The following is a 71,527-nucleotide window of genomic DNA, read 5'->3' as shown; positions in this document are numbered from 1 at the left end:
GAGTCTGTCATTTCTGCATAACTACTGGCAGACAGAATGAGGGGATGTTCACGGGGGAGGGAACGTGCAGCACACACCCTCACGAAGACATGCAGGGCATTTCTGCTCACAGTGGAACACACTGTACAGCTGCTGCTATTAGTCGCCAGGCAACTGTGTTCTGAGAGTGAATAGGTAAACACATTGGGGGTCATTACGACCTGGGCGCAAAGGGATACCGGGCACCGGTAATGACACCGGTGCCGGTAATCCCTTTGCGCCCTATTCCGAGGTCCCTTTGTGGGTCCTCCCTTAACGCCTGGTTTTACCAGGCGTTATGGACAGGACCCTGAAAGGGATACCGGGGTCAATAACGGTATCGCAATTTGCAGTACCATTATTGCCGCCTTCCCCCTTCCCGTTGAGCCCTATGGGGTCTCAAATGGGAATGGGGAATGGCTCTGGTGAATGGGGAATTACCAGTCCCGCCGACCTCAGACTGGACCGGTAATTACTCCCTTCACCAGACCGGAGTCGGACCGATTTGGAGGCAGCCATGGCGCTACTAGAGCCATGGCTACCTCCAAACTCAGAATGAGGGCCATTGTGTCTACAGCCTTGGACTCATGCTGGGAGATCTACGACTAGACATTAGAGGGCTGACATTCAACATGAATTGTCTAAATATGCGAGAAGAGTGCGTCCGCAATGGACACAATAGCAGTGAAGCAGGAAGTGTGCAATCCCCAGCATTTCCCAGAGGCCTGCAGGAAACATGTAGAGAGAGTGTTCATGTGAGTGTGACCTGCTGTCTCCGTGCCTGAGATTCCACGTGTGATTTTGTTTTCTGTGATACATTTAAATAGATATTCATGGAAGAAACAGGGCTCAAGTCGAGGGTACACGCAGGGGGACGCAGTCCCTCCACCTAAAATGAGAAACATTGAATCACCTCTTTGAATTTATGAATTAAAGAGGAACTCGGGGATCAAACCGCAATCAGGTTTGTAGGCTGGAGACGTCACCACTGCACTATATAACCTGAGGAAAAATAACAACCAACCGGAGGTGAATTGTCGCATTTCATTACTGCAAGTCCCAAGGAAAATATTTGTATTGGTTCTTGTAGTTTAAAACATGCACACCTTTTAATGTTTTCAAAAACACTAATGGAGGAAAATATCCTCTCTTGGTTTTGTGTATGTGTTGATTATATGAAATGCAAATTCCATTCGTCCTGTGCAATTTGGGTGGTTATGCAAAGCCAATTTAATGAACTGTGTATATTTCACCTTGATATGCTAATTTCTGGCGACGTCGCATCCAAATGCATTTGTTGTGGAGTCTTCCCACTTTAATTTTTAGGACTTGACCCCTGGGAAGAAATAATGAAAGGAGACGTTTCCTAACTAACATCCCCTTTCCATTGTTGTGTCCTCAACCCAGAGTCTGCAACCCAGGGCTCTCAAGATGTTTTGGTCAATAACTTTCAGGATCCCTCACCATGGACTATGCGGTCCATGGCTCATGGGAGTTGTAGTACAGAACACCTGGGAAGCCAAAGGTTGCAGAACTCTGCCCTAGACAATCAATTAGGGTTATTCGTTCAGCTCTGCTCTCCAGGGGTCTTGGGTGGTCCCATATCATCCATAAGTACCTTCTCCCCTGCTGCTCTTCTCTTTGCATTGCGGGACTTGAAGTCCTCCATTTATAATGGGAGATGCAAAACAAATGAAATTAGTACTGGGTGGGGTCACACTCTTTTTCCCTCTCTTTTGCTTCATGTCTTCTAGATTTATAGATTTAAAGAGAAGCACATTTTGGGAGAAAAAGGAGGCGTTGAGCCTTCCAATTTATTGCACTGGATTATAATTACTTGATGGCCAGGAATATTTTTGCAGATGGCCACCATGTTTAAAATTAGCAGTTTGTGTACAAAGTTTTGGATAGTTATTTTTGCTTCAATTCTTCCTTCTCTCTTGTCCTTCCTTTTGTGTATTCCTGCAAGAAAATACACGCAATGCAACATTTGTCATTGTGGGTTGTAAGGGCATGGATAAGCGGCTTGTGGGGCATAGCGACGTCATAGCGTGTGACTTTGCAACGGTTTTCATTCCTTTGCTGGATGAATGACAAGGAAGCATATCTTGCACGTGACAAAGAAATATTCTTCCCCAATGGTTTGCTATTTTTTTTAAAGAATGCAATTAACATTGCGAAGGATCCCATTTTTTATTGGAAGTCCTCATGTGTGCACAGAGGGGGGCCCTCAATTGTACAGCAAGTCCTGCACACCATGTTGGGGTAGTGGGCACTTGGCACCTAAGGGCTCAGCCTTTGTCTTACGGATGGGGTACTTTTTCGACCTCCCTAAAACATGGCAGGCTCTACAAGAATAGTGGGTAACTGCACTACTGTTGTGTTTTCATTTTCCGCACTAACAAGGTTTGCACAACTTCACCATTTTCAAAACGTCACCAGAATATCATGAGGTTTGGCGCTTTCTCTGAAGTAGCACCTTTTGCCGGCAAAAGTCTCTCACATCAGCCCAACCCCCTGTTATTAATGCATAATTTATTGAGGGCTTAGGGCCAAGGAAGAAGGTAGGATTTTGGTATTCCCAACGTCATGTTAATGACTGTTTAAAAGTAATGTGAGGGGTCAGAAGTAAGGCTCGGACACGTGAGTGATATGTTTGTGGTCAGAAACTTTTATTACATGAAAAGGGTTGGAAAAATGCCTACCTAGCCCTAAAACTAAGAGGGGGTTCCCTGCCCCTAAGGAACTAATGAAACTGTCAGAATGCCCGAATTATAAATCCAGCCCTGTTGTGTCTCAAAGGCCTACTTCTGTCCCTAACCCTAATAACATAAACCAAATGTGCAGGGATAATTTCTTCCTAAAGTAAAAGTGTTTCTTCTGGTTCTCAAGCAACAGAAATGTTCCCAATCTCTGGGGCAATCAAAAGAGGTGTCAATAAAGAAATATTCCCAATTTTATTTTTAAATGTTTTTATTGGCATTTAAGGTCATACATAAAGCAGTTAGGCATAGGTTATGGCTCGTAATATTGATTGCGTGACACATTCGCCACTTGAACAACAAATGACAACAAAACAACAATAACAACAACTTAGACTGTCCTCTCTCCTGCTGTTATAGTGCGGTCCACTCGGCACGTGTTGACTCAGTATCGGGGCTGTCATTCTCCGTGCCAGTCTTCGGGGGGTGGCGCCAGGGCGTGCGCAGGTTTGGTGGTCTCATCAGGATAGCTAAATTGCAGTTCATGCCTTAACACTGCTCAGGGGGGTTTGCAATTCGTCGAGAAGATCATGTCTCTCATGAGGGCCTTCCAGGACTCTAGAGTGGCACTCACATCTTCTCCGCCTCTGCTGTTCCCCTCCTCCCAGGCTCTGGTTTCTGCGGCAGTCCATCTCTCCATTTCCTTGATCCAGGGTCCAAATCGCGGGCCTGCAGGCGACTTCCAGGCCATCGCTATTGTTCTCTTCGCGAGTATGCACGCCATGTCCATGAGTTTGACTAGATGCCTGATTTTACTGAGTCTCGGGTAGCTGCCCAAAAGGCAGTCCTTGGGGGTCCATTCGTACCTTTCCAGTCCAGCATTCCTGCAGGTCTGTTCGGCAGCTAGCCAGAGCTTCTGTGATCTGGGACAGGTCCAGAACATGTGAATCATGTCGGCGTGTTCAGAGGAGCACCATGGGCACGTCGAGGGAATGCTGCCGTTGAAGGTGGATATTCTGTGCGGTGTCATATAGGTCCTGTGGAGGACGTTCAGCTGAATCATCCTGAACCTGGCGTTCCGTGAAACCTCCTTCGGTTGCAGCAGGGCCCGTGCCCATTTGCCCTCCGTGATTTTGGTCCCAATGTCAGCTTCCCACTTCTCTTTCAGGTGCGCACTTCTGGGGTTAGATCGGGCGTTTATTTGGGCATATAGTCTCGATGTCGGCTTCCAGCCGTCGCTCAGGTTGTACATTTCCTGTACAAGAGGGTGTGTCTCCGGCTCCTCGGGCCATGTGTTCCATTTTGCCTTGGCTACATGTCTCACCCTCTGGTACCATAGGAACTGGCCTGGTGAGAGCCCGTCTTTTAATTGAAGCGAGTCAAAGTCTCTGAATGATCCCTCGTTGAAGAGGTCTCCCCATGTATAGAGACCGCAGGTCTCCCAGCTCCTCATCATTGGTAGTTCAAGGGGGGTCTTGCACACATCAGCCAGAATGGGGATTTCTGGCATGTAGGGGTGCTGAAGGCCAAGCAGTGATTTAACCTTGTTCCAGACCTGTCTCCCCAGCGTCACTATCATGGGTGGGTCGGGGGGTCCCACCAGTGAACTCCATATTACCTCCTTGGGATGCATTGGCGTGATCAGCCGGTGCAGGAGGCCAGTCTCAGCCGAGTGTTCATCCGAAAGCCACTTGGTGACATGTGTTAGTTGTGCCGACAGATAGTATCTCTGGAATTCGGGCAGTTGGATGCCGCCCTCAGCATGGGGAAGCGTGAGGATGTGCAGGGCGAGTTTGTCTCTCTTCTGGCCCCATAGGAAGTCTCGAAGCAGGGATTCCAGTTTCCTGAAGAAGGGAGGGGGGATATAGTACGCAATGTTGGTGAAGTAATGGAGGAACCTTGGCAATATTATCATTTTGGATATTGCGGCTCTGCCCATCACCGAAAGGGGAAGTTTCGACCTGAATCTGATGGACCTGCATACCCCGCACAATGCAGTTTCAGTATTGCGCTCGTGAGTGGAAAGTGGGGAGTGCGCGATGGTGAGGCCCAGGTATCGAAAGGCCGCCACCTGCCATTGAATCCCAATCTCGGGCAAATCTTCGATGTCTTTCCCTCTGAGTCTTGCAAGGGGAAAGTAACTTGATTTCTGTCTACTAAACTTTATCCCAGAGTATTTGGCGAAGTTGTCGAGGATGTCCAGCGCAGTGGGTGCGTTCTCTCTGGGGTTCCGTAGATATAGAAGGACATCGTCGGCGTACAAGGAGATGATGTTATCTATTCCGCCGATGTTGATGCCAGAGTCGAATAGCTGCCACCTGAAATAAATTGCCACTGGTTCCAGGCCCATGATGTATAGCATCAGCGATAGTGGGCACCCTTGCCTGGTTCCTGTTTGGATGGGCCAAGCCTCCGACACCATACTTCCAGTCTTCACCCTCGCCACCGGGTCGTTATAGAGGACCTCTACCCACCGGATGAATTGTTCTCCGAGTCCAAACTCCCTCAGGGTAGCAACGAGCCATTCCCAAAATATTGAATCAAAAGCCTTTATGGCATCTAGTGAGAGCACAGCTAGATCTTCCTGGCGCTCCGCTGTTTGTGCCATAACGTGTTGTAGCCTTCTTAGGTTGGCAGTGGTGTTGCGTCCTGGGACGAAGCCGTTCTGGTCCTCATGTATCAGGGATCCTATTACCTTCAAGAGCCTGTTGGCTAGTATAGTTGTGAGGATCTTGCCGTCATAGTTCAGCATCACCAGGAGGCGATACGAGTCGCATTCATCGGCAGGTTTACCTGGTTTAAGCATTGGTATTATGAGGGTCTCTCTCATGCTGCTCGGCAGGGTCCCGGTCTCGTATGCCTCCGCGTACACTCCATGCAGTATCGGGGTTAGGATCCCCTCATAGGCCTTGTAGAATTCCGGGATAAGGCCGTCAGTCCCAGGGGTCTTGTTTGTGGAGAGGGACCGGATCGCCTCCGATATGTCCTCCAGTGTGATGGCTTCTCCCAGCGCATCTCGTTGTTCTTGGCTTAATCTGGGTAGCTGAATCTCATCCAGGGTATCTCTGATATCGGCTTCGGGGATTCGCTCGTTGTGAGCATAGAGTTTGGCGTAGACGTTTGAGAAGACATCGTTAATTGCTTGTTGTGATCTTTGCGTTATACCATCCTCATCTTTGATCTCTCTGAGGGGCTGTCGCGGGTTCTCCTTCCTGCATAACCAGGCAAATATCCTGCCTGTCTTATCTGCTTCCTTGTGTGCCTTGAGAATCCGTGCAGAGAAGTCGAACTTGGATAGTCTTTCCCCTGCTGTCCTGGAGTCCTCTCTAATCTCCTTCAGCCTGGCCTCACTCCCAATGGTCGGGGGTAGAGTTCCCTCTAGGTGCCTAATCTCTTCTTCCTTGTGCTTCAACTCCCTTCTCAGTTGCCTCCTGATCCCGCCAGCTTCAGCTATCATCAGCCCCTCGTTACCACCTTCATAGCTTCCCACAGCGTGCTCCATTTCTCGACCGATCCCGTGTTGATTTCTATGTACTCTTCCAGTTTTTCTCCTAGGGTCTCCTTAAATACGGAGTCCATCAGGGTTTCCGGTGGCATACGCCACATCGGGATGGGGGGGCCTAGGGCCCTTCAGGCAGAGCTGCATTAACAGGGGGGAATGATCTGCAATCGACCTGCCCTCATAGGACGCCGACTCAACTTGGGGGATTAGTTCGCTGGCTATGAAGAAGTGGTCAATCCTGGTGTGCAGGCCGTGAGGTGCGGAGGAGAAAGAGTAAGCCCTGTCAGTGGGGTGTAGGTCTCGCCAAATATCGACCAAATGCAGATCTCCCACCGCGTTGCGTAGGGCACAGGAGGCAGGGTTATTGAGGGTGCGTGGGGTTGCAGTCCTGTCTAGCTCCTCATTCATCACGCAATTAAAGTCTCCCCCCCCCCACAGGAAAGCGGCCTCCCTGTGGTGTGTGATTCTGGCATACAGCTGCTTGAGATGAGCAGGCATGCCATGTTGGGGGAAATATGAATTCACGATACATAATCGGAAGTTCTCCAGCATGCCCCAGACTATGACATACCTGCCCTCTTTGTCGGCCTCCATCCCCATCTAGCGAAATGGTATGTCCGGGCTAACCCATGTGTATACGCCTCTAGCGTACTTCGAGTAGGAGGCACCATTGCCTTGGCCGCCCCAGTAGCCCACTAGTTTGTCGGTGACATCAGTTGTGAGGTGTGTTTCCTGCAGGAGTGCAATGGATACACGCTTCCTTCTGAATGAATGTTTACAATTCCTATGCAGATAGGATCCCATCCTTCTAACATTCCACGTGATTATCTTGAGTCGTGTCGCCATCGTTCAGCTTTGATTATTGGTGTGGAAGGCTTCTCGCCCGTCTTGCAACTTGATTGTGCGTTACAGGGTGTTTTGTCCCGATGCAACTGTATGGAGTGGTAGGCTCCAGCCTCTGGCCAGTGGTCCGCTATAGTCTGATTAGTGGTCTTCATGAGGAGGGCAGTCTTGACATTAACAACAACTACTACTAAACTGGAACTGGTGCGCCCAGCTACTGCATCATTCTTGCGGTGCTCGGGTGCTCTCGGGCCGTCGGAACCCGTCCGGGTGTCAGGCTCAAGCATGGTCGGTCAGGCAACTGGCCTGACCTGACCTGATCTATACGTGGGGGTCGGGTCCTGTGCCTGGTGTGAGGGCCAAGCGAGGGCCGCATCAAAGTTGGCTATCAGTAGTGTATGTTACTTTCTTGTTTGCTTGAGGTTGCAGGGAAGCTATGTTCGTGTTACTTATGTGCTGCAGGTTGGTTTCATTTTCAGCTGTCCTTGGGGTGGGACTCAGTTCCTTCAGAGAGGTTGTTGTCCTCCATCCACATGTTAGCGGCCGCAGGGGACTCCAGGAAGATTGCATGGCCCTTGTAGATGACTTTAAGCCTCGATGGATAGAGCAGCATGTATTTTAAGTTTAGTTGCCTGAGCCTAGCCACGGGCACAAACGAGTTCCTTTCCCTCTGTACCTTTGGGGTGTAATCCGGGTGAATGGTTATTTTGGCATTGCCGCGTTCAATGGCGCCCATCTCCCTGGAGTACCGTAGGATGGTTTCCCGATCTTGGAAATTGAGCACTTTTGCAATTATCGGGCGAGGATGCGAGCCCGGAGGGGGCCTTTTCTGGAGGGACCTATGTGCTCTCTCTCCACGGCAAATCCTTGTGTGAGTTTTTCCGCTCCTATCTCCTGTTGCAGCAGGAATTCAATGTACGCTGTTAGGTTAGGACCCTCGTCGCCCTCCGGGATGCCCAATATTCTGATGTTGCCCCGTCTGGCCCGTCCCTCCGCCTCCTCGGCCCTCGCTTCAAGAATGGCGACTTTTCTCTCAAGGTCCACAACTTTAGCTTTCAGTTCGACATTGCCTTCTGCCGTTTCCTTTATAGTTGTTTCTTTGTTGGTCACTCTCTCCGTTAGTTTCCTGGCATCGTGGCGCACCCGCTGGATGTCAGATAGGAACTCGTCTATTTTTGAGTCTATATGTGTGCGGAGTGACGCTATGGCTTCTAGCACTTGAGATTGGCTCGCTGTGGAGTCCGGTTCTTTTGCTTGTGGGGGATCTGGGACGGCGGAGGACGGAACAGTGGAGTCCTTAGCCTTAGTCATGACATAAGTGTCCATTGTTGCAGGCCTAGTCTTGTTTCTGGTGCCCATGTTGAAGTCTCCACCCCAGCCCTGACCGTTGGTCTTGGTAGAGGGTTCCCACAATGGTTCTGGTGTTGCCCCAGTGCTGCGGCCCAGTTCTGGGGATGACCAAGCTAGGGAAGCTGGGGTTTATAGTGCTCAGCGTGAGCCGGGGAGGAAGCACTCCCGGCACTCGTCTGTGGCGGGTCAGGGCTCAGTGCAGGGTTGTGGCTGCCAGGGACTGCACACCCCCCAGCCCCTCCGGCTGTAAGGTCCGCGGTGCGTCTCCCCACGGGGTTCCGGGGTGTGGTATTTGGGCAAGGTGGGTCGAGGGGGGGGAAAGAGTCTCAGTGTCCGGGGTAGCCCGCTTGGGTGTGCTGGTGTTGCGCAATGCGCGTGTTGCGCTGGCCACCCCCTCAATGCCACATCCCGGCCCAGATATCGTTCATGCTTTTGGGCGCCTTGTTGGGTGCTGGTGGGGCGGGGGACCAGGGTGCACTTCCTCTGGTTACGCTCCCCCCGGGTCTCCTCACCTCAGGCTTGCTGGGTCGCCACTCGGGGCCTGCCGCTGCGATGCGCTCTCGTCTCGTGGGTCCTCCCTGAGGCCCCACGGCCCCTCCGCCGATGCAGACTCCTTCGGAGTCGGGCTGGGACAGCCGGATTCGTGGCTGCTATCTGGCGTGTTGTCAGCGGCTCATCCGGCTCATGTGTCGGTAGGGTGTCGTCGCGCAGGCACCTGCCGTTGGGGCCCGAGCAGCCCGGTGGTCACCGACCCCTCCGGAGGGGGGATCACAGGCTCCTCCGTTCTTCCCTCGCCAGCCGCTATGGAGGTATGGGAGCAGAGGCGGCCTCCTCTCGGGTCGCTGCGGCTTCACGTGGCGGCCGCCATATTGGGCCCAGGCAGTTGCGGGAGGCAGGGGAAGTGCGGGCGAGCGTATGAGTGGTTCACCACTCCGATTCCGCTGGCGATTCGACACACCTTGTGGCAGGTCGGTTCCCACACCTACACAGCGGCTTATAGTGTCAGAAGGTGTCTGCTTCGCACCAATACAGGATCGTGATGCGGCGTCTCGGCCGGAGCTCAGCACATCAGCGTCCGTCCGCTATCAGCTCCAGGCCACGCCCCATAAAGAAATATTCCCAAATGTGGGACTCCACGGTCAGCATCCGGTAACCTTTCCCCTAGACTCCTCTCTTTTTCTTTGCGGATATCACCAACATAAAGCGTTCCCAGTCTCTTGGGTTATCGAAAGTGGCAAAGACAACAAAGGAAGACATGTTCAACATGGTAGGATTCCAAGGATTAGGGCTGTGGCCCTTTCCCTTAGTATCCTTCTTATCTCTTAGTGTATACAACAAATGGTGTTTCAAGGTACCACAAGACAACAAAAGTGGGGGGTGGGAGACAAGGGAGAAAGATAACAATAACGGTCCTACTAGGCCTTGTGACATTTGGATCGTGAAAGTGCAGTAACAAGAAGTGTGAGGGAGGGGGAAGCGCCTGTCTGGGAGAAATACGAAAGTGCATAGGCTGGGGTATGGTAAAGCGGAGAGAGAGCAAATGGTAGGTGGGTTGGAGGAGGGCAACAGGGGGCAGGAGAGTGCTAAGGGGAGGCTGCAGGGCAAGTGCCAGGGATTGCATGGGGTGCAGGGGTAAGGGTCCACGTGCTAAGTGTGAGGAGGGGGGGGGGCTGGTGCCCTTTATCACTAAGAGGGAACCAGGCAGACAGTCACTGAGGCAGACAGCGGTGTTGGCAGGGGAGGGGAAGAGGGAAGGAAGAAGAGAAAAGGAAGAAGAGAAAAGAAGGGTCTTGAGGAGTTTCCGGAACTTAAAGAGATCTGGCTCAAGCCTGAGGGAGGCAGGGAGACCATTCCTGATGGAGGCTCCTGCAAAGGAGAGAGAGAGAGATGTATACCACTCTCTGCTTAGAGAAACATCTGATCTGCAAAGAGTTGGAACTAGAAGACCAAAGGGCTCTAGCATGGGGGTATTTAGGGAGAGAGAGTTGGATGTGGTGATGTACCAGGCCCCAGCAAGCCTTGTGGATGATGCAGAAGGTCTTGAACTTGATCCTATCAGCAACCGGGAGCCAGTGGAGAGATTTTAGGGCTGGAGAGATGCAGCACCTGGGCCTTAGGCAAGGATAAATCTCACTGTCCTATTCTGGACTAGTTGAAGGGGGCAAAGGGAGGATAAAGGAAGATTGAGGAAGAGGCTGTTGCCGCAGTCCAGCCTAGAGGGGACCAGAGCTCTGGAGACATTGAGTTTCTGCGGGAAGGTGAGGAAAGGGGGAATGCCTCTTAGGATTTGCAAGGTCTGCGAGGTGAGGAGAGAAGGCGAGAGCAGAGTCAAAGATGACTCCAAGATTTTTTGCCTCACAAGAGGGGGAGGGGACCCATAAAGGGCGGCCAGAAGGTAGGAGAGAAGAAGGAAGCTGGGGTACCAATGAGAAGGATCTCAGTCTTACTGGCATTAAGGAAGAGATTGTTTGCAGCACACCAGGCCTGAATAGCAGTCAGACAGTCGGGGATGAGAGAGGGGGAAGATGAGGCAGTAGAGGGAAGCTTGAAGGAGAGCTGCGTGTCATCTGCATAACACTGGAAGTGAGGAAAGAAGGAGATCATCAGGGGGCCAGAGGGGCAAAGTAGATGTGGAAGAGCCACGGTGAGAGGATAGAGCTGTGAGGGATGCTGCAAATTGAGAGTGTGATAGGGTAGAGAAAAGGGAGAGGAAAGCGGTCAACCAGTCAAGTGCCAGACCTGTGATGTCAAGGGTGTCACAGAGTCGATTTGTCAGTGAGGCATGATTGTCTGTGTTGAAGGCAGAAGGCTCCAGAAGGATCAGAACGGATGGAGAGTTGACTAGTAATTGAGATTAGAGAGCAAGTCTTCACAGGTGTTCAGTAGAGCAATTTCTATGCCTCTGTGTTGGATCAGTTCGGAGATGACCAGCTTTCCTGGGAGCTTGTCAAGGTAGGGGGTAGTAGAATAGGCTGGTAATAAGCCAAGCAGGAAGGGTTGGCAGAGGGCTTTCTGGGGAGAGAATGCACAAGGGAAGGAGCCAGTGGAAAAGGAGTGATTACAGAAATCAGCCACGGCTGGCACAAGGGAGGCAATATTGTCCTCGATTGTTCTGGAAGAGCAGGGGACACCTGTTTGGAGGAGACTTTCATAGAGAGGACTTGCCTAGAGACGTCATCCGGTGCTTTGGGCGAGAAAGAGGAGAGTAGGAGGGAAGGGAGAGGGGCCAACAGAGGCCTGAGAACAGGGGAGGGATGTGGGAGTGGAGTGGAAGAGAATGAGGACAGGATGTCCTGAGTTTTGGTTAAGAAGTGGGATGGCTGTGAAGTACAGAGTATCAGAGATGGAAGTGGGGAAGTGAAGACTGCAGTGGGATTGGTGAGTTCTTTTCAGATTTGAAACAGTTCCCCCATGTGGTTAGTGGCCACAGAGATGCAGGCTTCAATATGGTCCCTCTTCTTTGCGCGGATGGAGAGTCTGTATTGCCTTTGGAGAAGGTGACATGGCAGTCTGTCGGAGGATGTGCCTGATGCCCGCCACTTCTGCTCAGAAACTCTGCATGTGCGTTTTAGAGAGGCTAGGTTGGATTTATACCAGGCGTTGCACTTGGAGGAAGGCTTCATGTGGATCCTCATGACAGGGGTAAGGATGTTCAGGGTGTTTGAGATGGAGAGGTGAAGGTTAGCAAGGACTGTATCAGTGTGAGGGTCAGTGGCTGGGATTGGAGGAGGAATAAAAGTGGTGGCAAAAACAGCAACTGACTCTCACTTCATCAGTCGAATGATGGACAAGAAGACAGACAGTGTGGGCAGAGGCGCAGCCAGGGGACCCAAGAGATCCACATGAGAGGACAGGAGAGCATGTACAGACCAGGAGAGCAGTGTAGTGAGAGTGTTGGAGATGGGGAGGTCTGCTGAAATGGGCGCACCCTAGGTATCTCCAGCTGAGTGGGTTGGGCTGGACGGAAGAATGGTGAGGGAAAAGGACCCACAGAGGCAGCAGAGGAATCCAGTGGCTGCATCAGAAGAGTGAAGGTGAATATTGAAATATCCATGGAGGGGAAGCTTAGAGGTAGAGTCCAGTAGAGAAAAGGTGAGGTCAGACCATTCCAAAAGGAAAAGGGAGACCGGGCCAGGGGTCCTGTAGATAGTGGCAAGAGTCTGTGAGAGGGTAAGAGAGACACCAAGCCTGCAAACGAGACATTCGAAAGAAGAGTAGGACAGTAGCAGGTACCCATTCAGTGAGGATCAGGGCCACTCAGCCTCCAGATCTTTTAGACCTGGGCTTAGAGAGGATAGTGTAGCCCTCTGGCAGGAGTGTGTCAAAGCAGTGACAGAGCTGGCAGTGAACCACATTTCAGTGAGAGCAAAGACGTCAAGGTCAACGTCTTCAAGGAGATGACAGATGTCAAAGCATTGTTTAACCGCAGAGTGACAGTTGAGGGTAGCGAAGCTAATTGTCACCTTTGACGGTCTTCGGAGGAGGGGTACAGGGATGTGGTACACCCGTCGGTGGTGGCGTAGGGGCTAGGGGAGTGGCAGAAGGAGGAGTGGCGGGCAAAGGGAGGAAGTTGATGAGAGACATTAGACACCTGAGAGCCCTGGGCCATCACAATGCCATTCTGGTAGACATTAATGATGCACCTAGCGGATGGGAAGTGTTCCAAGAGTACTTCCCACCTGGTTCCACCATTAATGGGTGAAAAAGTGAAAGGAGAGAGGACTGGGACTTTATGGGGAGTCTATAGGTCGTGAGAGGGAGTGTCAAAGAGATTTCAGTGACAGTCTGGCTGGAACAATGTTACTTCTGATTGCAATAAACAGAAACGTTCTCAGTCATCTTAGGCAAAAAGTGACAAACATAAAGAAATGGTCAAAAACTATAAGATTCCAATGATTAGGACTGAGGCCCTGAGTGGAGAATGTCCAATGTTACGAACTAGCATTTTAGATTGTGTGGTTTCAGTGAAGTCAGCTAAAAATAAAGTCAGAATTAGTCTTTAGCTTGGAGGACAGTTTGTTCGAATGAGAACTGAGGAAGTAGCCAAGGCGAGCTTCGTTTTACAAACAATAACATGTGGGAGGTTTGTAAAACTGAATGCACGTTGTAATGTGTTTCAAGACAGCAGTTTTAAAATCATACATTGAGGTGGGCCATGACATCATTATGTGTGCTGTCATAGGCTAGCATTTGTCATGTGCCTAGCAACAGCCTGGCAGCTGGAGGAGCACAAACCATCCCAGCTACAGAGTTTTGCAGCTTGGTAGGCGGGTATGGGAGGTGGTTGGCTTAAAGGCAATGCAGGCAGTCTCAAAGAGTACTCTAACTTGGATGGGAAGTCAATGCTACTTCATTATTATGGGAGACGTGGTTGAATTTCTTGTTTCCTGTTATGAATTGTGCCGTGGTGTGTTGCACGACCCTTACTGGGGCCAGGTGCATTGTCAGTGAGAGGATGTTTCCCCATCGATCGATGTGAGAGATAACAAATTCCTGGACTGTGGTTCTGTAGTTCCCTTATGGAATGAATGGCTTAATCTGTTGGAGGTGGGCTAGCTGATCGAATGTGGTATGGCATTTCTGTTGATATGTTGTCATATGGAGACATTGCTGTCTATGGTGAACCTGAGTAAACTGGCAGTCGGGCCAAGTAAGGTGCAAAGTCATAAAGGTGCATGTTGCTAAGCCTCCCTTGAATGGTATCCTGCTTGGATGAACGAGTAGGACAAATTCTGTCTTTGTGAGATTGAGCTTCAGATATGTGCTTGTCATCCAGATTTGGATGGAGCCAAGCCTAGTCCTCAGGCCTAAGATGCCCTGGGTACCACTGACTTTTTTCTGTAATTAGGCATCATTCCTGTATAGTGAAGTGGGATGTTGGGCTAATCATAGGTGTTCCCAGTGGCTCCATATGAAGATGAAAGATCACCAGAGAGTATTTATCCTTGTGGGACTCTGCATGTGACAAGGATGCCCTTATGGATGTCTTGATTACTCTCTGAGTGAGCAGATGCAAACCAGGAAGCCCATTCTGTTTGTGAATAGGATGGCCATTGTAAGTCCGTCCTATATATCAAAGTGGCAGAGAGGTTGAAAAGGACCAGGATGTATTGGGTTCCTTTGTACTTAGTTGGAAAAGTGTCACCTATAATCTGGATGCTGGCTGTTTCATTGCTACATTTTGGTCTGAACCCAGAATGGTAATTGTGGAGCAGGCCTTATTGGTTAATACAATCATAGAGTTGGTTCCCTACTGCCATCTCAGTGCTTTTTCTAGTGAATGGAATGCTAGCAATCGGCCAGTAGTTTGCAAGACTGCAAGCTTGGTAAGTGGGTTTTTAAGGAGAAGGTGGATTAGACCTGTTTTAATGGGCTTGGGAAGATGCCTTGTGTGAGTGAGGCATTTATTATTTCAACGAGAGGGTTCGAGTGGATCCCCCCCCCCAAAATGTGCCTTAGGATGACTTTGTGGATGGTGGCAGCTTTGTATATGGTTGGTTAAAGTAATGCAACGGTGTCAGCGAGATACTTGGTGGTGTGGGGAGTGAAGGTAGTGCAGGTTTGTGTTTTGTGCCATGTGATTGAGGGATCCAAGGACACGATTTAGTGGTATCGATCTTTTGTCATATGTTATCTGTCTTGTTGATGAAAAGGTTGCTAATAGTACTGCATTTTTCTGTAAAATCTAGGATTACCCTGTCAGGCAGTGGTTTTGAGCAGTATTTAATTGCTGTGAAGAGAGCTGTACTCCTGCTGGTGGCCGCTGTGGGGAATTGCCATCTGGCAAGGGTGTAAAGACCAGGCATATTGTGATTTTTATTAACACATAAAATGATGCAGTTGATTTCCTCTTTGCGCCTTGAAATACCTTGGTGTATAGGCACATTAAAAATATCCAATACATAAACAGGTTATCTGCTAACCCGATCCCCCTTTCTCGCCGAGTCCATGCCAAAGGTATAGTGTACTTGTGCCCTGCTACACCAGTAGCTCGATCCTCAGTACCAGCTCTGCTCGTGTTGCAGAGCAGGTTTAAAAGTAACAAGATGCCTACTCAACCGCTGCAGCGACAGCCAAGTCACTGCGGCACAGGGACAGCATTTAAGAAATGCCCTCTGTACTAAAACTGATGATCATCAGTACCCTGTGCGGTGGCACGGTAGTCTCTAATAACAAGCTATGCTTGAGTTTAGGCATAGGGCAAGGCACTACTTATGATCATGGCCGCCAAGTCCGCTCCTGTGAGTCAGCTCTGCTGTGGAAGGGAATTTGTATTCGGGTCAGATGGGCTGATACTGCCAAAAGGCAGGACGCAAACCCAGAGGATGCAGCCTCTCTTTGATCCCCTTTGTGAGGGTGTGTAATACCCTCCCCCAGAGACAGCCATACAACAGGCCACTGTCCAAGGTACAGGTATCCAAGGAGCACACCCATTCTGAAGGTGCCTCACACAGGGTGCTGCATGTCCAAAGGCCTTTGTTGTCGGTTAAGAGGGGAGGGGCCGTGAGTAGGATAGGCAAGAGGACTCTGGTCACTGGAAGAAGCCTTCCACCATCTTTTTCTGACGGTTTCTTTCCCTTTCCTTACCCCTCCACTTCCACTGGAGCGATGCATTTTGGGTGTGACATCAATAGGATAATGTCCACTCTGGCCAGGAGCAGGGATTGGTCTGCTAAAGTAGATTAGCTTTAGACCAATCACCTGGGAACTTGGGCCTTTAAAAGAAGCGGCCCCTCACCCCTTGAACAGATTCCCTCAGTTCTTCAAGGATCCTTAAGGCTGAAGACGCATTCTGAAGATTCTCATTTGGACTTCCTTTGGGAAAGTTGTACTGTCCAAAGCCCACAGCCTCAGCTGAAGAAGGATCTGTCCTCTAACCACTGCCAGTGCACATCAGGAGTGACCAGCGCTGTGTACCAGGACCAACCACTCTGCAACGGATCCCCTAAGCTAGGGGAGCAGACCCTGAATGAAAGCATACTTTCCTTGAGTCCTCTGTGGAGGCCTCACAGCAACCAAAGGGCAAGACCAGCCCTGTTGCACTTAAGCAGTTGATCCGTGTTCCCCTCATCTTGAACAATAGGGAAGGCGCTGGTGTCTGCATTCCTCCAACCAGATGAACCACAGCTGGCATCTAAACCAGCTTGGCACAGCATCATGTCCTAGAAAAGCTCACTGACAACGCTCAGATGCATTCCACGCCAGTCGGCCAGCGCGCTCCCTGTGCTTGAGACGGACCAATTGAGCCTCCTGACCAGTGATCCTGCCCTATCCAGGAATCGTTTAAAGCAAATAGTCAGCTGAATAGAAAAAATAACACTGCATTCTCAACCCACCCACCTCCCAGTCAATCATTATCACCCGACCAGCGGAATCATCGTGCAGATCACACCCACCACTGTCCGGGTCCGCAATTTTTCAGCAGGACCAAGCCTGAGGAAACCCCATACTCAGCCACTGGCCTCTTAGTGAATGAAAACTGAGAACTTGGGATATACAGCACTGGCAGGGTCGCCCCCACAGAGCCCTGATGAAGGTGGACGCAATTTCATGCAAATCCGCCGAATGTGATACGAATTGGGAACACCTGTTTTTAACGGTTCCCTGTTGTATCAGACTCCGTACATTCAGTTTCTGCCACGTTGGCTTAAAATAAATCTTGTTTTCCCTATGACCCTGGAACATTTATTGTTATAATTAGAAGGAATACGAAACATAAATAGGCAATTATCCATGAATTAGGACCCTTTTTGAAATTTGGGCGACTTTACAGCCCCCCTTGCTTCTATTTCTACATTGGATTTATTACAAAATACCCATGCATTCATACTAGCATGTACATTGTCATAGAATAAGGAATCAACTATTGAGATCTATCTGTATACTAATCATAAAGTATTCTATGTTCACTTTATTGTATATATTATACCTCTCTTTTGTTATTTGATGTCATTGTGAATTGTTATTGTTTTTGCATATGTATGTTGCATTTTCCAGCATTTTCTTAAATTTTATGCACTATATGTTTGTTTGTATTAGCAAATAAATCATTGCTTTCTAATCTTTGTATTCTTTAACACAGTGAGCGGTTTGTACATTTTGACCCCTTGCTTGGATCTGCCACTTAGCAGACCAACCCTCTTATTAAACTTGTGGACCGGCCTAAACTCCTGTATTGGTCCAACTAAACAATTGCCTTGAGCATTGTTCAATAGTAAGGGTACATTCATTTGTTTTCATCTAGAGAAGCTCATCACCTGATAAGCCCAAAGTGACTGCTCAATGCTGCAACCCACATTGAATCACTGTAGGGTCATTCGCTGACTATAACCAGGGGTTAAAACTACTGCTTGGTCCAGCTAGCCCATCAACTACCACCTCATTGAATGCACCTCGACACACCACTCGATCACCATTTTGATGACCAACGTCCGCCGACTCGTACCACTGGAGTGTCGCTTGCTGGCCCCTCCCAGCAGCTAAAGCCAGAGTCGGCCTGGCAAACTGCGAAGTGTTCCTGGGATGGCCCCGACATGCATCTTTGAAGCCATTGTTCTACCACACAGAGCACCCGCATTCGCCCCTACTCAACGCCAGCTTACTGCCCGGGGCCTCCATGATTCTAACTGAACATACTGAGCCTGATCAGCTTGCTTCATCGTTTGACACCGGGCCTGAGGTAGCAGTCCACTGAACTGCCCCCATGGTCCATTCGTACCCTAGAGACTGGTTAGGTCATGATTGCATCTGTTTTATACAAGATATCCTTTTTATGGTAGTACCTTACCAACTAGTCCTGGAACTATGATTCAAGTGCTACTTTCTCCAGTTAGTAGCATATTCTGTTCTTTCCTTTGGGAGGGGTTTTTGTGTAGTAATCTCTTTTTGTTCTATATGCAGATGGTGTCTTTTATTAAAGTCTTTATATTTTTATAGAACCCTGATCGGACTTTCCCTTTATTTTCACTGGTGATATTGTGTTGTTTGGGTCACTACTGGTTCACGTTTATTTATTTGTTTATTTATTTTTTACATTTATAAAGCGCACTAGGCGGTCCAGGGGCATTGTGGCGCTATTATAATAGGGCTTACTTAGTTACAGGAGAGAAATCAACATGTACAGTGAAAAAAGATATAAGACAGTACAAAGTTAAATGACATTTACATGATGTGCAGCCTTAATCCTAAAGGTTCCAGGGGAACCAGTTGAAGCTCGCGGTGAGCTTAGTTTAGTGAGACCTAGTTGAAGAGCTTGGTTTTGAGTGATTTGTGGAATGCTGCGTGGGAGGTCTCATTCCTTAGTGTTGTGGGCAGGGCATTCCAGTTTTTTGGCGTTAGAAATAGGAAGCATGAACTTCCAGCTTTGGCTCCTTTGAACGTAGAGACTTTGAGCTGATTGGAGTGGTGGGATTGCTTAGGTCTATAAGAGGTGGTTGTGACTATTTTATCTGATAGGTAGGGAGGTGCAGTGATTGATGGGCACTTGTGTGTAATTGCTAGGGTCTTAAGACGTATACACTCTTTGACTGGGAGCCAGTGGGCATCCCGTCTTGCCTGGGAGATGTGCTCCCTTTTGGGAATGCTTAACACAGCTCTGAGGGCATTATTTTCAGTGACTTGTAGTCTGTTGAGGTTTTTGGCCGACGTACCCACAAACAGAACATTACAGTTATCCAATTTTGCCCCAAACAATTGCCAAGAGGCAATTTTTGGAAGATAGGTACGGTTTGACAGCATTGACGATTTAGGTAGTGAGTGCCGCCGAAGATGCAATAGCACTAACTTGGCGCGTCATGGAGAGAGAGGAGTCAATGTAAACCCTCAAGGTTTTGACTGCTGGTGAGACAGTGGTTGGGGTGTTCTCTGTGCTGAAAGAGCTGTATTGTGTGTCTAGCTTGTTGAGTATTTCCTTGGGGCCTACCAGGAGGATTTCTGTTTTGTCCCTGTTGGGACACAATCCATTAGCCGCCATCCAGGCTTGGATAAAGGCATACGTAGTGTAGCGTCCTGTTCATAGGAGCCAGTGAGAGGGAGGAGGATTTGTGTGCCATCGGCATAGTTTGTGTATGCGATGCCGTGATTGTCCAGGTCATTGAAGAGTGGTAGAATGAAAATATTGTACAAAGTGGGCGAGATGTAGAAGCCCTGTGGGACTCTGCAACGGATGGTGGTTGGTGCAGCGCAGGCCTGGTCCGAGAACACTCTCATGAGTCTCCCTTCAAGGAAGGAGGTGATCCAGGATGTGGCTTCAGGGGAGAATTGGGCTGCATTCCTCAGTTGTCTGCAAGGAGTCTTGTGTTCGACAAGATCAAATGCTGCAGACAAATCGAGGAGCAAGAGCAATGCGGGCTTGCCTTTGTCCATTATTTCCCCTAATTGGTTCTTCAGATCCAATAAGGCTGACTCGGTTCCATTGCCTGGGCGGAAGCCAGATTGCTTCTTACCAAGGATGCTGTTCAATTCTAGGAAATGTTGGATTTGTAAATAAGATGCTCTGTCTAAAATATTTAACAGGAATGGAACAGTGGGTCTGTAGTTGTTGGGTGATTCTGGGTCCAAGGGCGTTTTTTTTTTAGCAGTGGGTGAACCCATGACTCTTTTAGGCAGGAAGGGACAATGCCAGAGGCGAACGAGGCATTAATGAATGCTTTCAGAAATGGAGCTAGTGTGTCTGCGCAATCTTTTATAAGATTGCGCCGGGCAGACATCACCCTTGCAGTTGGAAGGCTTGATTTGATTAATGATGGCTAATACTTCCATCTCTGTGACTTCTCTGAAGGAGAAGAGCGTTTTATCTTTGGTGTCAGGGTTTGTTACTGGTGAGGTCGGCAAGTTGGCTTTGGGTAAGGCATTATATTGGGAGTGAATTTTGTTCTGCAGGAGATCTATTTTTTTGAGGATGGCTGTTTGGATGCTCGTGCACCAAGCTTCATCTTTCACGTGTTCTCGAGTGCTAGTGCCTGGGGTGGCCATTTCCTTGAATATGGCAAACAGTTCTTTTGAAGGTGCAACTCAAGGACATGGCATGCTTACCCTGTCCCTTGTTCGATGGGAGGGTATATGTCTGGAGGATGGAGATGGAAGCAGGATCTATCCGGTTAAGTGGGACAGGGCTATGACATAACAGTGGAGATGCTGATGTCGATTTAGCGTGTTTCATCGGATGTGGGCGGAGTTTAGTACATGTTATATGTTCCAGGAATGATTGAGGTGTAGGAGAAGCTAGAGGAGGGAGATCTGGTCCAATGTGTGGTGCAACAATCTGTGATGTGGTTTAGCTTTATCACTCGGGTCTATATTATGCTATTGAATGATCTGTGATAGAGGTAGTTGTTAAAAAGAGTTCTCTTATGGTGCTCTATGCAAAGAAAGGTTCTCCGGTAGACCTCTTCGCTCTACCACTTGGAGCCTGGTAGTGCTGTGTCTGATTAAGGGCTCATGGATATGAGCGTGAAGTATGAACCGGTCCCTAATTGTGAAATATCAGGCAGAGGGCTTTGAGAAGGTGTGAGGGTATCCACAAAAGGACTGTATTTAATGGACTTCCTCTGTGAATTTGAGCGCACTTAAGACTTGGATTCTGATGATTGTGCTTTCTTTGGTGGGGGAATATTTTATTTGGCTCATGGAGGGCTTTGATATTGGGTCCTTCTCTATGAACACATAGTTTGCAGTGTTCCTAATGGCAGTCCCTATGATAAGCACTCGCGCTATACAGTGGACCATTGTTTTGCTGTGTATAGTGGAGGGCTCTGTATCTAAAGCCATGCTTCTATTCATTCCACTGTCTTTGGTTTGCATCTGTGGAGAGTTCCATGAAAGGGGCTTGGAGAAAGAAATCGAGTCTGCTTGTGCTGTGTCTGATGCAGGACTCTCTGACCAGGGCTTACACTACAATATGGACCCTTCTTGTGCTACATTTGATAGAGATCTAAGTGATAGGGGCTGGCTATCTGCATTTGACCCTTGTTAAGGTTAGAGGGCTCTGTGGATGTCTCTAGGAATTGGACCACAGTTGTGCTTTATAGCATGCCAGGCCCGTTGTAGAACCTTTCATGATCTGGACCCCAGTTATTCTGTATCCAGCAGAGAGCTCTCGGGTGTGACTCCTTAAATATGTCCCTGTTTAGGCTCCAGCCTGTGGAAGATTCTGGTTGTACTGCACCAGGTGGAGGGCTCTAGCAGGTGGGAAACTCTCAATGAACTGGATATTTTGCCATGTATTGGCCTTTTGTTTTGTTGTGAAGGATCTAGAGCTCCGTTATAGTGATTGGCTCCGTGAACGCGAGCCTAGTTGTGCTAACCATTGTGGAGGAATTTGTGTTAGGGGCTGGTTGGATCCTGCTTAGTCTTAGAAGATGGTGGTGGACTTTGTGTCGGTAGCCTGCTGCAGCCTGCTTGTCTTGTGTCCGGAACTAGCAGAGGGCTCTCTGCTTGGGTGTTGTTAGGCCTTGTCCCATGCAGGTGGATAGGGACAGCCTGTGATGCAGACTTTTGAGGTGTGGGATATTATTCGTAACACTTTACAGTTTTTAGGGATTTACAGGAATCGTCCCCATTCTGTGTATCCTGACTCACAATGCAACCCAATCTATCTATCACTGCAGAATTTGGTGACCATTTACTCTGCTCTGACTGAGTCAAGCCCCAGTAGCTCTTATAGGCCAAATATTTCGGACCCAAAGGAGATCTGAGCTATGGAGCACGAGTTTTCCAAATGCTTGCTCTGGATGCTGGGATAGGGCAGAGGAAAGGGTCACTGGAGTGTTTTCCAAAGTCATCCTAACAACTTTGGAATGCCTCACCTCCATTAAGTTTTTTTCAACACAAACACTCTTCCCATCCCCAATCACATTTTGGGGAATTGGCCCCTTGCCCCCAGAAAGGGGGAAGGAAAAAGGTTAAATGTCATACACCAGAGCACTGTTAAGAAGTATAACCTTTATTATTCAATAAATAGGCAGCTAGAAGAGATCTTTGTACATTGTGCTGTGGTTCGGCATCATCATGTGAGGCTTGTCCTTTACCAGGAACGTTTTTTCCTTTTTTTTGCAGTTTTTTTTGTAAAAAAAAAAAAAGAAAATTGAGAAAACGTTGCATTGCGCCGGCCCTGCAGGTTTCCGCAGTGACACTTTGGATACGAAGGGGGAACAATAGGAGATCAGTGCATTGTGGGTTTGATTGCCTCCTGGGCCCAGTGCAAGGGGTACAGGTGGCTATGTTGACAAGCCAGGTGGGGGAGGGACTGCAGGGGGGGAGATAGGGCTGAGGTTAGACAGACTCGCAGCTCAATATATTTTACAAAAGCACAAGAAATAAATACAAAAATGAGAACCTCTTAAGATAAAAAGGAGGCTGTTCCTGCCAAGATCCTAAAGACACCACAGGATTGAAAGGCGCAAGGCCCCTTCTCACATCCCTAATACATCTTCAAGGCGTTGAAGGCCGGTTGACCCGTCCAGTGTCTTTTGGGAAAACTTCAGGTCAAAATAACTCAAATCCTTCACTCTGATTGAGCTTCACCAAAAATACCTGGGGCCACAGCGGCAGGGTTCTTTCTGGCATCCTTGGAGTCCATCCCAAGGAGGGAGGAGGTGACAATATTCAGGAATCTTTTGTTACTGCACCACGGGAAGGCCTGAGATGGAGAAGAGACCATCACGGGAGGCGTGCTTGTTTTACGTCACAATTGGCTGGGATGACTGCTTTGGGTCTGAAGAGGGGGGCTATCGGGAGACTAGGGATGAATGACAGGCTGAGAGAAGATTCTAGTCTGTACTTGGGACGGTAATATGTCTTCCTGGATTTTGCAGGTATTTATTTTCTGATATTTTCGTCTTTACCTGAAGAGAGAGAGAGAAAGAGACAAAGTCAGAAAGGTAAACAAGAGTGAGAGAAAGCCATGTTACAATGGATGGGGATGGTCCTAAGGTGACATGGAGCAGGATATTTCTGGGGGTAACAAAAGATGTGCACCCTGAATTGGAGATCTTGAAAGGTTTCAGCAAAATGCCCTCTAGGATGAGAGAAAATGGGGACAGCTTCTTCTAGACAGATGTTCCCCCGGATTACACAGATGTTACATAGCTGACCCTTGCCCTTTCCTGGAACTTCAGCATTATCAAATGTCTAAAACAAATTGGAAGCCGCCAAAAGGCAAGACCAGGCAAACACAGGCTTAGGCATGCAGCGGCAGAGGTGCATCACTCTTAAAAGTTCAAGCCTCAGACAGCAAGACTGTCTTTCATTTTACACTCAGATTCTGAAGGTGTATGCTTAAGAGAACAAAACTGTTCCCCATTCTACAAAGGTCTTTTAGGTGAAGGCCTCTGGCAGCAAAGATATCCTTCAGGGTACATACAGCCTACAGAACCGGGTAGTGTAAAGCCGAGCTATTCCTCCGGTTACACAGGTTGTATAAACTCAAGTCTTGCCCAACATTGCTAGCCATGGCTATTATGCATTCTGAAGTTTGCTTGGCTTGAAGTTTACATCTGAGGTTGTGCTGGTCCTTTGAAAATGTTCCAAGGTTGTCCTTACCGAACACTATAAGTTACATATATATGAAAAAAACTCTACCCTGCAAACCCAGCCAGTGAGACTCCCACACTGATGTTCAGTAAGCTGATTGTAAAACACGCTATGACAGCAGCCATTTTGTAGTCCCCATGCAACATGATGGCAGGAAATTTGATATCAGCAACAAACTGCCCTGAGAACCAAGGGCAAACACAGTGAGCACCTCAGCTTCAATCCAAGTAGTAGCGTTTGGACAATTTACCATTCCAGACCCTCATGCAGCCCCCAGTCAATTAAAGCAAGGCGAAGTGGCAGCCGAAGTTGTCATTGACAAGTCATAAAATTCACAGAAGCCCCCCAGGACTGCATAAGGGCATCTCTGCAGCAAGATCAACAACAGAATCAACAACCAAAACTCCAATATGGAGTCTAGCATTACATGTGGTAACACATTACCTGGCCTTTTATAGATAGGAAAAAGCACAGACAGACAAGCAGACTTTGTGGGGGAGGAACCAATATCATCTAAACTTGGAAATATCTCCCAGGGAAGGCTTGTGTGAATCCTGGTTGTTTCCGCACAGGAAACCGTATCTCTTGTGAAACCTGAGGGAATGGATGAATGCACAACTTTGTTCTAATCCTAACACATGTTGACTTTGGAATAGGACAAAATGACCGAGGGCAAAAAGTCTGAGGCTCAAAAGTCTGACCCCTATTCCTTCACATATATATGTATGTGGAGGGGGTATAAAGTTAATATAAATGTATAGGGGTAAGGTGGGTGGGGGTCTCCCCCCACATATTTATTTGCAAACAAATGGGAAAAAAAGAAAAAAAAAACAAGTCAGACTTTTGGTAGTCGGACTTTTGCATTTGGTCATTTCACGCAGATCCCTTGACTTTGTATAGCACTTCACATGATGGGGCAACACAAAACAGTATTTCAACATAGGGCGCCTTCTTTTGACACCGGATTCCCTCCCTTGGGCTATAAGGGACACTTGTATGTCGCCTTTGCAGTGTGAGAGATAGCAGTGATTCAGTGTAAAGAGTAGTGCAGGTACAATAGATTAGGAAACAGGACAAATACATGAAGTGGACATGTGTGTGTATATGTGTGTATATATATATATATATATATATATAGTATTGGTTCCACGTGGACTGGGACGCTAAAAATGCTGGCAAATGTGGGTGTCATAAATAAAAAAAAAAGTAAGGGACTGGGGAAACAAACATTGGCAAAGGGAACAGTTTTCACTTTTGTGTAGGCATGAGCGATGCATTTCCAGGCACTGCCGTCATGGCGATAGTCGGAAATAGGAAACAGCTGGAACAATGTATTAGTGCATCTGCATACTATGACAGATGCCTATCTAATGCCTTTCCAAAACTGTTAGCTTCTCCAATGGTTTTTAACAGGAATTCAGTGCAAGGAACATCTTCAAAACCATAGTGTTTATAAATCAAGTGGTTGAAGGCGCACTTGGTTAAGACGTTGTTATTACACCAGTAGCTGCTTTATGGACTTAATTAAACCATTACCTTTTGGAAAACTGCTCAGAAAGCACAGAGATAGCTCAAAGAGATCCCAGGGGTGTGTGTTATTGGCAGGGAGGTGCAGGTGGTGGGTGAGAATGGCCATAGGGACTAGCATGTTTCTGGGGAGTCAAAGGGTGGGTGAATACCCAAACACCCACAGGCTGTGTCGCCATTCTCACATCCAATCTCTCTCCTATCTTTACTCCCCATGACAATAGTTTTGGATCACAGGCAGCACTTTACAGCAAACCCTAATAGCCAAAACTAAAAAAGGAACAGGAAGTGATCAAAAGGATGGAGACACTGGACAATCAATGCTGGTCTGAGAAGATGCTGCAAATGCTGATTTCAGCTATGCAAGTCTGACTGGTGGACAAGCCTGGAGATGGGCGGGGTCCAGGAAGTGACAGGTCATTCGAGGAAAGGGACTTGGGTGCCTAGAGGCAAACACAGTATTGCAGTGTATGGTACAAATAAAGCAATACAGCAATTTCAGAGAAGCGGCGACGGTATGGCACAGGAAGAGGAAATGCATTTCGCAACAGACTGAACCCGGCAGCGCATTGCACAGGGAGCGCGTGGAAGTGCATGCCAGCGGAACAGGAAATGCTCACTGCAGCAATAGCAGAATGTGGAAGTGCGCCTTTTGAAAACAAACATGAAACATCGTAAAAGCGTAACATAGAGGTACAAGAAGTGTAGCTGGGTCATGCGTGGCGGGCTTTGAGTAGTAGGTTATGGGATACCTGTGTAAGACGGGAGCAAGGAGGTATGGAGGGAAAACATTTATGCTACAGCGGAGAGAAGGAAAATGTATTGTTATTTGATTAAAAAAAGATAATAGTTAGACATGACTATGAGATGAAATATGTATGAAATATCAGTTCCATAAATTATAACAATATTGCATGTTGCCGACAGGCAGAGCAATCCCTGAAACCCAAGATTAATCTGCGGCTCATTTCTGAGGCTATCATATTGCGTTCCTGCCCTAACGCGACTGCCGGTACTTGCCCATTAGTCTATGATGTTTGAGTTCTCCAGAGACATCAATTATTTGTGTGATGGAAACCAACAGATAACTCGAATAGTCCCTAAAACTGATGTATACGATTTGGCCGTGGCACAATTGTTCATGGCTGAATAGACCGTGGTCAATTCGGCCGTGAAGCTAATTTAGCAACAGCCAAACTGAAACCCCCACCCCACTCCCATACACTCCCTACTTACCTTTTCGGCGTCTGCTCATTTTCTGACCCTGCAGCCCCGGATCCGTCCCTCCTACGTGGGTCAGATCCGACGCTGCAAGGTCCGCTTTTCATTTTTTTTTTTTTCTCCCGTCCCCCGCCTCCAAACCTCCGGAAGTGGGCAACAACACTGCTATCCCCAAAGGCCATCACTACCAAACATGGGGAGTGGGGGACACCCTCGCAAACCCTGCTCCCCAAGATTTACCGTACGGTCATTCGGAAACTATCATTTTGGGTACTACCTCTAAAACACCTGATGCATCTGTGTAACAGAATATATCCAAAAAAGGTCACTGGGTGACTTCAAGGGGCACACACCAAATGTGCTAACCACTCAAGTGCGTTACCTGGCAATAGGTGAAGAATACGGGCATCCAGAAGACCACCCAACATGTTTGCCTTGCTTACAAAGATAACTATCTCTGAGTACATAGTCTAGCTTAATGAACGGTTATTTAGTGCCATTTGAGCAGGAGGGGCTGTACAAATACTCAAGTGGGAAAATAGGCAGTACATTGAGTACACACTGCTTTGGGTCTCCTAATACATCTAGATGTGCTCAAAAGGGCCAAGGACGAGGTATCTCGTCTTTGGGATTACCTCCCCAGTGCCAAGGACGCGATAGCTCGTCCTTGGCACTTAAGGGGTTAATGAAGGAGAAAATGTTAGAAGGCTTTGAATGGTGAAATACCGAAATCACCAAAAAAGGCCTTGGCACTGGGGGGGGGGGGGGGGGGCCCATGGCAGTTAAAAGGTTAAATGCAGGCTTCTTCTGTCTATTTGTCGGTCAATTTTGAAGTTTGTTTACAGTGGACTGCTGACAGGCAAATCTATATTTTTCGATGAATGGCTCTGACAATAGCTGCTCTGAACCCAAAATGCGCTAGTTATATAACACAAGATTATCTCCTAATTCTGGGTTAAAGTAAAACATGGTATTAAGGGATTATTCGGTTAATTTGTGGTGGTGGTGGTGTGTGTCTGGTTATGGTTTGGTTAAGGTACAGGTTAGGCATGGCGATGAAGTGACAATAACAGGGAATCATCCCTTGATGCTTTCGGAAAGCACAAATGATGATTCTGCATAGGCAATCTATTCAAACACCTAAATGCATCTATTGCTCCTAGAAGGATCCCTGCCAAGTGGCATCATTAAGAGGTGGATTCAAGTGAGAAGGATGGCACACAACTCACCTTCAAGGTAGTTACGAGCAACAAACTTCAAGAGTTCATCAATGAGAATGACTGGGATAGAAATCTTGACGACGACCATCCACTGAGAAACGTCCAGAGGGGTGAGCTTGAAAATCATCTGATGGTTAAAGGAAAGAAGAGATAAAGTGAATATTGGTACAAAGAGACACTGTGAATGCAGAGCGGAGAGACATGTGAAGGCCAACTAAGATATCAAAGGATTCTGAAAGGATGACAAGAAAGTACATGTGTTGCCGGTATCCAGTTACTTTTGGAAAACACATTTTCGAAATGCCATTTTGTCGAAACAAAATTGACGGGAAAAACATTCTGAATGTTTTTTCTTTTAATTTTATATGTTTTATTTTTGTTTCGTTAGTTAAAAAAAAAGTGTCAATAAAAAAAACAGGGCTTTGAGGGGGGAACCCCCCCTATTTAAAAAATAAAATTAAAAAAAACCATTAGAGATTTTTTTTGCCATTTTGTTGTCGAAAAATGGCATTTCGAAAATGTGATGTTCGAAAATGTCACTATAAACCATGTTGCCTTCTGCTAGTGATTAATGCTTGGTCAGCCTATCATGCCTGTAAAAATATAGGGTTTCTCACCCTGCTAGATGGCTGTCTAAACACATAGGGCCTCATTACGAGTTTGGTGGTAAATCGGTAGTAAATCCACGGGTTTAATGTCAAACGTGTTTACTGTTATTGCCACTCGGTCAAATCGACTTACCACGGATTTACAACTGGCTACACAGTGGTGTTAGTTCCCATTTCTGGAGCCCTTTACCGTAAGCACTAATTCATCATGGTGAATCCGATGATATTTGGTGGGAAGGTGGACGAACTACCTCCAGAGATTTTTGCTGGAGGTAAATACTCCCAAACTCATAATGCTCTGGTGCATTAATGCAATGGTAAATTGGTGGTAACAGAATTACTGACACTTGACTATGGCTTTTTACAGGACCACTGGACTTGTGATGAGGCCCGCAGTGTTACAAATGGTCTCCTTGTCAAAGAGATTCAGTAATGTCCCTGGGAATGAAGGATTCATCTCCAGGAACTAAGACCATAGGCAACATGCTGGTTGTTTTTGTTATCTGGTCAGCAGAAGATTGCTCTCCACAAATTGTAGCATTCACCACTCTGACAAGCCTAGAGGCAGGTTACCCTACTTTTAAAGTGAATGATGTTCTAATGCCCCACTCCTAAAATGTGTATCCCTACGAAAATAACTTAGCTTCATTGACAGAGCTCCACCCCAATTTGCGATAGCTTTTTCTTTAGAAACACCACTGGAAAGAGAACCACACTAGGCGACTCCTAATGTATCCATGTTATCGGAGTAGAACAACAACTCAGGATAGTTTCAGAACTTAAATTCTCTTATAAGATTTCACCACGATCTAAGCCTTCGGTAGTCCATACAACACCTGGAGATTCTGTGCCGTACCAAGTCATATTGTGAACAGTGATCATATTGTGAAGGACACTATCATGCCACCTGTGGCACCCACACCCAAAGTTTGACTCCTCACCTAGGTTGTCAAGTGAATACTTACAGGCAGAGGGTCGACATAGAGGATCAGGAAATGGAGGGACATGGAGAGGCAGATGGAGCCCAGCAGCCAGATGTTGACCCATGGTGGCATCCTAATCAGAGACTGGTTCTCAGACAAGCTGTTCAGATGGGAAAAAAAGGAAGGAAGTGAAATAGAGAGCAAATCCCATTTGGAGTGGAAAAAACCTGTCCTCCAAAGCACTAACCTTATCTTGGGAGATTTAAGCTACCCTTAAACTGCAACCCTGCAATACTCACAGGGTCTTTACAGATAAGAGGAGGTGCACAGCCCCGTTCAAAGAAATACAAGCGCGAGACACTGAAATTCCACACAGTTTTAGACAGGTGGGATAGGGAGAAACCCCTTGGGTATCCATCAAAAGAAGGGAAGTATTTGCAATCAATAAGAGTAAGGAAGCGAGGTCTATTGCTAACACATTTGCGCCAATAACCCAATTCTTAAGATTCAAAACGAAATAAAAAAAGGAGCAGTCTTGTAGATAGGAAAAGGAAGTGCAACAAAAGAGGAGACGCCTTTACCTGTTCAGAGCGTTGCACATCTCGATGGTGACCAGCACAGACAGAGCCATAGTCATTGGAATGGGGGATTCAAAGATCTCGCATTCGAGACCTTCAAATTCAGCGTTATCCTCGGTACACTGCATGAAATGGGACTGGAGGGAGAAGACAAAATGGAGTCACAACATCATATATGGCCATACAGCTTCCTGGAATATTTGGCTGCAAATGGGCATACCTCAAACCGCATCAGACATCCAACAACAGCCACCGCAGCCTACCGCCAAATTGATAGATGCTACAAGATTACCTGCTTTTATGTGAACTGTTCTGGCTACTAGGTGATCTTTGAAAAGGCGTATTGCTTTGCAGAATAATATTGAATGACTACGCAGCAAGTTAACATTTGTTAGACTACTTTCAGAGATTTTAGAGATAACTTTCTGCAAAACAGTTGGACTTTACATTACGTGTGGTCCTCATATTATAACAGACAGAGGGCTCAGGCAGCCATGATTTGAATAACACATGTCACTACTGTAAAAGTCTCTGCAGCTGGGGAGTTTACTTATTGAACTACCTCACTGGCCTGTGCTAGGGATCAGTTGTTTCACCCTGTGTCCGCCCCAGCATGCTTGCCTCCTTGTCTGCTTTCTGAAGCAAACCTTACTATGAGATCATGCGAAACACGCTAGGGGGGGCTGCACACGTCACATCAGGCAGAAGGATTTACCAGCTGGTAGAAGGTGACTTCCGGTCCGTCTTCAGAGTACATGAACCACCAGGCAGCAGCACCAACTGTAGCAGCACCGACATATCCTGGGGGAGGGGGATAAAGGCAGAGAAATGTTGCTCTGGACATTCAGTTATTGGAGTGAACATTTTCTGTGTGGTCCAGTGGGGCCCAACCCCCAGATGATAAAAATAAATGAGGCACTAGGTTTGTGCTAATTTGACTTTGGAATTAAGCACTGGGGGCACGTGCACAGCCAAGAAGAAGAAACCACCACAGGTCACCCTTCCCTTAAGGGATAGTGACATGTGAGCATGTTCCTGTGACATTAAAGCTACAACAGGTGTGATCATGGGTGGGACGCATAACATAAAAGGGCTATTTATGAAAAAGGGCTTTTGGATGCTGTCTTGTATGTGTGTTGTCCTTTGTGTTATGTTATGTTAACCGAATTTGTAACGCGCACTTTTGCCCGAGGGCATCTTGGCGTGGGGAAAAGTCAGGCTCCAACCCATTAGCATGGCTCTAGAACAAGAAAGTCTTCAAGGCCCGTCTAAACTGTAAGTGGCTCACTGGGCCTCTCAGGGCCTCTGGGAGCCCATTCCACAGTTTGCTGGCAGCCTATGAGAAGGCTCGACCGCCCACTCGGGCCTTTGTGGACAGAAGGTGTTTGGTCAGAAGAATTCTCATGCGGGTATAGACTAAAAGTTCACATGCATGTAAGGGCAGACTCACCCCTTGTCACCCCTTAAAGACACACGGGACATGTATTGTGTTCATATAGTTTTATAAAGTCTAAGGCCCTTGTGGTTGTCAGAGTGCTGTAAATTGGATGGGAAAGAATCATACGGAAAATAAAGTGACACAAAAGTATCAATTCAATACAAACGTGATGACCTCTTGATTAGCACAACAACGCTGATGCAAGGGGATGACTGAGAAGAGCATGTAGCAAAGGTTGCAGACTTATTGGGGAAGCGCGAGAAGTGTTGGTGGCTATGTTTGGAGGGGAGAGTGGAGCTGACTGGCGCCAAGATCACCGACATCCAAGGTCACCGTTTTTGCAAGGATGGGATGAGGAGCATAAGGTAGAATGCAGGGGAAAAGACAGACCAGGCGGGTATGCAAGTGAATGGGCGAACAGCCTTCACCAGTGGTTCTATTACACATACAGAAATGTCGTTATGCACATGTACGTTCCTTCAATTGGGGTCTAAGACCAGGAAAAACAGATAGAGGAGGCGGAAAGATCCATTGAGATCTAAGGTTGCAAAAGAAGGGAAGGAAGTAGGGAGGCAGGTGGATAATAAAGGTGAGGTAGGGAATGGGAGCAGCACGCTAACATAATTTAGGGAAGATAGGCATGAGTGGTAGTGCATTAATGCAGTGATCAGCCTTGATCAGGCGGTGAGGTTCTGCAAATGTATGCATAGGAAAGCACTTAAATAATATCGTCTACATATCAAGCAAAGGACATGAAGAGATGAAACCCGCTAGGCCGGTCTAAAACCTAGGAATTAGTTATAAAGGAAGGGGGAGAGCTACAGGAGCATGTCTGGGTTCATAGGGAATGGGGCACATGTTGAATACGAAACAAAGGCCAATCTGCTGGAGGAGTACGTTCTGTGAAGTCACTTGATGGAGGCAATTCTGCCTCGTCTTACCTCCGATGGCCAAGTAACGGAAGAACAACCATCCGCTAATGAGGGGCTCCTTGGGACTGCGGGGTGGCCTGTCCATGATGTCCAAATCTGGGGGGTTGAAACCCAGAGCAGTGGCTGGCAGACCATCAGTCACCAGGTTGACCCAAAGCAGCTGGACGGGGATGAGGGCTTCTGGCAGACCCAGGGCAGCAGTCAAGAAGATACTAGGAAGAAAGACAGAGTGTAGACAGGTAAGGAAACGAAGCTGGACATGAGAAGCAGGTCAAGTGCAGAAGCAGAGAGCGCAGGTCAGAAGGATGAGAGTGGGGCGTATTGTGGCATACACTCGCTCTCGGCTCGTTCACTCCTGACTGTCATCTGAGTGTTCATCGAGTGTCTGGCAGGTCATAATAACACCGCACGAATGATAAAGCTCACACTCTCCAAAACCTCCACACAACCACATACTCATTTTAGTATTTCCCTGTAAGCACTAAACGATGCGCACATGCATATGCAGGCGTGCTCAGGTGCATTCATCATTTGCCCATTTCTGATCACTGGCACGATGTGATCGATGTACACTACAGACATGTAACCTATCACACATTCCATCCCTACCCGTCGTTTCCTTTCTTTCCTGTACACACATTTATTGTGTGGTAAACCTTTTGCCCTCTCTGTCCTTTTCCGGCACTTCTGCCCTTTTCTGCTTTATTGAAGAACACAGTCCGGATGCCCTTGGAGGGGGCACAATACGCCACTCTCTCGACAAGGCCTGGCACTGTTAGGAGCACTATAATAATACGTATGTACCCATCTGCGAGGCATTCCCTATTCAGCTTAAAGTGTCTCAGGCCAGCCACTCCAAGACCCACACAGTTTGATTTCACAGAGACTACCCTACTACTAGAGTGCTAAGCCTTGCCTGGCTTCCTTTAATTTGGACCTCCTCCCTTCGCCTGCCTTCGCCCATGTCTATATTCCCATCCACTAATGCAGGGTTCCTTGTACTGTGGGCGGTTGGGGGGGCTGTCCATGATGTCCAAATCTGGAGGGGTTGGAGCCAAGAGTGTTGGCGGGCAGACCATCAGTTGACCAGGTTGGCCCAAAGCAGCTCTCCATTCCGGACAAGGCAGCTCTTGCCACTCCGACTTGGCAGTCCCTATACTACTGTGCTGGTATTTGGTTTGTCAGAACCATTAAATACCTTCCCAAACAACATTAGCCTCCATGGTTCAAGGGGTAGTTTGAGCACATTTTGAATCCATCACGCAGACATACAATATAATGTAAACCAGCTAAAATTAAACTGCATTTAAGCAAAGTCTCAGAAACCACAGGGTCCGTGGAATGAACTCCTCAATTTGCACACTGTGTTCCCTTTCCCTGCAAATTATAGTTTCACACATTCAATATTCCATGATCACTGCCCCTCTTTTCTTTACCACCTTAGTTTGTATGACCGTATTCCTCCTTTATTTGCTACCATGTTCCCCTCTACCCCTTCCCCTGGTCCCCTTCTTTGTAGACTAGGATCTGGAAATGCCTGCCCTGCTGGGGGCACAGCTCGTCCCCTTTCAGACATGCCCAGGTGATCTAAGAGCACTACTGCGGTGATCCGGAGCGGTATAAACACTTTGTAACATAATATTTAACTAGAGAAAACTGCTAGTTGGTAATGTAACTTAATGTATAGCCAATTTTGATTATATCAAAAAGTAAAGTAGTTATTTTTAATATCTCACAATACATATATATATTTTGGAAAACGGCAAGTAGAAAAACACATGTGTTTTAATTGAATTTAATTGATTTAATGAAAGCACACACTATCAGTCTAACCCAGGAAAGAGGAGTGGGCAATGGAGCGCTTGCGCAGAGAAGTAAAGCGCTCTGTAGAAGAGGCACAGAGGGCAGGAGAAACAGTGATCAGGGAGAGCGCCACTCACCAGACGACCTCACCGACGTTGGAGGAGATCAGGTAACGGATGAACTGCTTCATGTTGTTGTAGATAGCGCGACCCTCCTCTACAGCAGACACAATGGAGGAGAAGTTATCGTCAGCCAGCACCATCTCGGAGGCGGATTTGGCGACAGCAGTTCCGGAGCCCATGGCAATACCAATCTCGGCCTTCTTCAAGGCTGGAGCATCATTCACACCATCACCAGTCTGAAGCAGAGGGAAAAGGCGGAGATATAAGACATGTCACTTTTCACCCAATCAGAGCCTTCCGTTGAACATTGACAAAAAGGATCTGATGTGGGTTTATCATTCTGCCTGTCTTCAGTGTGGCCCTGGTTGATTACTAGCACAAGAACTGATAGCGACATGATATTGGACAAGACAAAATATATGATGGGAGCACCTGATCCCTCCCCAAATATCATCTCTTAAAAACAATACATGATTGCATGCCCCGCGTTATCTCCAGATATCTTCAACATCGGACTCACCATAGCTGTAATTTCATCGTAGGATTGCAAGAACTCCACAATCTTAGACTTGTGGGCGGGTTCCACACGGGCAAAGCAGGAGGCACGTTTGCAGGCTTCGCGCTGCTCAGCTGGTGGCAGGTCATCAAACTCCCGACCGGTGTAAGCACGGTTGGACACTTCCTCGTCTTCTGAAAAGATGCCAATACGCCTGCAGATGGCAATGGCAGTGCCCTTGTTGTCTCCAGTGATCATGATGACACGGATGCCGGCATCTCTGCAGAGCTGGATGGAGCCTGTGACTTCCTTACGGGGAGGGTCCAACATGCCCACAACACCAACGAAGGTCAAATCAGTCTGGTGGGAGCAAAGAGACAGAGAATAGGTTTTGTGTTAGTGCAGAAACAACAGCTAGGCCATTATTAGCAGCATCCCCTCTGGATACATACGACGGGTCTGTGGCTACGTAGATTGATGCAGCCACTACAGGGATAGATATTTGACCTCATGCCCACCCACAGGATCCAATCCCAGCAAGTCCAGTCAGATCTTCACACTTCTGAGGTTGACAAAATGAGTATCATTGAATTGGGCAATTATAAGCTCCTTGTGTCTGTTTTACAGCACCAAGATATCGCTGTATGGGTGGATGAGCGCTCTACAAATTACCTCTTATGTTATGGTATGCTACAAGGTCACAAAGCTCTACAAATAATCTGGCCAATAATATCCGGCAGAAGGACTCCCAGGACCCCCCTTGTTTTTTGCATAATTTAAGTAAATTTGAGTCTCACCCTAAGTTACTAGGGGAATCCAGATGTGAACCCCTTGCTCACTATTCTTAGAGAGGCACAGCTCCACCCTACTAATGAGGTCCAACCAGACCGGAACACGGGTGCTGGACTGCCCAAGGGCAGGACAAAGACTGATATGTTTTGGATATTTCTCCTCTGTGAACGATAGTGAGCTAAAGAATCAGGGTAAGGCTCTCGTAACCGGGGCTAATGTCCAACAGAGGGTCTCCCAGGACCCCCCTTGTCTTTTGCAATAATATCGTAGTTCAGGATTCCTTGGTGTTTGAACTGACTCCAACATTCTTGTCTTGCACTGTCCCTTGTTTTAAGGGGCCAAGCCCCTTAGATGTTCCTGAATGTGTACCTTTCTTTCTCATGGTTGTTACTCAGTTAACAATCAGCTTCTGTTCTAGACCGGTGTGCAGCCCAGGCAACTGCAACCATATTGTGACTGTGCAATGGGATTGCTCCTCGTCAGCTTTTTGTGAAAAAAATAACTTGGAAAAAAAAGTTGGTTGTGGTCAGGGACTAAAATCTTTTGGGCAGTAATAAAACCTACATTGGTCTGAAAGGAGCAATTATGCAGGTGACAACGAAAAAAAGCGCCATCATATTTGTATGCAATGTCGCCAAATTACCTCATAGTTGATAAACTTGGTGGAGTCTTCCAGGACCATTTCCTCTCTCTTGGGAGGGGTGTCGCGGGTGGCCAAGGCCAGGCATCTCAAGGTGTCTCTGCCTGTGCCCCACTCCTTGATGACGGTCATGATTTTGTCCTTGACGGCAGAGGTCAAGGGAACACGGGTGGTTCCAACGCGGACGTAGTTACAACGGTCAATGACACCCTCGGGTGCACCCTGGAAGAAATAGAAAGAATTTGAGAGATGGGCATATGTGTAGCGCTGTGCTCAGTTGCAGAAAGACACGCGGGTCTTACCCCTACTAACACAGTAAGACATGTGCCGGGACAGAGCTTCGCATCAACACCCATGAAGGTGGATTCATGTGCACACACACACTCAATAACATAGAGAGGCATGTGAGTGCACGTGCCTCATCACTTATGCATGGAAAGATTAGTCCCAAAATGCAACCATAGTAACACAGCATCCAGCGGCATCCCCTTAAAAGACCACGGTCGCTTTCTGATATCGAGGCCACCACCCCACCCTGGGAAATACCCGCACCCACCTTGATAAACATCTTGTTTCCGACAGCAGCTCTGGAGGCCTTGGCAGGTGTGCAGTAGACAGACATGGATTTCCTGTCACGGGAGAATTCCAGGGTGAACTCTTTCTTCATGAGCTGTTTGATCACCTGTGGGAGGAGATAGAGGATGAAGGGTTATATACTAGAGGGACCACATTCCTTACCCTCAAAGGGAGCCAGACAACACCACAGGTCATCCATCATGCATTCATAGCATCACTGCAAGGGCACTACTCAAGCCAAGCCACAGTAGTAGATGTGGCACCTCCGGGATCAACATCAACACTGACTCCAAGGATAGTTACCAGGAGACCCCCATCATCAATACATTACTGCCAGAATACTACCAGAGGCCATGACTCCAAGGATAGTTACCAGGAGCCCCCCATCATCAATACATTACTGCCAGAATACTACCAGAGGCCATGACTCCAAGGATAGTTACCAGGAGCCCCCCCATCATCAATACATTACTGCCAGAATACTACCAGAGGCCATGACTCCAAGGATAGTTACCAGGAGCCCCCCCCCATCATCAATACATTACTGCCAGAGTACTACCAGAGGCCATGACTCCATGGATAGTTACCAGGAGCCCCCCCCATCATCAATACATTACTGCCAGAGTACTACCAGAAGCCATGACTCCAAGGATAGTTACCAGGAGCCCCCCATCATCAATACATTACTGCCAGAATACTACCAGAGGCCATGACTCCAAGGATAGTTACCAGGAGCCCCCCATCATCAATACATTACTGCCAGAATACTACCAAAGGCCATGACTCCAAGGATAGTTACCAGGAGCCCCCCCCATCATCAATACATTACTGCCAGAGTACTACCAGAGGCCATGACTCCAAGGATAGTTACCAGGAGCCCCCCCCCCCATCATCAATACATTACTGCCAGAGTACTACCAGAGGCCATGACTCCAAGGATAGTTACCAGGAGCCCCCCATCATCAATACATTACTGCCAGAATACTACCAGAGGCCATGACTCCAAGGATAGTTACCAGGAGCCCCCCATCATCAATACATTACTGCCAGAATACTACCAGAGGCCATGACTCCAAGGATAGTTACCAGGAGCCCCCCCCCCCCCCATTATCAATACATTATTGCCAGAATACTACCAGAGGCCATGACTCCAAGGATAGTTACCAGGAGCCCCTCCCCCCATCATCAATACATTACTGCCAGAGTACTACCAGAGGCTATGACTCCAAGGATAGTTACCAGGAGCCCCCCCCCCCATCATCAATACATTACTGCCAGAGTACTACCAGAGGCCATGACTCCAAGGATAGTTACCAGGAGCCCCCCCCATCATCAATACATTACTGCCAGAGTACTACCAGAGGCCATGCCTCCAAGGATGGTTACCAGGAGCCCCCCCCATCATCAATACATTACTGCCAGAGTACTACCAGAGGCCATGACTCCAAGGATAGTTACCAGGAGCCCCCCCACCCCATCATCAATACATTACTGCCAGAATACTACCAGAGGCCATGACTCCAAGGATAGTTACCAGGAGCCCCTCCCCCCCATCATCAATACATTACTGCCAGAGTACTACCAGAGGCCAGCCCACTATGCAGCCTACACTGCATGTGGATAGAGCAGGGAAGCGTCCATTGTTGTGGACATCCTTTTGCCTGTGAGGAACGCATCCCGAGTTTGAGATGTGTGTGGATGTCCTCTGACCAGGGAATGGCACCTGTAAGGTTACTGATGCATGGGGGACATCCTCTGGCCTGGTAAAGCGACTCGGCGCGATGCGAGTGTGTGGGGACATCCTCTTTTCTAGGAAAGGCTCTCATTGATGTTCGTGTCTGAGCGGGTGCCCTCCGTCAGGGGAGTTGCCCTTACCAAGTTTATGGACATCTCATGGTTTAGTGGCAATATCTCTTTGGTGCAGAGTGGCGCTCACACCGGTGTAGTTGTAAGGGGGCATGATGTGGCTTGGGAGGAACAGTTACCCGGCTGCAGATAGGTGAGAAGGACCTCTGATCTGGCTCAGGTACTTACCGAGTTACAGGCGTTGGCACGCTCTACTTTGGATAGGCTGCGGACGTCAGTGTTGAACACGTTCATCTTCTCCACCAGGGTGGTTAGGGCAGTCTCTGTGGCTTCTCCAACCTTCTCGTAAACGCCCTTACCCTATGAAGAAAAGGGGCCATCAAGAGATGAGCAGCGACAGGAGACTTCATGCATTGGCCACTCGTTGACCCGGCGCTATATCACCTCCCGAGCTCAATCTTACATTCAAATCCTCATTTCATTGACAATCATTCATTCAAACCCTCTTATCGCAATTTTAGTGAACCATTTGTTCTAACCTTGCTCTTAACCCCGACATTTATATCACGTCCGAGGCCGATATCACGCATGTAGTTTCTGTCCGAACTCGCACCATGCATTATATAGATTATATGGTCTGGTATCACATATGGAGCACTTCTCTAGTATTACACTGTGAGCTCAATCCTCTCCATGCTGCAAGGTTGTGCTGCAAAAGAGCCACCCCTTGCTTGCCCACCACTCATCTGTGCTGTCCCTTTGAAGGGGGTCTCACCTCTTCACCCTCCGCCTTTGTGCACCGCTTGCCTCCTGCTTTCTCTTCCCTCGCCTTGCCCTCTGGGTTGCTCTCCCTGCAGCCTGTCCCTTCCTGCGAGCATAACTTTCGGTTTTGTCCCCCGGGACATTTCTTGCAACCTGCTCCCACCAACCACCTTATTTACCTTCCGGCCGCACACAGGGAAGAGTGCTGCCACCTCTGCCATCGCTCTGCGATGCAGGTTCCCTTCACGCACTTAGATGGGATCCATCGCTGCAGGGTCCTTTCCTTTTTTTTTTTTTACTTTGCTTGTCCCCCGCTTTCGTTTTAAGGGAAGCAGGGGACACCCCCTAAGTGATATATTGTCAATCAAGGGGGATGGGGGACACCCCCAAAACCCCCGCTACACTTGATCGACATTGTTGGAATAGTTTTTCTTTTTTTTTACAATGCCGTATTTTTCCCCCGAAGTTTTATATGGATACCTGTCGAACAACACACTATTCTTTATATCAACTTACTGTCCATTATCACTTAAAAGGTGCATAGCTCATATCACGCTGCGATTTAATAACATAACTTTCTCTGCCTTTGATGTATGCATAACTTCGGGAAAGGATCCATATCAATTTCTCTGACTGATATCATACCCTTTGTGCCGGTATGATATTATAATGTTATATCACTTTTCTCCTTCTATCACACACATTGATAACCTACCATGGTTGATAACTCTCCATGGTCTGATACCACACACACATATAGTGATGGTCTGTCATTGAAACCTGTGTGGCAGAATGCCACACAGCTGATATTCTTATACCATGCCCCCCATCACAGCCCATGCATGTCTTTGGGGGTAGATTAAAGGAAGAGGGGTGGAAGGGGGTGCACAGCTTGTCTGTTTACCTCATTGAAATCCAGGGAGGAATCGTTGCACAAAGCACAAATGGTGGCCAATTCAACTAAGCCATCATACTGACCGCTGTTCACTTGTTTATCATTCTTCAGACTAAGAGAGAAAAGGAGATATGGGAGGAAGAGAAGCAGAAGGAGGAAGAAAGAGGTGAGCATTGATGGACAGACAGAGCACTGCAGAAGAAAAAGCATAGTATACTTGAGCAATCAGTGAAAGCAGCGAGAAAGCCACACAGGGGACGAGTTAGGAAACAGAGGACGATGCACTGAGAAAGATACAGTGAAGAAAAGAAAGTGTCAGTACTCTTGCTGAACTGGGAGAAGAGATCTGGGAGGATTCAAGAGATGCACAGAGAAACACGAAGAAAAGCACTGAGATTCAGAGAAAAGGACCCTTGTACAGATGGAATGGTGGCAGAGTACAGCACCAGCCTCTGGTAAGCGTGCGCTGTGTGCACCCCGCCGCCGGCATATATTTGTAACGTTTGTGCAACAAATTCAGTGCCGCAGTGGCTTAAACATTAAACAAACCAAGCCGCCGCCAGCAAGGACCTCGTATGACTAACGTTGCTAATATGTGCCGGCGGCGGCTGGACAACATTACAAGCCACCACCGGCAAATATTTACAATGTTAGAAAAACAAAATCAAAGCCGGCTGTGGCTAAATATCATGGCGTTAAATGGGTGGGACACATAGCCAAACTACATAAATCCATCCTCATATGTCATCTGCATTGAAAAGCATTACACACCCTCCTTCAAAGCCCCTATTTCAAGCTCTTATGTTAAAGCTCTTATTTTAATGACAATCATTTCGGCTTTAAAGGTAGCACTTTCAGCGCCACCAAATAGCCAAAACTAAAAGGTACTCAGAACAGGAAAGAAAAGTGAGAGAAGCGCTCTCAGCATAAAGAGAATAACACAGAGGAACAGTGAGAAAAAAGAAAGACCAACAAGAGAGGGAAAAGCACTGGATATCAAAACAGGGGCCAAAGTGCTCACGAATGACGTAAAAACACAAGTCAAAAGAACGAAAAATAAATCATGAAGGAAAAGAATGCCCAATGGGCAGAGAAGTAAAGAGAGACAGCAATTAGGCACACGGGGAGAAGCAATGTAGAATGGAGAGAGGGATTACATGGGTATTAGAAATAGAACCAGTTGAAACAAGACATTGTAACACAAAGAAAACACGAGTAACAAAAAAGAAAAGCACAAAAAACAGGGTTAGAAAAACACTGAGAAGTTGTGGGAGATAATTAATAAATTGGACATAAGAAAAAACAGAAACAGCACAGCGAAAGAAGAGGCAGAGAAGTTCACAGAAGGGTCAGGAAAAGTAAATCAATGGGGGTGAAATGCATGGTTACAAAAGAACAGTGTCAGAAAGAAGAGGGCAGAAGGTTCTCCAAGATGGCGGTACTTACACCTCTCCCTCGGGGGCGTAGGTGGAGCCAGTGATGCTGAATTCGTTCAAGGTGCAAACATCTCCATCGACCTTATCGAGAACGAACATCTGTGGACAGGAGACACCATGGATTAGAATGTGCACCAAAGGGGCGGACTCCCAAAGCCCGAAAGGGTCTCTGTGGGGGGGGGGGGGCATCTGTAGACGTGGCCACAGTATGATGGGCTGCAGACTGATCTGCTTTTGGGGTGCCATATGAACACGCAGTGAGATATGGGGAGATGTCAAAACCAACTTCCCAAGCTGTGTCTTTGGGAGGCTGGTTGTACATGAAGGCACATCAGGGTGGATTGGGGATACATATCAGTCCCGCAGTGTATTCTCTTTGGGGTACCAGCTGTCAATGAGCGAGCGGTAGTATGTGTGGGAATTATGCAGACCCCAAACCTTTGTTGGGTTACCCTATGTAAATTAGAATGGTTTTCTGTATCATGGCAAGCAGGGTAAGAAGTGAAATTTGGATTCCCATATAGGATCAATCAGATAATTGCAATGCTGGTCATTGGGTCTACGTTCCCAGCTCCGGGATCTGGCAAAACATGGCTCCCCAGATCTCAGATCCAGGAAATCAATTTGCACCTACAATTGCTTTTGTGGTTTTGAAGTGTTCTAAATGTTGCTGAAGCCAGGATTTGAACTCGCATCATTAGTACCAGATCAAGACATTTACCCACAGGACCACTTCAACAACTGGTCAGGAAACCTGTAAAACCGCTTGTGGGGATTGTGCTCTGCTGAACATATTTAAGTACAGCCTTCTAGCTTTAAAAGGTGCGCACCTTTTATACTTTGCTAGCAATAATATAGTAAACGTGTCAGTATTGGCTTATTTTCCATGTGTTCTTAAATCATCTTCTGAAAGAGTAATCACCCCCACGTCACTGGTGCGGTCCGACCGTAAATCTTTTCCATTTCCAGCACTGGATGACTGTCAGGTACACACACCATATTAGTTCAACATCAATAGGGTAATCTGCGGTTGCCGGATGGCCATGTGTTTGGGGCCAGTGTAGATCTAGGGACTTAGTAGTTCAGTACTATCTCCATTTCCCTTCAATATCAGCTGTCAGTTGTGGGATATTAGGAAAATACCAGTTGGTCAACAAGGCTGTAATAGTCGAATAGCACCTGGGCAGACAACTGATACCTGATGCGCAGCCCTTAAGTGAAAATTGAAAAGCCATTGGACCTTGGTAGGAGGCATTGGTTTGTGGGTTGTCAGTTAAGGATGGAATAAAGTGTAAAGCGGGGGCGTCTGGAGAGAACCGCAAGCAGACAGTGATCTTGAGATGCTGTTTCAGAAAAGAGATAAGATGGGGGCGAGGAGAGGTTTGCAGAGAGTGTGTGCACATTGCTAACAGTGTGGTGTTTTGTCAGCATGGGACACTGAGGGTTCCAGGGAGAACCGGCAGTAGATGCTGCGTTTGGCAGCAGGTAGCTCTGCACAGGTGTGCAGTGGGGTGTTGATGGATCTGCAGAGAGCCTGGGCCAAATGCTGCTTTTGGAGTTTGAAGTCAAAATGGTGGTGACAGAGAGCAAGGAAGCGTGTGCAGAGGGTCTGGGGTGGACAATGAATTTTCAGTTCAGAACATGGGTGCACTAGGACAGGGACATGTGTGCAGAGAGCCCCAAGTCATTGCCCCTCCACCCCAGGTGTGCTAGGCGCTGCTCTAGGGAAGGTGTGCGCGTATGCACAGGCTGCGGTTAGAGGTGCAGAGAGATCACTGGACACTTTGTCTATCTTACCCTGCAGACGGACATCTGGTTGGTGGTCAGGGTGCCGGTCTTGTCAGAGCAGATGACGGAGGTGCAACCCAGGGTCTCCACAGAGGGAAGACTCCTCACGATGGCGTTCTTCTTTGCCATACGACGGGTTCCGAGAGCCAAGCATGTGGTGATGACGGCGGGCAGACCTACAAGGGAAAGAGGCCAAACCAGTTACATGAGAGTTTCTCAGGAGAATCCAGCTTCCCATTAAGACGATATACATTCGGCTTCACGTCTTGAATTCATCTTAGCATAATTGCTATCTTGCCGGTCTACAACTTTCTGTCTGTCAAAGAGGGTTGCAAAGTGTATTCCTTGCCAAATCCAACAACTCAACAGTAGAGCCAGTATTTAATGGAGATGAGGGCATGTCTGATGGCCATTCTCTTATTTACACGATACCATGTCTTCCATTTTGTTCAGAGGGGCGTTTGGGTACACATACAAAACACGCGCTAGGACAACCAAGACCCTCTTAGAAGGGCTGGGCTTACCTTCGGGAATGGCAGCCACAGCCAGGGCGACGGCGATCTTGAAGTAGTAGACAGCTCCACGGAACCATGAGCCGCCATGGATGGGGTCGTTGAAGTGGCCAATGTTGATCATCCAGACAGCCACACAGATGAGGGAGATGACCTTGGACAGCTGCTCGCCAAACTCATCCAGCTTCTGCTGCAGTGGGGTCTTCTCCTGCTCTGTGGCAGCCATCTGGTCACGGATTTTTCCGATCTCAGTTCCAACCCCAGTGGCAATGACAACGCCAATGGCTTTGCCAGCACCCACATTGGTGCCCTAAGGGGAGAATTAGCCATCTGTTAAGTCCAATGAGCACCACCTGTGCTACTTGAGAAAACACAAATGACCTGCAAATTTTACATCACAAAACATGCACGCATTATTTGCGGTGGACGTGACAGTGCTGGTGACAAAACCTCTACGGTGGTGTGGGTGATCTTCTGGCAGTAATGTGTAGCCTCTGTGCCTTAATGCTTACAGTTTCTTCCTTATACAACATGCTTCTGCGAATGCATCGGCTCTACGTCATTTGTAAATTACCTATGTCAATAAGGTTGCACATGTAAATACTACAGAGTATGTACCAACGGGAATACTCTATGTGTAAATATCTTATGTCTGTAAATATTCTTATTATGATTCATGCCAAACCACTGTTTTCCATTGTTTCTTGTGGTAACCCTGTAATGCTTATTGCCTGCTTTCCAGCGCCCAGTTACCTACGGGTTTGGCGCGCTACAAATGCTAAATAAATAAATAAAAGTCCTGTGAAAGAGAGTGTGCAAATGCTGGTGATTGTTCAATTGTTGCTCTCTTTAATGGAGGACAACAGAAACCATGGATGTGTTGATGTTCTAATGACATCAGGAGGACAGTGAAAATACTAAGCAAGCTCGAGGGTTGCACTCGGTAAGCAAGAGCATTCTTTACGCAGGCGTCTTTCTGGTCTCAAGATCCTCCCTGAGACTCGTTACACTTGAGGGCCACTGGAGAGAGTAGCGGGGGATTCCCGGCAAGCCAGTACTTACGGAGAAAAGCATGTTTTTCTTGTCCTGATTGACAGCCCGGACATCAGGGACAGCTTCTGTGTGCTTGATGACAGAGACGGACTCACCTGAAGAAAAGCAAAGTATGGGGGTGTGAGAATTTAAGAGCAAGAGGCAAGGGGGAGCCCACATTACTGGATCAACTGCAAAACACAGGCATTTGGGGTAATCAACACAGGTTGAAGCCTTGTCATATGTGTGCAGCTTACAAACCATACATGTTGTGGTATATAGTGAAACCTTTCTATATTATCTTGTCTAACACCCAGCAAATGCATTTCAGAGTTGTATTTTAATAAAAACAGGTGAAATACTCTGATATGGAGTGCAGTTTTTGGGCTGGGGGATAGATTTATATCACAGGTACAACATAGAGGTGAAAATAGGTCTGGCTGGTGAATTCAGAGAGATTTGGAAGGTAGAGCGATGTTCGTTTTCAGGAAAATATAGCAGTGAAAAAATATAGCAGAGTTGTATTTGTAGGGTAAGCATAGGATTTCCATGACTGGACAGTATTTCTGATGTGAATTTGCCTAATCGTTTCCAGTTTTTCAGAGTTATTGTTCATTCGTGGAACTCCCCCCCCCCCACCTTCTCACACCCCTGCAAGCTGTTTTGACGTTTGTGTTCCTCTTTTTGTGTGAACGTACTTGCCGGTAACGATCACTTACCTGTCAAGATGGACTGGTCAATGCGCAGGGTGGTGGATTTAATGGTGATGAGACGGATGTCAGCAGGGACCTTGTCACCAACTATTGAGAGAGAGAGAGAGAGAGAGAGAGAGAGAGAGAGAGAGAGAGAGAGATCCGGATATGAGCAAGGGACAGACAAGGAAGAGACAGGAAGTTTGGTGAAAAGGAGCAAGGATACAGGGTAATACTGGGAGTGGTAGAGAGTGAACGAGCTCAAATGAGTGAGACAGACAGTAACCAGTGTGCAAATAAAACAGATAGGGCTTCGGGAAGACATAGGGATCAAGTCAGGGGGAAAGAAACAATGCTACACACTCAAACACACAGTGGAGCGAGAGATCATGGGTTTGAGAGAAAAACATGGGGTGAGAGTTGGAGTGATACATGAAGAGACGGGCAAGGCCTGGGAAGCTTTGCCGCGCCACCTCCTCTAGTCTATGATAGTGAGTTTTGCTTCCCCACCATGCACAGCTGTGGCAGCCTAGCCATTTGCAGGGTACTGTCGGAAAACACTGTTTGGAAACCAAAGCATCTAGAAGACTTTCAGGGTTTGTGCTGGGCCTCTCCATGCCTGTGGATTAGCAAAGGATAGCAACACTCATATAACATCCATCCATCCAACCAAGTGTGGTCTTGAGCTCCAGTACAGCCCGTCACCCCGTCTTCTGGCTTGGTGAAGCGAGGAAATGGCACACAGTAGATAGTACAATCCTCCCAAATATGGCCTTTTCACATGGTAAAAACCCTCTGCAAAACATCTATTCACCGTTGTTGAGTGTCATTCAAGATTGGAATCTCGGGCTTCAGCAGCGGCACCGTCGAGGAGGCCCCCAATCACGTATTTTAGGGGATGCAAAGACTTTCCTTTGCAAACGTGATCTTGAGCGGGATAGTGCAGCGAGTATCAGCATAGAGAATTGCTGAGTCAGCTGGAACATCTTAATCTCACTAAAACTATTAGTGTTTCATCTGGGCCGGTGTTGCCAAACCCATACCAGTGTCTTCCAACGCCAACCATTGTCATCGGACTAGTAACATTTTCAGAGCACCTGCAACATTCTCCCCAAACATTCTGACTTCATCGTAACATGGTTACCACTGTCTTTTCCTGTAGGATGTTCTCAGCAATGGTCATACATGTCACAGCTGCTTCACCATTGCGAAACCTGCACATTCATCTTCAAAGCTGCATCATCATTATTAAAATGGCAACCTTGATGTCCACTCACAGCAAGGGGTCTCCAACCTTTGGTGCTCCAGATGTTTTGGACTCCGACTCCCATCAGCCATAGCCAGCATAGTCAATGGCGAGGCATCATGGGAATTGCTGTATAAAACATTTGGACCCCCAGAGGTTGCGGACCCCTGACCTACAGCATAATCATCAAATCTAACTAACAGAATTGTTGTGAAATCCACAGCACCCTCAAACCCATTTCCTTTTCTTCAAGCTTACACCCTGATCTCTCACTTTGACATTAGTGGTTTGATCCCATTGCGTCACCAACACTTCCTACGAGCCCTTTACTGTCAAAATGATGTGTTTAAGATTCCAATGGGAACAGGACTGTTTGGGTCTGGCACTCCAGTTTTAGTCCATCTCCAACTTTGTCTTCTTCATGTCAAACTCTGCCAAAATGTGCCAATGTTTTGATAGGCCAGTCCACATCTGTGTATACCAGTAAGGACTGGTATAAACAGAGACATTTTCCCCTCACTGGACCAAAACCTTAACCCTCATTTTTAGTGCTCTTACTGCTCTGGATCTCCTGGGAAATTGAACTTAGTGAAAAATGTTGCCATTTGTATACAGATATGATTCAATTCTTGTGAAAGGAATGAATATGTTTGCTGCTTATTAATATGACAGGTTATTTATAACGTGCTTAATACCCAGAGGTTTCTTAGCGCGGATCCGGGAATCGACATCGTGGTGTACATTAGGAACCGATATGGCATCGGTTGGGGTTCATGAAGGCGGTGGACCCTCGCCTTGTGGTGGTGTGGGGGGATTGCTTGTGTCGGGACATCACTCGTGTATCCTCAGTGAAGCTGCCTCTTGAACAGGAAACAGCCCCAGAGGTGCCAGAACCCCCCACTCCCTCGACCAATCTGATAAGAACCTATAAATTGGTCGATCAAGGCGGCTATAAAGTTCTTATATGTGCACGAGTTAAACTTCTCTATCTGGACTTCTTTTTGGCAAACCTGTTCCTGTGGGATTCCCTGCCTCCTCCAGTCATCTTTCTTGGAACACTGGATCCCCTTGGAAGACCCTCCAGAGCCATTGGGGTAAATGTCGCCCCCTGTCTGTTTCTCTGAACTGTTTCTCAACATCTCCTGCCACACGGAGTCTTTTTTTCAAGTGTTTTTAATTAGGTGTCCTGTGCACCACCACCCCCCCCCAGACCCCCAATGTTCGAGTGCATGGTGTATATGTGAAGTGTGAGATACTACATAATTGGGAGTCTTGTCGTCAGATCTCTGCCCTTCTGTGGTTGGAAGAGCAGTGTGCAGAGCTGACCCCCTGGTCCCCATTAGTAATACAGTTATTGCACCTGTAGGGGCTGCCACGTGATCACTGGGGAATCCTGCACAGCTGCGCGCTGTTGTTGTCTACTCTGGAGTTGCACTGGGCCTTCTTGGCCTCCTCTGCGTTCAGTGATTGCACTCGTCTGTGTAGAGTAACAGTGTTAAAGCGCACCCTGTGATCTTGGGCAATTGCGTGCAGTTGTTCTGCGAAATGAGTAGGCCTTGCCATTTCCTCGCAAGTGGCGAGGCAGCACCTTGGCCTTCTTCGGGCCCTGTAACCCTACTCCTTAGCTCGCAGCCTGGCATGGCGGTGCGGTCACCCTGCTGCTTTGGGACGCGTGTCTTTTAATACCAGCATTAAGTGTCCCCGGGAGCCCAGGGCGGGCACAGCTGCTCCTCCGCACCCGGCCCCCACCCTCGCCTTTCTCGCTCGGCCTCCTGGAGGTATCCTTATTACCCAGTGTTCTCGGATTTCGCCCTCGCGAAAACACCGTAAGGTGACCTTACATGGCAAGGAGAGTCCGAAGGCGCCTTGCGCAGCGATACCCATGCGCGCCCGTCTCGCTTTTCTTTCCTGGCGGGGGTGGCTTGCACTCTCCCCTGCTCGCCCCCTGGCTTCTCTTAAGGGTACTAGTTGGTCAGCATTCAGCTCACCCCCCAGCAAAGCCCGAGGCGGAAGGAAGTGCTTGGAAAAACGGGGGAGTGAGCGAGAGGAAGAGATTTAGAAAAGGGTAGATGGGTGACATCGGGCGAGGAAAAGAGGGAAGAGACAGGGGTAGAGAGAGGAAGGAAGAGGGGAGGGGGCAGAGAGGCAGGGGCAGTTAGAGATGCGGTGAGTGGGGAAGAGAAGGGAGCGAGGGGAATCAGGGTAAATGCAAAGTGAGTGAGGCGAGACGAAAGGGGCGAATTGAGTAAGGAAATGGAGCAAGCGACAATGTTCGGTAACGGTGGAGCGAAAAGAAAGTTGGGGGGAGACAGGTGTAGTTAGGATTGTGAGCAAAGGAGTAGGGAGCGAAGAAGGAGAGCGGAGGAGGAGATGGGTGGGTGCAAGAGAGGGGCATGAGACGCAGAGGAGGGGGCTGTGTGTGGAGGGGGTGCTGTCCCTGGCATCCCTGGCAACCAGAGGCCAGCAGGCACCTGTCGCCGAGCAAGTGGAGCCACGGGGGAGGGGGCCGGGGCTCGAATGAAGCTCAAATGCCAGAGGCTCCTCTTTCCTCCTTCCAGGATATAAACAGCTTGCGCTGAGGGCGGCAGCTCGCCCCAGACACCTCTGATCCCTCGCACCCCCCCCTCCCCCTGCCACCAGTCCCAACACTTCCATCATTAGCTGCGTACAGAAAAACAAGAGAGGGGGTGACCCTCAGGCGCCGGGGGAATGCACCATACATGGGCTGTTCTCTCTCACGTGTTCCCATGTCTGGCACAGGACACACCCAGTCCTGCTTGCATTATTTGCAATGTGGTACATGTAGTTTTCATTTTACCGTTGTACGTGCAGGACTACAAATCCCACTTTGCAAAGAAGAAACGGACCTTAATGAACTTGTAAAGCTTTACCCTGAAAGCTGTGGGCGTTCTGTCAGATCTGGTAACGAGCAGGTATAGGACCAGTAGTTTCTTACCCTGCAGGGCCGTTTCCCTTGCTTTGCTGGCTGCCCTCAGCCTCCCTAATATAAGGCGAGCACGTTGCCCCTGAGCTACCCTCCTGAGACTGATCTTCGAAGCTCCTACCTAATCAGGACTTGATCTAACTTTGCAGCATTGTGGCCTTGCTGCACCCCAAGACTTCCCTGGCTTCTGAAAGCCCCTTGATGGGCGTCCGCCCAGAGACCAGAGACCCCCCGCTTTCAGTAGTTGGACAAGATAAGCTGTCCATCTTCCATCCTTGACCCTCTCCTGAAACGCTCACGTGCTCTGTAGGACATAGTGCAACTCCCCCCACTCCCCCCGTCAGGGTTGGTGCATGGTTTTAGGCCAGGCTGCCTCAAGTGAGATGTCCCTGTGCGGGGGGGGTGTGTGGGGATGGGGGGGTGGGGTGTGTGTGTGTGTGTGTGTGATAATATGGCCGCCCGGTCCTGGAGAAACGTCTAAATATAAATAAATAAATATATGAGCTGCAATCTGGCATCTAGGCTACCATATTACCCCCCCCCCCCCCACCCCATACGTGATTGTATTGTGTTGCTCTTTAAGGCTCTTTGGTCCTGTCCACAGCCCTTGACTATTACGCAAGGAGGCGTTCACACTGCGTCAATCACCGCCCCAGTGATCTGCACGTGCCAGCACCTTGTTTGAGCACATGGCGTCTTGTGCCCAAGCACCTGATGGTAATACTTTAGCAGTCTATCGGCGACTATCCCCTGCCATGTCCGATTTTCTGCCTATGCGTTTTACCTTTTCTGCTAGCATTATCCTCATGCTGTACTTATGTACCAGAAGATGATTTCCTTCCTTGTATGTGAACCAGATTCTAATTGCTCACTGCGCTGTCTAGTCAAAGGGTCGACAGTCAAAAGGTCGACAGGTCAAAATCATTTTTTTTTTTAGTTATATATTTTTTTTTAGGTTTTCGTTTAGGGAAAAAAAGTTGTTTTTAACAAAAAAAAGGGGGTTGGGGGGGACCCCTCCAAAAAAATAAAAAAATGTGAGAAAACAAAAAAAATCAAATTCGATCATTTGACCTGTCGACCTTTTGGTGTCGATCATTTCACCTGTCGACCATTTAGTTTCGATCATTTGACCTACAACCGCTCACTGCTCGAGGAACAGCAACACAAAGGTGTGCTCTACATCTCCAACGCACTGCTGCTAGGCCGCGCTTGCCCTTCTATGTGACTGATATAGCACACGTGAACCTCTGTATCTATGTATGTTCACCTTAACTTCAATGGCACAGTGCTTTTATGCTCATTTGGGCCTAGTGTGCACTCTACAGAACCTCACACATCAATACACTTAACTACATCAGTACCAAGGCCAATGTCTTTCATCTATCTCTGCTTGGGCAAGTCAGCCTACTTTCAGGGGCGATGCCCTTACACAGAGCTTCCGACCCAATTCTCAGAAGGGACACCAGTGCCTGCCGCGGGGCCCGGTCGCCCGGCTTCTAGTCCCACACCTCGCCTAGTGGTTCTCTCAAATAGGCGAGCCTCCAGCCTTCTTTCGCCCTCCACTCATAAGCCGGATTCATCCAGAAATGAGCACCTCGGCCCAAGACTATGTCCAAAATGGCTGCCCAAGCTTGGACCTCCCATCCTACTTTCAATGTGTCTGCTTCTAGCCGTTGGGCGGTCGATTGCATCCCATTTCACTGCACACATCCATCTCATGCTATGCTGTCATCAGAACTCACCAGACACCTCCACAATGTCACCAGGGACAATCTCCCTGGCTTTGATCCTCTGCACTGACTTCCGGTCACTGCGGTAGACTTTGCCCATCTCAGGCTCATACTCCTTCAGAGCCTCGATGGCATCTTCTGCATTCCTTTCCTGTGGGAGGCAAGAGGGAAAGAGGTTACAGGGGATAGGCTCAGTTCCCAGGAGGCAAGGAAGTGTGTGTGATGTCACAGAGGCCAGGCTGATGCAAGGGGAGAATGTTTAGAGTTTCAGGGTTGAGAGTGCCACCAAGCATACGGCACAGTGGGGCGGAAAGGGAGGCGCGCGCGGCGGGGCACTTACCTGCCAGACACCGACAACAGCATTAGCGATGAGGATAAGAAGGATGACGAAAGGCTCGACGAAGGCTGTTACTGTCTCTTCACCTTCCTCAAACCAGGCAAGCACCTGTCCAGAGAGAGAGAAATAAACAGAGACTTCATTTATTTGCAATCTATATTATGCAGATATCCAAGGAGATCACTTCAAATGTAGGTAAAGAGACCGGCTGTGTGGGTGGGACAAATGTGTCAGTTTCACAACTGATCTCTGACCCCAGCAGGTGAAATGGTTTGGCCTCTGTTACAATTAACCAATCAGCCTCCAGCAAAAAAGGTCTCTGTTGCAGCTAGGAAAAAATGCAACTGTTATGCCTAGGCCGAGAAACTGGTGTCAGATGACATCTCTGCAGACAAGCAGATCATTTCTGGTAACTTGAAGCTATAAGAATCTGCACCTGCATGTCAACACTGCACTGAGTAATTTTACAGAATGTTTGCTTTTTGGCTATCTCATATTGGCAACTCCTTCCTGTGGGGTGCACCTTTTTGCACAAGCTTTGCTTCTTTTCCTTGCATCTTGTACAATGAGACTTGGCGCCAGATTGCCAAAGATTTGGACTGGTGCTAAAAGGTGAGCAAATGCTTGGATAATACAAAATGGAGCAAACAGATTTTGTCACAATCCACATTATCTGAACACATTTTAACATGGGCAAAAATGAATCGGGGTGTTTTGGTGTACTGTGTTTGCTGCACAGCATACGCCACAATGTGTCTACTACATTTCTTTTTATGTTATCTGGCGCACATCATGAATAAAAGAGCCTGCTCATCTTTTCATCCGGATGAAAACGTTTTAGATAATACCTACTGGGGCTAAACCGTTTTGCACCGTTCGCTGTTAACAAAGCAGCAACATTGGTGCTAAATTCATTTGCTCTGCTTTTTTTGCGCAATTACAAATCTTTGATGATCTGGCCCCAGGAGTCGAATCAATGGTTCGAACTTGTGCACAAACCTTTTCACGGGACACGTTTTTGTCCCTCATCACAAAGCACAACCTTTTTCCCCATTAACACATTCTATGCCTAAAGACTCGACTTTCGTGTGAACGTTTCCATGGGCTTGTTCCGGATTTGCATATTAGGGGATCGGGGTGAAGCAAAGGAGGCGGTGGCTGGACTGTTGCACATGAATCGTACTCCCCGGCATCGCTCTGAGCGACCATCTTTCTTTGTGGTCAGAGGCCACTCCATGCTTCCAAGCGCTGGAATCTTGGCTAACTGCTTTGCAATGGCATTTCCGTCTTGACCTAATTGTGATTGGTTATTTATAACGCACTTAATGTTTCGGATCAAACCTGTGTTGATCCGCGTTGTCTCGCTTCCAAGGCGAGCACGTTGCCCCTGAGCTATCCTCCCGGGCCTTCCTGAGGTAGCCCTTCGGCTCACGTACTGTGATCCCCACACAACCCTGCCAAAGGGTCTCCACCTCGAGCTGCCTCTGACACACAGCTCTGCCGTTGCACCTCTGCCCAGATCTGCACCCGGACCTGCTGTGCCAAGTGTGTAACCCACGGTTGCACGGGTAGGGTTACACTTAGTGAGAGAAAGGGTCCAGCTGTCGCCCTGCCATGGATATGTCAACAAACAGCCCTCGAAGAAAATTCCGACAGAAACAGCGAGAGGGCTTTTGTCCGAGTGAAAAAGATAAGGGAACTGGGCAAGGGGACAGAGAGCAGGGCTGAGGAGGGCGAGCGAGGAAGGGGAGTAGAGGCTGTAATGGGACAAGAATCAGAGGGAAGGGGTGCACAGCGAATAAGAATGCGGAAGCGTGCGTGTGACCAGGGCTGTTGCTAGGTCTGGAAAAGACCCGGGGCTACGCTAATGTCGGAACTGTCAGGACTTGGGGCTAGCTAGCCTTTTGGTTGTAGCTCCTGGGATTCTATTCGGGGCTACAGCCAAAAGACCAGGGGCTATAGCCCCCTTAATCCCCTCCTCCCCCCCATAGCAACGCCTGTGCGTGTGACTATCAGGCCTACGGAAGTGCGCGAGTGGTGATTGTGCGGGCAGTCAGTGGTAAGGTGAAGGTGGGTGTGCGAGAGAGTCAAAAAGGAGGCAGGAAGGCGCAGGTGCCTCAGTGAGGTGGGTGGGGGGTGTATATGTGCCTACACACACCTGTGAGGGTCACCCGGCACACCTTCCCTTTGCCGCTTCTCAGAGAGGAGGCCATTAGGATTCGCGTTGCGGCTAAAATGTGTTTCCATAGTGATACATCTTGGCAACGTGAACGGCAGACACCAACAGGAGATTATTTCCAAATTATGCGCACCGAAATGAAATATGTATTTCCTCGCAGGGACCACATTTCCGACGTGTTGTTGTGTGTACTCACAAGAGAGCACGCAAAGTAGCGTGAGATACACTGTATATACTTGAACGGGTTGTGCTTGTGAATGCAATTGTGAGGAGTGCCCTAGTATTGGAAAGTGTGTGCGTGTAAAAGAATATTTGAGTATGAAAAAGGGCGTGGGCATGTTTTGAATGGTGTTCGTGTGAGAGAAGGCATGTCAGTGGGACAGCAAAGGGTGTGTGTGTGTAAAAAGCACTGAAGAGTATATAGTGTGGACGTCTGTATGCGTGTCGGTGTGTGAGGCCTTGCATGAGTGCGACAGGAGCTGTATGCGAGTGGAACAGCGCGTGCTAAGGGACATGTGTGGATGAGAGAATGTGAGAGCGTGAGACGGCGTGCGAGAGCACAGGTGCAAGCGAGCAGGAGACCGCTTCAATGCGTGAGATCTAGTTTCTGAATGTCAGATCACAGGGTGTTCCTTGTGAATTTCTGAATGTTGTCATCCATCTGGGGATTAAGCCGCCACTTTCCGAAACGGGGCTTGAGGCGGCGAAAGGTTGTGACGCACTTGTGAATTCTGGCCTGAGATAAGAGAAGTGAGGACAAAGGGCCCCTCTGCCTTCGCTGCGCGCTCTGATTATCCCATGCCAGGCCCAAGCTCTCGGGCGAGGCTTTGGCGAGACACTCTAGCGGGAGACGGGGCCATAAGGATCAGCTGATGCCTCCACCATGGCAGAGCTTAGCACTCACAAAACACAAAACGGGCCAAATCAAAATATGAACACCCCACGAGTGTGCATGCTTATTTTCCGGCAGCAGCTCTCGTTGTATTAGCTGTACTTGGGGGAGTTTACTTTTGTTGTTTGCGTGGGTGAAGTGGAACAATGAATGTGTGACAGCTGATAGTCCAGTTTTGGTGGAGGTTACTGCGTCCTGAATGATAGGCACAGATAAACGCAGCGGGAACATTAACTTCTTGAGTTATCTTCGTTTTTTTGTTTTAAGGTCCTCGGTACTTGCACTTGTTAGGCTGCGCCAGACACTTCTAATGACCCTCCCCCAACTATTTGTGTGCCTCGTTGGGGCCCCCCACGAATTATTTCACTGTTTTCCAATGTCGCAGTCGTACAGTGGGGGATATCAGGGGCACACACTTCTCCCACTCAGCCCTCTACACGCACACGCACGCACGCACGCACACACACACATCTTAGAACGAGTGGAGAATAGCAACACCCTTTTCTCACGTTTCGGATCTCTTCCCAAATGAGCCACTGCTGCTCGCCTTCCAGAGAACTGGGGGTGCCTTTACTTATGGTACGCGATGTCATGGGAGGAGGGGGGGGAGCGATCTCTGTATTGCCCTTTGAGGATCTCAGCAAAGCAATATTTCTTCTGACCTGTACAATGGCCCCGATTGGACATGCCTAGATTAATATTTTAGAGGCTACTGCTGAAAAGTGTGTGTATTCTCCATTTCAAGTCTATGCAAGACTTCAGTGGTCTTCAAAATGTGGCGTTGCCCCTTCCCCTCCCCACGCCCTCCCTACTGGACCCCAAAGGATGTCTGCGGGGGTAGGTTGGGCACAAGGTTTTTCTTTAAATAGAAGGACCCAACACATAAATACACGTTTTCCGGTACTATTCCCTGCAGGCAAAACATCTACGAGAGGTGCTGTAGCTTTAGCCCGAGCAGCCAATACAGGCATCTGCAGATCTTGACCCAAGCTGATAATGGGGCATAGCACTGGGGCGGCGCGCATGCAGAGCAGCAGAGGTTCGAATCCCGGATCCGCCCGGCCTTAGAAACCGAACTCAGGTAGGCATTAGGCGTGTTATAAAAAATAATTAAATACATTTTAAAAAGTCTTAGGCATTATAAAAATAAACAATTACATAAATAATTCTTAGGCAGTGCCATTAGTTTGTTGGGCGGAGTATCAAGTGTGACCCACTCTGCCCAAGCTGTTTTTCAGGAGCACTGTCCTGCCTAGCAAGACATGCCTCCTTCACTGGTACCCTCGGCACCCAGCTGAAATATCAGTCATGGCATTAAGACCATTTAATGAATTTCTTTTCTACCCATGAAACTAGACGGGGAAAGAAAAGGATAGGGCGAGGCACAGAGAGACTTTAATTTTGGAGAACATGTCTTTATGAGTCACCAAGTGCACACGTTCGACTAATATGGCACCCTGCACCTTCACCGAGATCAGACACAGTAAAAAAAAGCATTGGCAATGCCAATAGTTTTGGCGTTTACTGTTCTTTGCATTTTGTGTTCATAGGCACCAGGGTGCAAGGAGGAGAGTGCAAAGTTTTAAAGGAGGATGCAATGTGGGGTGCAGGTGTGCAATGGAATGAGAAGGGGAATAGAGCAATGGAGGAAGCCATCTGTAGCGGGTGGCCACGCACAGGGGAGAGAGCGACAGCGCGCATGGGTGAGTGAGGGAGAAAGCGACAATGCATGCAGACAAGAGAGAGAGCACGACAGTGCACACAGGGAGAGAGCGACAGTGCGCACGGGTCAACTCAGCTATCCCCCTGATCGTGTTATGATCAGAGACTACATCAAAAAAAACATAATGAAACACTCTGATATCTATTTTGAGCATACTTTGTGGGTTCCTGGAGGTATTTAACTATTTCACTATAACTAGTTGCACCACAGCCTTTCGGGGCACGTGCACCCTGGGCAGACACACCAACCCACTCAGCTATCTTCCCTGTATCAATAAAACATGTGTCCTGCAGACTGCAGGGTTAAAGATGGTTTCAGGTGCATGTACCCAATTAGCAGTCCTATTGTGGCGTGCACCTGTAACATGCACTCGTGTGTGACACACCCAGCATTACTCCACTTATCAGGCAGACCAGGATTTAAATGCTTAATGTGCAGGCCACGTGCAGAGCGATCTTTGCGTGCGTGAGCCCATTGCACGACCCTTCCCCAATTTGAGCATGTGACCTCGACGTAAGCCAAAGAGGGCAGAAAGATGAAAAGACTCAGGACCCAGAGGGCACCTCTGGGTATGGGCGACGCTAAAGGGGGTTCAGTCACCTGCGGAAGCCCGCGAGCTGCCCAGTCGTGCAACTGCCCCTGCCCTGTGCACACGCCCAGCCAGCTCACTCCTGCACACTGTTTTCTCACGTTTGTGAGTTTGTTTTTTCCTCACTCAAGTGCATCTCCGCCCAACAACCAATACATATCGAGTGCTGTCTCGGAGAGGATCTTTCACCTCTTCCTTCCTTTGTGATGTAAATGTTTTGCGCAAGTGCCCCGAAGCACTTTCGTCACTATATGGCGCTATATGAAACCCTAAATTGCATTTAAAATATGTCTATAGCCCCTAACAACGTACAGTGCTCCACTGCTTCTGTAAATTGCGTTTGGGGTAAATAAATACACACAATTAAAATTAAAAGAAACGCGGTTATGTAGAAATGGACAAAACGCCAGGGAAAGAAAAATACAGAGAAAAGTACAGCATCTGGGGTGTTAATGAAAAAAGGGAACAAGCAATTGGGGGCAAATGTTCCCTTTGTTCTACATAAATACATAGCACCCCCGTGACCAGGGGTGCACGGGTGTAGGGCGACACATGTTTGTTTCGCAGCGCTGGGAGGTTGTGCCAGTCATGCCAGCACACTGCCCTACTCAGCCACCGCACAGGACATTCCAGCCACCCCACTATGGTAGCAGCTGGCAGTACTGGCACAGCAGGAAGGGTGGCGCTGGCAGTAGAAAGGCCGCCAGAGTACCAGCCGACCAGGCGCAGCTCACTAGTTTAGAAAGCAGAACTGCACGTGCATGGACACGAGTAAGTATGATGCGGGCATTGCTTCAGCTCTGCAGGGGAAGGCACACAGCTGGCACATGCAGGGCTCTGAGGAGCTCGGCATGCCCCCCCCTTTCTTCTGGTATACATCCAAGATGGGGTGCACTGGCATGCACATGCGTGCCAGGTCACCTACTCATTTAGTCTTAGCCACAGCCTGGCACATTACTTCGATTGTTGAGACACAGTCTCCAGTGAAATCAGGGGGGCACCCGGCACAGAGAGGGCAAGCACAGCACCCCCGAGAGCAGGAGTGCCCGCCCTGACTTCCGGCCTGCGGAAGGTCCTGCGGACACGCGGAGCAGTAACGATGGCGTCTGCATTTGTCCATCACGGCACTATATGCGGAAGACACTTCAGCCGGAGACAGTCAAAAGGTTCCTGTCGCCACTAGAGAGAGAGGAAACTGATAAGGAGGATGACGTGTTTAAAGAAGGTTTTGGTGTCTCATTTCGAGACAAAACTAATAAGTTATTTTGGTTGGGTATTGGTAGATGGCGCATCTGCCATGGGGGTGGGGGGGGGTGCGTACGTCAGCCCCAATGAGCCAATGGGAGTTGCAGCTGCAACCACACGTACGTTGAGAAGGATGGCTGGAGCAGTGGGCGGGGGCAATGGCGGACGGCAAGACTCTGCCCTGCCTTTGCACTGGCATATATTTGGGCCCTGGCACTTGTGCGTCTACAAAGTAAGCACTAAAAAGAGCGCAGCAGGCCGACTGTTCCTCGCAGGAAGCTGAAACAGGGGGCGCAGCAGTGCGGACTTCCCGCCAGAGCCCCGATCTGTCCTTCCCTTTTCTTTGTTCCTTCTCCCAGACCCTCTTCTTCTTTCCTTTCTTCTCACTAGCTCCCCCCCTCTCTTTGTCTCACTGTATTTTCCTACGTTGCTATCATTGTTTGACTTTCTTTCATCTTCCCGCCTGGCTCCTTTGCTCATTGCAAACCCTCTAGCCTTCTCGCAACACATCCACGTGGCCTGACACCCAGAACCAGTCTCCTTCTCCGACCTCGATGGATAGTGGAGTCAGATTCGGCATCTGGGGCTGTACCCAGGCTTCATCTTTTCTCCTGGTGGGGGTTGTGATGGGGCAGGGCCGGGCCTGCCACCTGCGACTCTTCAGATGTTTTGGACTACAACTTCCATCAGCCCTAGCCAGCCTAGTAAATAGTGAGGACTCATGGGAGTTTGCTGTAAAAATATCAGGTATCAGAGCGTTGACAGGCAGGGGCAGCCAGCGACCAGTCCGCATGGCCGCCAAAGACAGTTTTGTTTGGGCTCCGTTGTGCCATTAACCTCTGGCCAGACCTGTTCGGGGCGCAGAGTAACTGCTGCAGCGCGCTCTGCAAGTGCTGCAGCGGGCAACCTGCCAATGTGTGGGGTAACGCAGGGCTTGCATGCTGCCACTCGGCGTAGTTAATGTGGCCCGGGAGCCCATTTGAAGGCGTGTTATGTTTTAAGTTGTGCACAAAGCTCACGATGCACAGAGCTAGGGCTTGGAATGTGAACTGGGGGCCAGGACCTCGATGTCAAAAGGCCATTAATTTTCTATACGTTTCTTGATCACTTATTTTTATGAATATGGCCCATGCATTTTCAATGCACAGTGTCAGTTGCTGAGATTCTTGTGCAAGGACTGTAGGTTCCGACTCCTCACCCTATATATTTGGAGTCTGTGTGAATGGCACCATGTGGGTCAGGGGAGAGTTGATATCGCTTGTGTGCCAGTCTGCTCCCATTCTTGGACTGCTAGGTTCGGTAGTCCTGCTCATGCCGGACCCTCGTGCACATCAGAGCCAGTGACTACAATACCCTGCTAGGCCTCAGATCTCGTTGGCAGCACGGTCCCAAGATGTTTAGTTTATTTATTTATTTATAAGAGCACACCTAACCCTGGGGTATCTGGGCTGGGGTATCTGAGCAGCCTCGCACGCCGCTGCTGTGGTTAAAACACCCAGAACCCCACAGCAACTGCCCACATCCCACGCCCCCACTACTCCCCCAACCCCGCCTCCGAATCACGTGTAACTCATGAATGTCTTTAAGTTCACACTTACGAATGAGATGCAGGCGGCCAGCAGCAGGATCCGCACCAGCAGGTCTTCAAACTGTTCTGCCACCAGTTCCCACAAGGTTTTGCCTGGGGAGGGAAGGCGAGAGGGGGCTAAGAACGGGCAGGCTCCGCGCGCACGCGCACAGACGCCACAATAAGTCACAGTCGCCCACAGCCAATTGGACGTGCACATACCTTTAACAGGGAGACCTAAAGCACATCCCCACAGCACTAAACAACACCAAGTTACGGAATGCACACAACTGCTTCGAAGAAGACACACACACCCTCAATTCAATGAACACACTACAATTGCAAAGCTGCCAAGTACCCCAGGCTTCAAGTCCCTATATATATATGCATATTGTGATATATCGTTTTTTATTTTGAAAAACACCACATTATTTTCGTTTTACAAACACAGTTACAGTCCAGCTAAGTTGCTACGTGTTCGCCCTTTGCACATTCCACACAATCTGGAAAGCCACTTTTAAACACACGTTCGTATGTCCAGGTGATTTTCTGTGTTCTACGCAAGAGGCTGCGGTGCCGCCTCCCTTCCGATAAGTCACGGGAGAGACTTGCTTTTCGGGGGCTCTGAATGGTTACTTGTCAGCCTGGGTCACTGCAGAAGAAAAGAGAACACCCGAGCCCCTCCTCTTCCTCACTCCTGCTAGAGCTGGGATAGGCCCCCCAGGTACCCCTGCTCCGAAGCTCCTGTGACACGTACCCAAGCCATGAGGACCCACACAGGAGCTCTGAAGCAGGCACACGGGTGTCCCCAACCCTTGAGATCAAACACACCCCCAACCCCGGAGAAAGTGCAAATACATGAACACTCACAAAGCACACCTTCACATGCAACTCTGGGAAAACTACACACACACACACATCTCCAGACTTGGAGAATCCCCCATCCGCATCTCTAATCAAAATAACACAGGCCTCGCCAACCCTACAGAACACAAGCACACACCCACAACCCTCCATCGGAACGTCAAGCATCGCCAGCCCTTTAGTACACTTACCATCAGCAACGAGAACACAGCATCCCCCTCAGCCTAGAGAAAACACAGGCATCCACAGCCCCGGGGAAGATGCTCATGAAAGCCCCCCCCTGAACAAATAGCATACACACAGGGGTGGACTGGGAACTAAAAGAGGCCCTGGAAATAATTACTGGGGACCAAAAGAGGCCCTGGAAATAAAGTTCAAAGTGGCCCCATATGACACATTTTCAGCAAGCCCAATGCATTTCCTATGAGAACATTTGGAAATACCACACAAAAGAGGCCCAGGGTGCAGAGGCCCACCGGGAAATCTCCAGAGTTCCCTATGGGCCAGTCCAGCCCTGCATACACACATCCCCAACCGTGGCGAGTTCACACACATCCTCACCCGTTGGGAGCACAAACATATCCCCGCCCTTTCTAAAGAAACACATTCAATGTCAAATGTGAAAGAACGATTTCTCCAGAAGTGAAAAGCACACATCCCTCCACCACAGTGAAAGTATAGCGTCATGTTTAGTGCTCAGGAAACTCAAAGATCGCGAACCCCTTTGAACGCGCACACCTAAAAGCTGACTACTGAAGAGAACACACACACATACCATCAACCCTGGGGAGAAAACACACATGCATACACACCTCGATAGAAAATACACACAGGATATGTTTGGGCCCAAGGGTTGGTGATGCGAGTGTGCATTCTTGTCTATTCACATTTCTCTTTGGGGTCCAGAAGCCGTGCATGTGTGTGTCCTCAACAGTGGTCGAAGTGAGACAGAACGGTCAGGAGTACCATTCCTCTACTTTTTACGACACTATTCACCATTCTATACAGAGGATGTGTCCATTCTTGTCCTTGTCCAAGTGTAACGTTGCAATAGGAGTCTTAGTTGCTAGTCACTTAGGCTACTGCAATGCCCCGGCTGCAACACCTGGAGACATGTTTCACTATGCTTCGACCTAGCCCCTCTCCTACTGCCACCACAGAGGCACTACTTTATTCGGTACACTTCTACCACTGGTCCTCGAGCAGAGGGGAGCGCACGGGAGACTTACCTCAGCTCCCCATCCTTGTGGGGAAGAGCAGGAGCTGAGGTGCTTCCGTGTCTTCAGTGGTAACCCAGGCTAATGTGTAAACAACCCGAGCTGAATTACTCTCACGTGCAGCCTTTGAAACACACGGGCAACACAGAAGCAAGAATACGCAGAGGAATACGGGTTCGAATCCCGGCCCCGCACTTTACACGCGTTATCAAAATAACAATTATAATAATAATGTACAAAACACTACACGATCCATATACATTCCACACAACAATTACACAATATGGCCTTCTAAGGCCTAGTGCCCACTGTATCTGACCAGTGTGTTCACCTCACGTCACAGCTTTCAGGCTGCAGCTGCACTACAACCACCAACACAGAGGCACAAAGGCTCTTCAATACATCTCTCCGAATCCCCCAGCATAAGCACTTACCTTCTTCAGCTGGTAACTCTGTTCCGGTGATGGTGGAGGAAGAGGAGGAAGAGGGAAGAAGAAGAAGAGAGGAAAAGAAAACATTAACTCCTGGCACTCCAAGCAAGAAACACGACTGTGAGCAAACCCCAATGTTCCTCGGCCAAATCTGATACACCTGTCACACTATTCGTAATCAACCACCCCCCTTGGTAGGACTGTCACACTCTACGTCATTATTATGTAACCCTTTCACCAGATCCACCCAACTCAGCTTGTCAATTGTTAGGAAACAAAATAGATACAAATTGCATCCCTAAGCCCCATGTGATTCCAAACAGACATTCATCAAAGTGATGGCTATCAGTCTTATCTCCATCTTCCTTCCAGATCCCAAGGAGAAGGGGGGGGGGGGGCGGGAGGGGCTGCTGGAACGCGAGCAGCCTACATGAAAATTAGAAGAAGAGCAAGAGCTATTCCTATAGAGCACCCCCTAATTTGATTGGTCTGCAGGCGCATGAATGAAAGGTTGCATGAGGTACGCGTGCATGTATGCTGGGAGATTCCCGTAGAGGGAAGCAGCAGAGCAGTGTCTCAGGGATGCAGAGATGGAAGCGCGTGTAGGGAGAGGTGTGTGGGATTGGGGGGGGGGGTCCACCAGGGTCATGCGATCAGGGCCTATCATTACTTAACCCAATGCTTCTCCTGTGGGGGGCTCTTGGTGATGGATGGAAGAGTCAGCCCTGTTCCGCACGCTCTATGGTCGCTGGGTCTTTTCTTGGCTGCCAGCTTAGGTTCCTTACCAGGGATAGCTGAAATCTCAACTACTTAACGGTTCTGGTTGTAAATAGCAAAATGAATGTATTTTGATCACTTTATTATTCGCACGTTACTTCTCTCACTTAATGTATAGCAATTTAAATGTGTAAGATTTACACCAAAACACATAATCAGGCAAGTCTCAATTATGAGTGCAACTCTTCCAAAGTCCCATCCTTGCTGCCTGTTCACCGAGGCCCGAGGCACAGGCCTGTGTTGGCCAGCAGGGCAGCCTGCCCGGCTCCCCTCTGCCCTCTTATTTTCCAGTCCCTTCCTAGGGATGTGAGGGGTGGACCTCCGGGTTCCCCGTCTCAGGTTCAGCATACTCGACCCTTATAATGCCAGGCGTCCCAGTCCTCTGATCTAACTCTACTCTGTGGGCACCCCTGCTGTGAGAGGGACAGAGCCCCCTAGTCTAGCGCCCTCCTCTATGCGTGGGCGTGATGGCGGTCCTGGTGCGGACAGCATGGCTTCTGCTCTTCCCTTGGATCGCCGTCTGTTCTTTTGGGTTGAGTTGGCAGACAGTATTCTGCCCTGACCACTCTTGTTCTGGTCTCCATCATAGTTGCCATGACAAAGAGAGGACGTTCACTGGCCTTCTACTGGCCCAGTCTTATGTTTGTTTGGGTATGGGTGACGGGGTACCCCTCCCTTCCCTGTGTGCCGCTATTTTTCAAAGGACTCCTCAGGGAATACTACCTAGATGGCAAGTGATTTGCCAATAAAAAGCTCACAGTTCAGAACTGGGCTTTTGCCATGTCATTCTGCTCAGAGAAAGCAAGAGGCACAAATCTTGGGGCTTGACTCCTGAAGTGTTTTTCAAAGGAATGTACCTATTGAAAAAACGCTTTATGAATCCGGCCCTCAGCGTATTAACACACACAGTCTGACTGTCAGCAAAACACAGCAAACCGTTTCACAAACACCTGCAAATGTGTACACCGAGTTGTGTGAGTATTGAAAAGATAAGGAAATACCTCAGGGGAAGCGGGCTGATATTTCTGTAGTATTGGAAATGCGATTGAACTCGTGCTCCCGTGTGTGTTCGAGGACACACGTGCCCAATAAATAAATAAATAAATAAATAAATAAATAAATAAATAAGGAGCGGGCTCCGAAGTTTGGGCAATTCTGTCCAGAGCAGGCAGGAAAATCACTAAAACGGCCCTAAGGGGAAGCCTTACCAGGGGCGGTCTGGCCTATTGGGAACTCTGCAGTTTTCCCGGTGGGCCTCTTTTCTATGATATTTCCACATTTTCCCATAGGAAAAGCATTGGGCTTGCTGAAAATGTGTCATATGGGGCCACTTTCAACATTATTTCCAGGGCCTCTTTTGGTGCCCAATAATTATTAATAATTATTTCCAGTGCCTCTTTTGGTGCCCAGCAATTATTTCCAGGGCCTCTGTTGGTGCCTAGTCCACCCGCGCCTTATTCCCAATTGTTGTATAAGTAGGAGTGGCAAATAGTAGGACATCCCTCAGTACGTGGTTGGGAGCCATGCCTTAAAAGAAAGCAGGGCAGCTTCAATCCTTGTGATAAAGGTGTTTTGGGGGTGGGGGGTATCGCCCCCCCTCCCCTGCTGGCCCACAGTTATGGTAATCTAGCAGTCCTGGGTTATTTCTTGCGGGGGAGTTCATATTACTCCACCTGTATGGAGGTTTCCCTGGGAAAGTATGGTTCTATTTTCACTATTAAATGTGGGAGTAGTCCAGTGTGCTTTCGAAGGATTGGCTGTTTGTAGTTCCTGTTTTCGTTTTTTTTCCATGGTTAAAGAAAGACAGTTGTTTGCTGATTTACCAACTTTTGAGACCGGACGTATCATGATGTGTGAAAAAACATTGTATGCATGGGCAAAATCTTAGCCGCGTGGCAGCCTTACTTGACCAATGGTGCCTTGGGATTTGAGACAGGGGCTGAGCACCCACAGTGCAAAGGTCTGAGCGTAGGCTGTGTAAGTCTGTCAGCATGTGAGTAGCAGCCCCAGAAAAGTGACCCTGAGGTAAGATGGCAGCCAGCGATACACACAGGCACACGCGGTGGGCTACTCGCGAGGATGCCAATGTGCTGGCTTCATGATCATATCTCTTTCCATCAGTCTCAGGTGTATGTTCTGGGGGACGTGCCCAGACTACAACTGTGGGTCCCATGGACTTCTCACGCCCCCACCCTCTAGTGCCTCCTTCAACCCATGCACCCCTCTTCCCAGGCCCCTAGCATCATCAGCAAAGCAGAAGTCCTTGTGGAATTTGGACTGCCCATTGATAGTGTGGACATCTCTGATGGTCGGAAGGGTGTACAGGGGCACTCTGACCAATCAGGGGGGCCTCAGCCACTCTTTAATCTCTCAAGACACTGGTGGGTGTCTCACAGCTGTTCACACTCTGACCACGTCTATCTAGCTCCTTATTGCTGTGGTGAGGGTTGACAGAAGGCTGGCCCACCACCATTCTTAGTCTACGACGGCAATTTTTGTGGAGAGCGGGGCAGGCTATACCTCTGACAAACTTCTTGTTTGTTGTTGCGAGAGCATCAGTGGTGGCCGCTCTTTCTCTGTGGCAGCAGTGGCTAAGTTGTGGAACTCCCTGCCTGTCTCTCTGAGGGCTACAGAGAATCTTCTGTCCTTTTGTTGGTTGTTACTAACCTATCTGTTTTAAATTCTTCTTTTTTTCCCACGCTAGCTAAATCCTCTTAACCTTCCGGTTTCTTACTAGCAACAAGATGTTTCGGCGTGTGCGCGCTTTATAAAACAAATGAACATAGCATAACATCAGGACTCTGTGGCCACCTCTAACGTATTTTATTTATTTATATTTATAGCGCGCAGACAGCCCAGAGGCATTGTGGCGCTGTTACTTTCAGGAACTTAGTTACAGGTGGTACAAGATTGGTAGCAGTCGTTGGCACATTATGATTGCTACAAACAGTTTAGTCATTACAGCTCATGCCTCTTTGGTCATTACATTATAATCAGTTTGTTGGCAAGCATGGTGTAGTCCGTCATTTGCTCGGTTAAGAGGGTAGGATGTCTGGTCTTAGTCCCATCCGTGTTCTGGTGAGTAAGCAGGCTGCCTTGCACACCCCTAGGTTTGACCTATTCACTTTTTTGGGATAAGAGTCCATGAATCCTGGCCCACCCCTATTTTGGTGTCTTCTTTGTTGGGGTGAATCAGGGAGCCCCTGTGATCCGCCACCACACCACTGTGTTCTAGGTTGGAGTGAGAAGGACCAGAGTGGCTGCGTGATCCACTGCCAAGCCAATCGCTTGCTTGTTGGCATGGGACAGCCACAGTGTGTGCTGGCTCACATCACAGTTTCTTCTTTTTTAATAAGTGTGGCCAGAAAAGTGTCCTGCATGCCAGGGATACCCATACCCAAATCTAATGGTGGTCAAGGTGGCAGGGTTTCTGATCCGCTGGTCCACTTCTGTCCTGGCCCATTCCTGTTTGTGGTACCGGCCCAGGCTGCATGGTCAAACTGCATCCCCCTGTTCCCCTCTGAGTACCAATGGTCCACTGGCTCACCACTAGCTCGGGCATGGAGGACACGTACGAGTGCAATGCAATATTCCCCTTACAATGAAACACGTCCTATTGGAAGGACAAGACTACAATTACCAGAGTACACTGGGACAGACTATCAGACTTGGAGCCTGGTGCACTGGCTCTTGGGGAAGGAGGGGGGGTAATTCCTTTAACCCTCTGTGTCCAGAATTAGCCACAGCTATTCCCCAACACAGCACTTTCTAAAGAAGGAGGCTGCGACAGGGGTGGGGAGGTGAAAACCGAGCTGCCCTCTCACTTCAGGGGGGGGGATATGGTTTCTTAATGGGGGCGTAATGCCTTCACCAGAGAACAGCTGTCCCAGCCTGAGTCACCCTCACACTTTAAATAGGTACCACTGGTGTAGGGTGGGTGGGCTAGGGGGGGGGGGGCAAGCGGGACTTTGATTAGGAAGACTTGTGTCTTACATCGATGCACCCACAAAAAAAGGATGCAAACACAACCCCTCGGCCACCTCTTGCAGAACCATATTGAGACATATATAGTATGGGCAAATATTTCACCAGCGGGTCGGGATCAGGCACCAGCCTCATTTGCATGTTTTCTGGCTCCCAGAATGCACCCGTGGATATAGGAAATGAAACTGGGATGGCAAAGCATTTCTCTTGGCTTAAAGACAGTTGTATAAAATAGAGAGCGCGAGGTCTGCGGCTTGCTCCACATCAGCTAAGCAGCAAGCACAACAAAGGTTTCCACCCCCCCCCGCCCCCCTCCACCCCTCACTAAAGAGTTAATGGCAGATGCTGAAGGGGTGTCCAACCCTCTGTCTCATGAGCATCTTCTGGAAGCAGGCCCTGCCATTTCAATGAGGCAAGGATAAACGCTGCCTCACCTGGGGAAGAGACATAACCCAGCCTGCTGCCCCTGCACAACCACACAGAACAGCACCAGCATGGAACCCTGCACTCGTAGAGCCCTGCGGCCTACAGAACACTGCCGCTGCCCTCTGGGGCCACACAGGCAGAAGAGCCCTGGAGCGGCATGACACCGCCTCCGGGCCCTAGCACAGAGCCACGAGGCCTCACCACACAGAAAGCACTCGAATTCATCTCTGAGGCCTGAAATAACTAGGGCTGAGCATAGAGGCGACCCAACATTGCCTTGGGCCCTGGAACAGACACCACTGCCAACGAGCCCTTGGACTGCACTGCACCACTACTGAGCCCTGGGTCACCCAGCACTACCAATGAGCGTCCGAGCCACACTTCACTACCCCCCCCAGGACACATGTCACTACCACTAAGCCACGGGCCAGCAGCACTACCAAAGAGCCCTAGGGGGCCACACAGTACCACCACCGAGTGCTGGGGCTTTCAACTCTACACCCAGTCACTGAACACTGGGCCATACACCACTCCCAGTGAACCCAGGACTCAGCATCCGCCATTGCCATTGACCCATGGGGTTGCATAGCACTACCTCTGGGTCCATGCCACACACACACAGCATCGAGGGGTATCATGAGGCAATATCCCGGCACTGTCATCAATACATGGGGCCCTCCCAGGAAACTCCCATGCTCTGCACAGCACTGTCATGGAGCCATGGCTGCAAAAAAGGACACATAGTTCTATCGCTGACACTCCGCACTGGCATGGGTCTATGGGCCACACATGACTCACATCCAGCCCCAGGGCCAATGCGGCACTGCATTTCAATGATGAAGCATGCGCACACAACACTGCCATTGGGCGCAGTGGTCAATGACCCAGGAGGATGGCTCCAGGGGCAACGTGCGCGTCTTGGAAGCAAGACGACACAACACAGGTTCGATCCCCGGGTCCGCGCTTAGAAACCTCTGGGTATTTAAGCGCCTTATAAATACGCAACTAAGACAAAAAAAAACCCAAAACAATTATGCTGTTAAAAAACAGAACAATTCCTGTAACAGCGCCTCGATGCCCACGGGCTGTGTGAGCGCTTTGAAAATGCAACATAAACAAAACAATAAATAAATAAAAATGACGCACTGGCTACGAGTCCCGCATCACCAAGGAGAGCTATCACCAAGATGGACTCACACAGAGGCTGCCGGGACTGAGTCTCATGTTCCAGCCCTGCATTTCAACCAACAACTACCCCAAAAAGTTGTCCATTTTGTTGGGGTAAACCAACTGTGTTAGTTAAACCCCAAGGGATGGAAATAAAGATGTCAAATGGTAACTTCCCAAAACACAGTGCACGCACCCGTAAAACGCTGAAACGTATACAGAGGTTCAGTCCCCCGAACCCCCCTCAACTGTCCCCAATAAACCCCGGCCACCGCGTTACCCTGGGGTGATTTTCCTTTAGAGCGCCTAGTTTATATACAGGTGGTTACTTCCGTGTTTCCTTCTCTCACTTCGCGATTCATTGGTTAAATAAAGCAGGGCGCGTGAATCACGCTTGGCAAAGCGGGCTGCCTCTTGCAGGGCATATACAGTGTGCTGCTGGCACACACACACACACCCTGGTTCTAATCTCCTCTATCTCAGAAGGATCACGTGTGCGACACTCGTGCTGGGGAGTCAAACTTTCAACTGCAAGTTCCACACCAACCTATCAGCCGTTGGCAGGCAACAATCTGCTTTCTTTTTACTCATCTCCATCATTTCCTTGCCACCTCTCCTTCTCTGTAAGTCCTAAATTGCTTCTATTGCCCTTCAGATCTTTTTTGTTTTGTTTTACACGGTAGGGCTTTGGGTGCTTGATTCTAGACTCACTGCCCCAAGTGGACCTGCCAACCCCCAACTGACCTGCAAAGACCTTCCACAATTCCCTGTGCACATGTCTGGGGGATGTTGTTGGTCCTTACAAGTTCTTAGCTCTCCATGCTATGTTCCTCCTCCAAGCTGTCAATCCCCCCCCCCATCCCCAACTCAGCAGAGCTGCAGCTTCTTCCCAGTTGCTAGCTTTCCCTGCCACGTGACTCAAGGCCTTTCTGGTGCTTTCCATCCCGCCCCAGCACCCGCGGTCCTTAAGACACTTGTATCCTCCTATGTCTCCCCCTTCCTGGCACGGTGGGCTGCACAGGCCTGCCTGCTTCCCAGCGGAGCGCTCAGAGGCGTCTTTGCACCCTCTTCCAGGCGAGGCCCCACAGAGGAATCACATCTCACCGTTGGGTCCATACTTGGCGTAGTTCTTCTTCACGTTGTCGGGCGACAGGCCGGTGTTCTCGTTGACCCCGAAGTAGGCCAGGCATTCTTCGGTGGACTTGGTGTGCGCGTTCTCCATGTTTCCTCCTCACGACGCGCCACTAAAGAATCCCACCAATCCCCGCCCCTCTCTTTCTGAGGCAAACTCTTCCCTAGTTGGAGGCCCCAACACCCGGTGCTCAGAGGCGATGCTGCGTCGACGGCGCGCAAACACGGGGCAATGGCGCTCAACAGCTCATGGTACGCCAGCCGTGTCCGGGTCTTGGAGGGGAAGGTCTGCTCAGCCCCACCGGTGTCGCTGCACTGAAGCTGTCAGAAGATCTTGTGCCCGGCCCTGTCCCTTATGAGGAACCCCCCGGCCGAATACCCGGGACCCCGCGCCTCCCACCCATTGGCTGCCCCGGGCCCGCTGACATCACCGCCCACATTATAGCACATAAGGAGTGGTGGCTGGGACGTGGGAGGGGGGGGGGGCGGGGGCTGTTTTTGGGTTTCTGCTGACTTGGGTCTCCCGGAGGGTACAGAAAGGTGACTTGGTAAAAGGAGTGTCGAGCGCACACACGGGTGTCACTCAAAAACATACCAAGGCTTTTCTGGCGTCTTCCAAGAGGGACCGGCTGTGCCCCAAGTCCCCACCCCCTCCCCCCACAAGGAAGTTATTTTTATCCCTTGTCTATAATTGTTATCCATGTGTCCAGATAGTTCGCCTTCTCCCTTCGGCTCTTTCCCTTCTCTCGGCCACCCCGCAGTGTCCCCCCCGCCCCCGCTTTCGTTACTTCAGGGAAAGGGCTGGTAGCTCAAACTGATTGCCCGTTCCATTGGCTTTTTCATAACTTCACATGTGTTTAACAGCTTCTCGCAGTGCCCTATTTCATAACAGTCCCGTCTGCTTTGACATCTCATTATGTTCATTAACGTGCCACGTTTTTTTTTCTTCTGGCAGGCGACTGGTCATAAGCCAATCACTATTTTTTTCAGTCACTGATTTCCATGCTCTCGCGAGGTTTTCAGTCGACAACGGAATTTTTGAAGTCACACTTTATTTGGTGAATATATAAAACAGAAAGTATTATAGTAGTACGGTAACTCTTATTATGTGAGCGGTTAATGGGCGGTCAGTATTTCCAGTGTCACGTGGTAGGAGCGCAGGACTCCAAAACGTACCACTGTGCAATGCTATCACTGATGATTAATTGAGTGCGAGGGATGGGTAGTGCCACTATAAAATGGTATCATCTGGGGCGCCCAGAGCTGGCTGACCTGATCCCTTGGTTGGTGGTGGGAAATGGCGACCAGAGGCATAGTCTTATGGTTAGCAATA

General features: G+C 48.7%; 1 protein-coding gene across 3 annotated transcripts; it reads right to left on the bottom strand.

Moving 5' to 3' along the window:
* Positions 1-22,336: 22,336 nt before the first annotated feature.
* ATP2A1 (ATPase sarcoplasmic/endoplasmic reticulum Ca2+ transporting 1) lies at positions 22,337-70,521 on the bottom strand. 3 transcript variants are annotated; one of them, XM_069652184.1, is made up of 23 exons: positions 70,168-70,521; positions 62,713-62,730; positions 60,229-60,311; positions 52,006-52,110; positions 51,678-51,816; positions 45,773-45,853; positions 45,084-45,169; positions 44,034-44,331; positions 43,519-43,685; positions 41,732-41,820; positions 40,295-40,397; positions 38,857-38,988; positions 36,803-36,928; positions 36,250-36,468; positions 34,839-35,174; positions 34,334-34,554; positions 32,403-32,605; positions 30,739-30,824; positions 30,027-30,160; positions 29,488-29,605; positions 27,924-28,041; positions 26,226-26,270; positions 22,337-23,258 (listed from the first exon to the last, which is right to left on the bottom strand). In XM_069652184.1, the coding sequence occupies exons 1-22, from the start codon at positions 70,283-70,285 to the stop codon at positions 26,266-26,268; spliced, it is 2,985 nt and encodes a 994-aa protein (XP_069508285.1). In that variant the 5' UTR covers positions 70,286-70,521; the 3' UTR covers positions 22,337-23,258; positions 26,226-26,265. The 3 variants fall into 3 exon arrangements, with proteins under 3 accessions (XP_069508285.1, XP_069508284.1, XP_069508286.1); XM_069652183.1 differs by lacking the exon at positions 26,226-26,270 and having other exon boundaries at positions 70,168-70,519; XM_069652185.1 differs by lacking the exon at positions 22,337-23,258 and having other exon boundaries at positions 26,223-26,270; positions 70,168-70,417.
* Positions 70,522-71,527: the final 1,006 nt, after the last annotated feature.

Source organism: Ambystoma mexicanum, chromosome 3p (assembly GCF_040938575.1).
Source record: "Ambystoma mexicanum isolate Mex_15411 chromosome 3p, UKY_AmexF1_1, whole genome shotgun sequence".
NCBI lineage: Eukaryota > Metazoa > Chordata > Amphibia > Caudata > Ambystomatidae > Ambystoma > Ambystoma mexicanum.
The sequence above is the reverse complement of the archived record's forward strand: the minus strand, read 5'-3'. Positions and strand labels throughout refer to the sequence as shown.

Bases quoted from the DNA above. Each gene is read 5' to 3' on its own strand.
- ATP2A1 (XM_069652183.1), bottom strand. From the start codon at position 70,285: ATGGAGAACGCGCACACCAAGTCCACCGAAGAATGCCTGGCCTACTTC. The intron at 38,989-40,294 runs GTAAACAGACAA...TTTTCTTCATAG, and splicing joins CCTCCCTGGATTTCAATGAG to GGTAAGGGCGTTTACGAGAA. The intron at 30,825-32,402 runs GTAAGACGAGGC...CCCCTCCCCCAG, and splicing joins CCGTTACTTGGCCATCGGAG to GATATGTCGGTGCTGCTACA.